The 72,089-nt window shown below is 45.7% G+C and overlaps 1 long non-coding RNA gene across 1 annotated transcript; it reads right to left on the bottom strand.

Annotated features, from left to right (window-relative positions):
* Nucleotides 1-38,420: 38,420 nt before the first annotated feature.
* Nucleotides 38,421-39,725, bottom strand: LOC149397614 (uncharacterized). Its single transcript, XR_016296919.1, has 2 exons — nt 39,564-39,725; nt 38,421-38,657 (listed from the first exon to the last, which is right to left on the bottom strand). It is a non-coding gene; the product is annotated as an uncharacterized LOC149397614 (long non-coding RNA).
* Nucleotides 39,726-72,089: the final 32,364 nt, after the last annotated feature.

Genomic DNA, 72,089 nt, shown 5'->3' on the forward strand with positions numbered 1-72,089 from the left:
TGTCACCTCATGCTTTGTTCCTTGGAGTGTGAATAAATGAACTGGCCAGTGTCCAAATTGAGTCCTGACTCTTTTGGATGAAACAATGTGACTAGTTAGCTCCTCGTCAATACATTGTTTCTAACTTATTCACAAGCGACAAAGGAGTTGAGGAAATAACAGCTAGAAGGGTAAAATGGTAATTTAGTAAATCCCGACTAGCTGATGACATTCATGAAGGGTAAACATAGATAATATTCAGTGGATCCGCTCATCATAATTAGGTCGAATTCTTGAGTAGAAAACAAATTCATTTGAACCGAGAGATTTTCAGTGTCAGCTCTTTAGTGGAGTCAGTTGGCATTAAGCTAAACTTGGAAAAGGTTTGTGAACTTTTGAGTCCAAGTGATTAGCTCAAGCTTTGTTCATTTGGGTCCATGAGGTCACTGTCACGAATCACATCGATAGGAATAGTTAAACTGGAAGCTAAGTCAAAACAAGAACGAGACAGTTTTACGAAAATTGTCAAAAGGGTATTTTTGTCTTTTTGGACATAGGACGAAAAGAATGTCAATAAATTTTTTTGACATTGTCATATGATGACAAATGAAATAAATATTACTCAGCCATATTAGTGTAATTGGGCCTTGAGGATTAGTTTCATTTCATAGAATTTTACTTGAAAATTCTTAATGGGCTTTTCTTATGTTGTCATGAACAAATGAAGAAACATCTAGAAGCTCCTTCTAGAAGCTCAAATTTCGTCCAACCCAAGGAAAATAAGGCTGAATTTCGTTCATGCCATAGTGGGAAAGAGAGTTTATTTTGTGCATTGATGTATGAAGATACTTGCCAAAAGAAAAAGAGGAAACAAATTTCCTTAAGAAGGAAAGTGCATTTTCGGCCAACTAAGAGGAAATCAAATGAGGAAACAAATCGTAAGCCTTCATGAGGCATGTTGGACGTGCAAGGCAATTGGAAAAGAGGAAACTACCTTTTGAAGGTAATCCTCCTCCTATAAATAGGAGCCTCATTCCTCACATTTCATTCATCCAAGTTTAAGAGATTTGAGAGACTCTCTCTCTAGAACTTTGGCCGAACTCCTCTCTCTCTCTCTAGTTTATTTTCGATTTTGTTTTGGCACCTAGGTCCTCATTTGACCTAGAGTTTAGCTCTGCGACTTCAAGACTCGTTCTTAAGTCGTAGTGTTTAAAAGTGCCCACTCACTGATTCCTTTTATTTCGAGTGATTTAGTGATAGAAACTATCGTGGTTGCTCGAGGTGCCGAGGAAAGAAAGAGAGACGTGCTGCGAGGAGACGAGCGTTGCAAACTTTCCAAAAGCTTCTACAAAGTTCATGCTTCAAGAAAGGTTAGTAAACTTCTATACTCATAATAGGTTTTAATTACATGTACTTGCTCTTTGTCTAGGTTAGTAAAAACTGTTTTTACTTGAAAAGAAATTTTTTAAAATTCCGCCGCTTCCCGAAGCGTTTAATCTTTTTCTTAAACCCTAGATCAATTCCAACAAATGGTATCAGAGCTATGGTCAAAGATATGCATGTACATGTTTTTAAAATTATGAGCTTGAAAATCGTTTTCGAAAGTTTACTAATTTTGTGACAAGTTAGAATTGTTATCTTAGATTTTTTTTTAATTTATTGCTATTGCCTTTAAATTAAAAAGCATGTTGATTTTCTATGAGTTTGGGATGTTTTTAAAACACATTAGAATCAGTTCTAAAAGTTTTTAATTTTTTATATTGAAAAACGTGTTTTAAAGGTTTGAGAAATTTCAAGTACGTAAAATTTTGTGACTAGTTATATTGTCTTGCTAGTTTCGTTTATTTACTTGAATCGTTTTATGCATGTTGTTATTTCTTTTATTCTATGTTATTACCCTGCTAATAAAACACAAATAAAAGCTTTAAACAACATCTTAAAACGTTCCGTTACACTTGATTCTCTTTCGCACCTAAAAAGGACCAAGCTTTAATTTATTTTTTTTTCTTCGAGCTGGAGTAAACCCGCATTAAAAGTGGCATAACTCTCTGGTCAGAAATCGAAATTTAATGATTCTTGAATCAAATTAAAGCTCTGTCTGTCCTCTGTCCAATGCCACCGGTTTCGGCTCAAAAGGACATCGGAGCCGCCAGATATGGCGATTTTACTCCGAGGTGCGCGGCTGTCTGAAACTCTAGTTTTTTAGAAATCCGGATTTTCAAACCCCACTACCATGAGTTATAGAACTCTAATGAGAAAATTTTCTTGAGCAAAAATGTTTTTCATATGATTATAAACATGATGTGTAAGATTAAAAGTTTTGATTTTTGAAAGATTAATTGAAATTGAATTTTTACAAAACTAGTTTGAATTTTGAAAAACCGTTTTCACTTTCAAACTTGAAAATATTTTGTCATCCAAATCAAATAAGTTTTCAAAATGTTTTCAAAACTATATCTATATCACATATGTTCAAAATCTATATGCTCTTGAAAATTTGAGTGGGAGGTCTCATTGTAGACAAGCCGAAAAATAAAAAGATGTGTAATCTCAAACTTTCAAGTGTTCGAGTGAGTTGAAGTTCACACTTCCCTCACGCACTTTCCCGAAATAGAAAATAGGAAAAGATCGAGTATGTACCTTGTGCCTTTATGCACTAATACTGCTCTGAACATGTCGATCTAGGATTCTCTTCTAGTTGTCCGCTCTGTCGCTCTCTAACTAGGAAATCTGTTTCCGAAATTATAAGAGTCGATGAACCAACTCCAAAAACTAAGTGGGAGGGTTATACTTGTTGTTTGTAACCCACGATCCCCAACACTAATGAAAAGTGCAAGTGTCGCTGGACTAAGAGTCACCCTCGTGGCCCTCTCTTAAATGAGAGTACTCAAGGGCGCTTTGCTCTGATCATTGCTCAATGAGCTACGTCCGAGAGTGAGACGATGATGACAAGGCCTCCCCTCGGCGGATTGTTTTTCAAAGTCAATCTTTTGGACTAAGTGGTTGGTTACACACTTAGACTCAATCCCTAGTAATCCTCCCTCGAGGCCCTGCGAAAGGATGTGAGTGATCAAACCAATTTACAAGGTGGCTAGTCAAAATTGATGTATTGACATCTTGGCTATGCATTAATGATTAGTCATTTACTTATGAAAGGAGACTCGTTGCGGCCTTCCCTCGAAGGAGTAAAGTGTCATTTCGTTCATAACACCTTTGGATTTTATAAAGTCTTAAACAAACTTAAATCCTAAACCAAAGACTAATCATAAACTTGTTTCAACTTTTATAGGCAATATGTCTCCCAACTCTCTCTCTTTCATTCTTTCCTCGAACAAACTCGAAAACGAAAACTACATAGACTCGAAACGTAACCTCGACATAATACCTACCGTTAACAAGCACAAATGGGTACTCACCACCCCATGTCCTCCTCTGACGAATAATGATTCAACTCAAGAGGACAATGACGCCTTAGCGGCCTGGCTTCGATCCGATGAGATTGTGAGGTGCTATATCTTGGCATCTATGAACAATATGCTGAAAGAGCAACATCATGACTTCGAGACTGCCGCTGACATGCTCTACAATCTCCTTGAGATGTTTGGAGGGCAAAGGCGTCAAACAAGGCTACAAGCAGTCCGACAGTTTATGAACTGTCATATGCAGGCTAGGACTCCTATTGGAGACTTTATGATATTGATCATTAGTCATCTTAGTAAAATGGAAATCCTAGGATCTGAGATTGATGGGAAGAATGTCATAGATGTGATCTTAGAAACTCTCCCCGCATCTCTTGATACCTTCAAGATAAACTACTCCATTAACAAGCTAGAGTACACTGTTACCAAGCTTATGGAGGAACTTCACACTGTTGTAGGTTTCACTAAGAGAAAGAGGAATCAAAGAGAGGCACATGCTACTGAGCAAAAAGCCTCCGCCTCTGGAACTGTGAAGAGACCTTACAAGGCCGATAAAAAGAACTGTCCTACCAATCTCAAAGCAAAGGAACATAGTATTGTACTAGTTACCGAAGCATGCTTAGTAGCTGATAATGTATCAACGTGGATTCTTGACTCCGCTGCTACTAACCATATTTGTTGTTCCTTGAATGGTTTCAAGAAAACCAAAAGCTTAGAGGAAGGCGAGTTCTGTTTCAAATGGGGTGATGGGAGCCTGGTGTCTGCAAAGGCTGTGGGATCCGTGACGCTGTCTTTTGAAGACCGCACTTTGAACTTGAATAATGTTTATTTTGTTCCTACCTTTGGGAAGAACTTAATATCCGTTGCTCGTCTTCGTGAGCAAGATTATTGTTTAAAGTTCATTAAGAATGGAATTCGTATTTCGTTTCCTGATAATTCTTTTGTCACTGATGCATGTATGAAGAATGCTCTTTTCAACATCTATCCCACTCAACCTTCTCTTTTAGACACCGAAATAGATAATGATCTAATTAGGGAGCCAAAGAGGATCAAACTTTCTGAATCCTCCGATCTAACAAAATCAACACACCTATGGCACTTAAGACTTGGTCATATCAGTCTAGAAAGGATTAAGAGACTTGTGAGGGATGGTCCACTCCAAGCCTCTGCAATAGGTTCACTACCTACTTGTGAATCCTGCATAGAAGGAAAAATGACTAAGCGACCTTTCTCTGATAAAGGTCGAAGAGCCACTGAGTTGCTGGAACTAATACATTCTGATGTATGTGGTCCGCTCAGCCAATAGGCACGTGGAGGATACGAATACTTCGTTACCTTCACTGATGATTACTCACGATATGGGTTTGTCTATTTGCTCAAACACAAATCTGAAACCTTTAACGTATTTAAGGTCTTTAGGGCTTTAGTGGAAAAGCAAACTGGCAAAGTGATCAAAACCCTTCGATCTGATCGAGGTGGTGAGTATATGTCTGGAGAGTTCGATGACTTTCTTAAAGAAGAAGGTATCGCTTCTCAGCTTACCGCACCTGGCACACCTCAACAAAACGGAGTGTCAGAGAGAAGAAACCAAACTCTTATGGAGATGGTTAGATCGATGATGAGTTACTCATCACTCCCGCTTTCCTTTAGGGGATATGCCCTCGAAATAGCCGCCTACATTCTGAACCAAGTTCCGTCTAAAACGGTTCTTGGTACTCCTTATGAAAGATGGACTGGCCGTAAAGTAAGTTTGGGCCACATCCGAATTTGGGGTTGCCCTGCACATGTGCTAAGGCAAAAGACTAGCAAGTTGGCTAGTAGGTCAGAATTGTGCCTGTTTGTGGGATATCCAAAGGAAACTAAAGGTTTCATTTTCTATAGTCCCGAGGACGATAAGAATTTCGTTAGCACGAATGCTCGTTTCCTCGAGGAGGACTTTATGAAGGATGCGAAACCTAGAAGCAAAATTGTGCTTGAAGAAAAGTTGGGTAAGGAAGCTTCTACCTCATCTGTAAGAACTGTTCTTACCCCAACTGAAACACAACCTAACTCATCAGAATCTCGTCAAGTAGTACTTCGACGTAGTGGGAGGGCTACTCAAAAGCCTGACAGGTACATGTCTTATGGAGACTCTCTTGTAGCCGTCTCCGACATGGATGACCCTGTTTCCTATAGCCAAGCGATGGCTTGTTCTTAATCAAACCTTTGGCTTGACGCCATGAAAGTTGAAATGCACTCGATGTATGTCAACAAAGCCTGGAAACTTGTAGACCTTCCTGAAGGGATTAAACCCGTAGGGTGTAAGTGGATATACAAGAAGAAAAGGGGTCCTGATGGGAACGTCGAGACGTTCAAAGCACGACTTGTGGCGAAGGGTTATACCCAACAAGAAGGGATTGACTATGAAGAAACCTTCTCGCCAGTCGCGATGCTTAAATCCATCCGCATACTCCTATCCATAGCTGCAGCTCTCGACTATGAGATCTGGCAAATGGATGTCAAGACAGCTTTTCTGAATGGCAATCTTGACGAGCGCATTTACATGGCTCAACCAGACGGTTTCGTGGATAAAGGTCAAGAGACCAAGGTTTGTGAGTTGCTTAAATCCATTTATGGACTAAAGCAAGCATCTAGGTCATGGAATATTAGATTCGATGAAACTGTAAAGAGCTACGGCTTTGAACAGTCAATAGATGAGCCTTGTGTTTACAAGTTAATACACGAAGGTAAAGTTGTGTTTCTGGTACTATATGTCGATGATATACTTCTCATTGGTAATGACGTGGGTAAGTTATCTGAGGTTAAGGTCTGGCTAGCAAAGCAATTCGATATAAAGGATCTAGGAGAAGCCGCGTACATTTTGGGAATCCAAATCTTTCAAGATAGGAAAAACCGGACCCTGTCGCTCTCTCAAGCATCTTATATTGATAAGGTGATGGATCGCTTCTCGATGCAAGACTGCAAGAGGGGTCAAACACCCTTTAGGCATGGAGTTTCACTCTCTGAGGACCAGTCTCCCAAAGACTGCACAAGAGATTGAAGACATGAGGAAAATTCCTTACGCCTCTGCCGTGGGAAGCCTCATGTATGCTATGCTTTGCACTAGACCTGATATATGTTTCGCCGTTGGCGTAGTTAGCCGTTTCCCGTGGACGCTGGCTAGACCAGATACGCCCAGCGGACGCAAGCCTTTGAACCCATCGTTGCCTTTTGGCTCATGAGCTGGGCGGCGAGCGCGGACTCGGGACTCAACTCGAGGACTCACGTAGAGCCTGCACGAGGAGTAGTTAGTTGACCTGTGGACTTGAGACACAACTCGAGGGCTCATGTAGAGCCTGCACGAGGAGTGGTTCGTTGGCTTGTGGACTCGAACTCGACTTGAGGACTCACGTAGAGCCTGCACGAGGAGTTTTGTGAAGAGTCGGCGGGAGGAGTATCGGTCGACTCGCGGACTCGGAGCTCAACTCGAGGAATGAGCTCGTTTCGAGGAGATGTGTGAAGAGTCGGCACGAGGAGTATCAGTCGACTCGTGGACTCGAACTCGGCTCGAGGGCTTATGTAAAGCCTGCACGAGGAGTTTCGCGAAGAGTCGGCGCGAGGAGTATCGGTCGGCTCGCAGACTCGGAGCTCGACTCGAGGGATGAGCTCGTCTCGAGGACATGTGTGAAGAGTCGGCACGAGGAGTATTGGTCGACTCGCGGACTCGGAGCTCGACTCGGGGGATGAGCTCGTCTCGAGGAGACATGTGAAGTTGGCACGAGGAGTAGCTTGTCGACTCGTGGACTCGAACTCGACTCGAGGACTCACGTAGAGCCTACACGAGGAGTTTCGTGAAGAGTCGGCGCGAGGAGTATCGATCGACTCGCGGACTCAGAGCTCGACTCGAGGAATGAGCTCGTCTCGAGGAGATGTGTGAAGAGTCGGCATGAGGAGTATCAGCCGACTCGTGGACTCGAACTCGGCTCGAGGGCTTATGTAAAGCATGCACAAGGAGTTTCGCGAAGAGTCGGCGCGAGGAGTATCGGTCGACTCGCGAACTCGGAGCTCGACACGAGGGATGAGCTCGTCTCGAGGAGATGTGTGAAGAGTCGGCACGAGGAGTATTGGTCGACTCGCGGACTCGGAGCTCGACTCGGCGGATGAGCTCGTCTCGAGGAGATATGTGAAGTCGGCACGAGGAGTAGCTTGTCGACTCGTGGACTCGAACTCGACTCGAGGACTCACGTAGACCCTGCACGAGGAGTTTCGTGAAGAGTCGGTGCGAGGAGTATCGATCGACTCGCGGACTCAGAGCTCGACTCGAGGAATGAGCTCGTCTCGAGGAGATGTGTGAAGAGTCGGCACGAGGAGTATCAGTCGACTCGTGGACTCGAACTCGGCTCGAGGGCTTATGTAAAGCCGGCACGAGGAGTTTCGTGAAGAGTCGGCGCGAGGAATATTGGTCGACTCGCGGACTCGGAGCTCGACTCGAGGAATGAGCTAGTTTCGAGGAGATGTGTGAAGAGTCGGCACGAGGATTATCAGTCGACTCGTGGACTCGAACTCGGCTCGAGGGCTTATGTAAAGCCTGCACGAGGAGTTTCGCGAAGAGTCGGCGCGAGGCGTATCGGTCGACTCGCGGACTCGGAGCTCGACTCGAGGGATGATCTCGTCTCGAGGAGATGTGTGAAGAGTCGGCACGAGGAGTATTGGTCGACTCGCGAACTCGGAGCTCGACTCGGGTGATGAGCTCGTCTCGAGGAGACATGTGAAGTCGGCACGAGAAATAGCTTGTCGACTCGTGGACTCGAACTCGACTCGAGGACTGACGTAGAGCCTGCACGAGGAGTTTCGTGAAGAGTCGGCGCGAGGATTATCGATCGACTCGCGGACTCGGAGCTCGACTCGAGGAATGAGCTCGTCTCGAGGAGACGTGTGTGTTGTCAATGGTGCCCACAAGAAGAGTAGTAGTATCTATTTATGTACATTTGATGTCATATAGTCTTACGAAGACTCTTGCTTGTAATTGCTTATTCATTATTAATAAAGTTGAAACGTTCATTCATTCTTTCTTTGTTTGAAGCTTTATGATAAAACCTTAGTCTTTTAGTCCATAAACAAACTTAACAACTTACGAAGAGACAAATGTAGATTTGCATGAACAAACTCTTCGTAGTTTGCTTAAAACGATATATTCGCAATCTTAGGGTCAAAGGACTATTGACCTCAGTATGATTGTTAGAAGAATCTATGATGTCTGGTTATGAGGCATTGAGAGTTGGGGACTCTATAGTTCTTCTAGGTATCTTCCGAAGGTACTGAATTGACCAGTGCACTTCTAGAGACAATATAAGAACAAACCATTTAACCTCTTATGTCTCGAAGTCACTATGTATGAATTGCATCATGCTTACCTTAATCCTGAAATGAGACATGCCATTTCACACCTTAGTATTCTCATTTGAGAAAGTCAAAGTTCGGACTCACTATCTGATTCCGAACAAGGCCTATTGGTGAAGTACTAAGTTGTGAGTCTGTCATGAGTAACTTTGTGAAGTTCTCATAGATATGGAATTCATGTACAAGATTGCTGAAATGCAATGTATGTCACCTCATGCTTTGTTCCTTGGAGTGTGAATAAATGAACTGGCCAGTGTCCAAATTGAGTCCTGACTCTTTTGGATGAAACAATGTGACTTGTTAGCTCCTCGTCAATACATTGTTTCTAACTTATTCACAAGCGACAAAGGAGTTGAGGAAATAACAGCTAGAAGGGTAAAATGGTAATTTAGTAAATCCCGACTAGCTGATGACATTCATGAAGGGTAAACATAGATAATATTCAGTGGATCCGCTCATCATAATTAGGTCGAATTCTTGAGTAGAAAACAAATTCATTTGAACCAAGAGATTTTCAGTGTCAGCTCTTTAGTGGAGTCAGTTGGCATTAAGCTAAACTTGGAAAAGGTTTGTGAACTTTTGAGTCCAAGTGATTAGCTCAAGCTTTGTTCATTTGGGTCCATGAGGTCACTGTCACGAATCACATCGATAGGAATAGTTAAACTGGAAGCTAAGTCAAAACAAGAACGAGACAGTTTTACGAAAATTGTCAAAAGGGTATTTTTGTCTTTTTGGACATAGGACGAAAAGAATGTCAATAAATTTTTTTGACATTGTCATATGATGACAAATGAAATAAATATTACTCAGCCATATTAGTGTAATTGGGCCTTGAGGATTAATTTCATTTCATAGAATTTTACTTGAAAATTCTTAATGGGCTTTTCTTATGTTGTCATGAACAAATGAAGAAACATCTAGAAGCTCCTTCTAGAAGCTCAAATTTCGTCCAACCCAAGGAAAATAAGGCTGAATTTCGTTCATGCCATAGTGGGAAAGAGAGTTTATTTTGTGCATTGATGTATGAAGATACTTGCCAAAAGAAAAAGAGGAAACAAATTTCCTTAAGAAGGAAAGTGCATTTTCGGCCAACTAAGAGGAAATCAAATGAGGAAACAAATCGTAAGCCTTCATGAGGCATGTTGGACGTGCAAGGCAATAGGAAAAGAGGAAACTACCTTTTGAAGGTAATCCTCCTCCTATAAATAGGAGCCTCATTCCTCACATTTCATTCATCCAAGTTTAAGAGATTTGAGAGACTCTCTCTCTAGAACTTTGGCCGAACTCCTCTCTCTCTCTCTAGTTTATTTTCGATTTTGTTTTGGCACCTAGGTCCTCATTTGACCTAGAGTTTAGCTCTGCGACTTCAAGACTCGTTCTTAAGTCGTAGTGTTTAAAAGTGCCCACTCACTGATTCCTTTTATTTCGAGTGATTTAGTGATAGAAACTATCGTGGTTGCTCGAGGTGCCGAGGAAAGAAAGAGAGACGTGCTGCGAGGAGACGAGCGTTGCAAACTTTCCAAAAGCTTCTACAAAGTTCATGCTTCAAGAAAGGTTAGTAAACTTCTATACTCATAATAGGTTTTAATTACATGTACTTGCTCTTTGTCTAGGTTAGTAAAAACTGTTTTTACTTGAAAAGAAATTTTTTAAAATTCCGCCGCTTCCCGAAGCGTTTAATCTTTTTCTTAAACCCTAGATCAATTCCAACAAATGGTATCAGAGCTATGGTCAAAGATATGCATGTACATGTTTTTAAAATTATGAGCTTGAAAATCGTTTTCGAAAGTTTACTAATTTTGTGACAAGTTAGAATTGTTATCTTAGATTTTTTTTTAATTTATTGCTATTGCCTTTAAATTAAAAAGCATGTTGATTTTCTATGAGTTTGGGATGTTTTTAAAACACATTAGAATCAGTTCTAAAAGTTTTTAATTTTTTATATTGAAAAACGTGTTTTAAAGGTTTGAGAAATTTCAAGTACGTAAAATTTTGTGACTAGTTATATTGTCTTGCTAGTTTCGTTTATTTACTTGAATCGTTTTATGCATGTTGTTATTTCTTTTATTCTATGTTATTACCCTGCTAATAAAACACAAATAAAAGCTTTAAACAACATCTTAAAACGTTCCGTTACACTTGATTCTCTTTCGCACCTAAAAAGGACCAAGCTTTAATTTATTTTTTTTTCTTCGAGCTGGAGTAAACCCGCATTAAAAGTGGCATAACTCTCTGGTCAGAAATCGAAATTTAATGATTCTTGAATCAAATTAAAGCTCTGTCTGTCCTCTGTCCAATGCCACCGGTTTCGGCTCAAAAGGACATCGGAGCCGCCAGATATGGCGATTTTACTCCGAGGTGCGCGGCTGTCTGAAACTCTAGTTTTTTAGAAATCCGGATTTTCAAACCCCACTACCATGAGTTATAGAACTCTAATGAGAAAATTTTCTTGAGCAAAAATGTTTTTCATATGATTATAAACATGATGTGTAAGATTAAAAGTTTTGATTTTTGAAAGATTAATTGAAATTGAATTTTTACAAAACTAGTTTGAATTTTGAAAAACCGTTTTCACTTTCAAACTTGAAAATATTTTGTCATCCAAATCAAATAAGTTTTCAAAATGTTTTCAAAACTATATCTATATCACATATGTTCAAAATCTATATGCTCTTGAAAATTTGAGTGGGAGGTCTCATTGTAGACAAGCCGAAAAATAAAAAGATGTGTAATCTCAAACTTTCAAGTGTTCGAGTGAGTTGAAGTTCACACTTCCCTCACGCACTTTCCCGAAATAGAAAATAGGAAAAGATCGAGTATGTACCTTGTGCCTTTATGCACTAATACTGCTCTGAACATGTCGATCTAGGATTCTCTTCTAGTTGTCCGCTCTGTCGCTCTCTAACTAGGAAATCTGTTTCCGAAATTATAAGAGTCGATGAACCAACTCCAAAAACTAAGTGGGAGGGTTATACTTGTTGTTTGTAACCCACGATCCCCAACACTAATGAAAAGTGCAAGTGTCGCTGGACTAAGAGTCACCCTCGTGGCCCTCTCTTAAATGAGAGTACTCAAGGGCGCTTTGCTCTGATCATTGCTCAATGAGCTACGTCCGAGAGTGAGACGATGATGACAAGGCCTCCCCTCGGCGGATTGTTTTTCAAAGTCAATCTTTTGGACTAAGTGGTTGGTTACACACTTAGACTCAATCCCTAGTAATCCTCCCTCGAGGCCCTGCGAAAGGATGTGAGTGATCAAACCAATTTACAAGGTGGCTAGTCAAAATTGATGTATTGACATCTTGGCTATGCATTCCGCCGCTTCCCGAAGCGTTTAATCTTTTTCTTAAACCCTAGATCAATTCCAATAGTGTGAAGAGTCGGCACGAGGAGTATCATTCGACTCGAGGACTCGAACTCGGCTCGAGGGCTTATGTAAAGCCTGCACGAGGAGTTTCGTGAAGAGTCGGCTCGAGGAATATCGATCGACTCGCGGACTCGGACTCGACCCGAGGAATGTATTCATCTCGTGGAGTTACGTGAAGAGTCGGCACGAGGAGTATCGGTCAACTCGTGGGCTCGAACTCGACTCGAGGACTCATGTAGAGCCTGCACGAGGAGTTTCGTGAAGAGTCGGCGCGAGGGTTATCGGTCGACTCGCGGACTCGGACTCGACTCGAGGAATGTACTCATCTCGAGGAGTTACGTGAAGAGTTGGGACGAGGAGTATCGGTCGACTCGTGGGCTCGAACTCGACTCGAGGACTCATGTAGAGCCTGCACGAGGAGTTTCGTGAAGAGTCGGCGCGAGGAATATCGATGGACTCGCGGACTCGGACTCGACTCGAGGAATGTACTCATCTCGAGGAGTTACGTGAAGAGTCGGCGCGAGGAGTATCGGTCGACTCGCGGACTCGGAGCTCGACTCGAGGAATGAGCTCGTTTCAAGGAGATGTGTGAAAAGTCGGCACGAGGAGTATCAGTCGACTCGTGGACTCGAACTCGGCTCGAGGGCTTATGTAAAGCCTCCACGAGGAGTTTCGTGAAGAGTCGGCGCGAGGAGTATCGGTCGACTCACGGACTCGAAGCTCGACTCGAGGGATGAACTCGTCTCGAGGAGATGTGTGAAGAGTCGGCACAAGGAGTATTGGTCGACTCGCGGACTCGGAGCTCGACTCGGGGGGTGAGCTCGTCTCGAGGAGACATGTGAAGTCGGCACGAGGAGTAGCTTGTCGACTCGTGGACTCGAACTCGACTCGAGGACTCACGTAGAGCCTGCAGGAGGAGTTTCGTGAAGAGTCGGCGCGAGGTATATCGGTCGACTCGCGGACTCGGACTCGACTCGAGGAATGTACTCATCTCGAGGAGTTACGTGAAGAGTCGGCACGAGGAGTATCGGTCGACTCGTTGGCTCGAACTCGACTCGAGGACTCATGTAGAGCCTGCACGAGGAGTTTCGTGAAGAGTCGGCGCGAGGAATGTCGGCCGACTCGCGGACTCGGACTCGACTCGAGGAATGTACTCATCTCGAGGAGTTACGTGAGGAGTCTCTCTTTGGGACCTCCGGCCTAACCATCGACCCCTTGAGACTTTACTATTATTATTATTTGCTTTCTGTTTCGAGAGAGTTAGCCCAACACGTTTGGGTGAACTGATGAACCGAATCCAAAGACGTTTTGACGAAGTGATGAAGTCACTCCAGCTCGACTAGAAGAAGCGGCGAGCTCGACTGGACGAAGTGGCGAGCTCGACTGGATGAAGTGGCGAGCTCGACTTGGCGAACCGAGAGCTCAGCGTATTGATGAGCTCGACGGCGAAGTGGTGAGCTCGACTTGGCGAACTGACGAGCTCGACTAGGCGAACTGACGAGTTCGACTAAGCGAAGTGGCGAGCTCGACTTGGCGAACTAGAGAGCTCAGCGAACTGACGAGCTCGACGGCGAAATGGCGAGCTCGACTAGGCGAACTGACGAGCTCGACTAGGTGAACTGACGAGTTCGACTAAGCGAAGTGGCGAGCTCGACGTGGTGAACTGGAGAGCTCAGCGAACTGACGAGCTCGACGGCGAAATGGCGAGCTCGACTTGGCGAACTGGCGAGCTCGACTAGGCGAACTGACGAGCTCGACTAGGCGAACTGACGAGTTCGACTAAGCGAAGTGGCGAGCTCGACTTGGCAAACTGGAGAGCTCAGCGAACTGACGAGCTCGACGGCGAAATGGCGAGCTCGACTTGGCGAACTGGCGAGCTCGACTAGGCGAACTGACGAGCTCGACTAGGCGAACTGACGAGTTTGACTAAGCGAAGTGGCGAGCTCGACTTGGCGAACTGGAGAGCTCAGCGAACTGACGAGCTCGACGGCGAAATGGCGAGCTCGACGGCGAAATGGCGAGCTCGACTTGGCGAACTGGCGAGCTCGACTAGGCGAACTGACGAGCTCGACTAAGCGAAGTGGCGAGCTCGACTAGGCGAGCTGACGAGCTCGACTAAGCGAAGTGGAGAGCTCGAAATCCCAACAATCCGTTACTCACCTCGAGGACTCATGTGGAGTCTGCACGAGGAGTTACGTGAAGAGTCGGCACGAGGAGTATCGGTCAACTCGTGGGCTCGAACTCGACTCGAGGACTCATGTAGAGCAAGCATGAGGAGTTTAGTGAAGAGTCGGCGCGAGGGTTATCGGTCGACTCGCGGACTCGGACTCGACTCGAGGAATGTACTCATCTCGAGGAGTTACGTGAAGAGTCGGCACGAGGAGTATTGGTCGACTCGTGGGCTCGAACTCGACTCGAGGACTCATGTAGAGCCTGCACGAGGAGTTTCGTGAAGAGTCGGCGCGAGGAATATCGGTGGACTCGCGGACTCGGACTCGACTCGAGGAATGTACTCATCTCGAGGAGTTACGTGAAGAGTTGGCGCGAGGAGTATCGGTCGACTCGCGGACTCGAAGCTCGACTCGAGGAATGAGCTCGTTTCAACGAGATGTGTGAAAAGTCGGCACGAGGAGTATCAGTCAACTCGTGGACTCGAACTCGGCTCGAGGGCTTATGTAAAGCCTGCACGAGGAGTTTCGTGAAGAGTCGGCGCGAGGAGTATCGGTCGACTCGCGGACTCGAAGCTCGACTCGAGGGATGAACTCGTCTCGAGGAGATGTGTGAAGAGTCGGCACGAGGAGTATTGGTCGACTCGCGGACTCGGAGCTCGACTCGGGGGGTGAGCTCGTCTCGAGGAGACATGTGAAGTCGGCACGAGGAGTAGCTTGTCGACTCGTGGACTCGAACTCGACTCGAGGACTCACGTAGAGCCTGCACGAGGAGTTTCGTGAAGAGTCGGCGCGAGGTATATCGGTCGACTCGCGGACTCGGACTCGACTCGAGGAATGTACTCATCTCGAGGAGTTACGTGAAGAGTCGGCACGAGGAGTATCGGTCGACTCGTTGGCTCGAACTCGACTCGAGGACTCATGTAGAGCCTGCATGAGGAGTTTCGTGAAGAGTCGGCGCGAGGAATGTCGGCCGACTCGCGGACTCGGACTCGACTCGAGGAATGTACTCATCTCGAGGAGTTACGTGAGGAGTCTCTCTTTGGGACCTCCGGCCTAACCATCGACCCCTTGAGACTTTACTATTATTATTATTTGCTTTCTGTTTCGAGAGAGTTAGCCCAACACGTTTGGGTGAACTGATGAACCGAATCCAAAGACGTTTTGACGAAGTGATGAAGTCACTCCAGCTCGACTAGAAGAAGCGGCGAGCTCGACTGGACGAAGTGGCGAGCTCGACTGGATGAAGTGGCGAGCTCGACTTGGCGAACCGAGAGCTCAGCGTATTGATGAGCTCGACGGCGAAGTGGTGAGCTCGACTTGGCGAACTGACGAGCTCGACTAGGCGAACTGACGAGTTCGACTAAGCGAAGTGGCGAGCTCGACTTGGCGAACTAGAGAGCTCAGCGAACTGACGAGCTCGACGGCGAAATGGCGAGCTCGACTAGGCGAACTGACGAGCTCGACTAGGCGAACTGACGAGTTCGACTAAGCGAAGTGGCGAGCTCGACGTGGTGAACTGGAGAGCTCAGCGAACTGACGAGCTCGACGGCGAAATGGCGAGCTCGACTTGGCGAACTGGCGAGCTCGACTAGGCGAACTGACGAGCTCGACTAGGCGAACTGACGAGTTCGACTAAGCGAAGTGGCGAGCTCGACTTGGCAAACTGGAGAGCTCAGCGAACTGACGAGCTCGACGGCGAAATGGCGAGCTCGACTTGGCGAACTGGCGAGCTCGACTAGGCGAACTGACGAGCTCGACTAGGCGAACTGACGAGTTTGACTAAGCGAAGTGGCGAGCTCGACTTGGCGAACTGGAGAGCTCAGCGAACTGACGAGCTCGACGGCGAAATGGCGAGCTCGACGGCGAAATGGCGAGCTCGACTTGGCGAAGTGGCGAGCTCGACTAGGCGAACTGACGAGCTCGACTAAGCGAAGTGGCGAGCTCGACTAGGCGAGCTGACGAGCTCGACTAAGCGAAGTGGCGAGCTCGAAATCCCAACAATCCGTTACTCACCTCGAGGACTCATGTGGAGTCTGCACGAGGAGTTACGTGAAGAGTCGGCACGAGGAGTATCGGTCAACTCGTGGGCTCGAACTCGACTCGAGGACTCATGTAGAGCAAGCATGAGGAGTTTCGTGAAGAGTCGGCGCGAGGGTTATCGGTCGACTCGCGGACTCGGACTCGACTCGAGGAATGTACTCATCTCGAGGAGTTACGTGAAGAGTCGGCACGAGGAGTATTGGTCGACTCGTGGGCTCGAACTCGACTCGAGGACTCATGTAGAGCCTGCACGAGGAGTTTCGTGAAGAGTCGGCGCGAGGAATATCGGTGGACTCGCGGACTCGGACTCGACTCGAGGAATGTACTCATCTCGAGGAGTTACGTGAAGAGTTGGCGCGAGGAGTATCGGTCGACTCGCGGACTCGAAGCTCGACTCGAGGAATGAGCTCGTTTCAACGAGATGTGTGAAAAGTCGGCACGAGGAGTATCAATCAACTCGTGGACTCGAACTCGGCTCGAGGGCTTATGTAAAGCCTGCACGAGGAGTTTCGTGAAGAGTCGGCGCGAGGAGTATCGGTCGACTCGCGGACTCGAAGGTCGACTCGAGGGATGAACTCGTCTCGAGGAGATGTGTGAAGAGTCGGCACGAGGAGTATTGGTCGACTCGCGGACTCGGAGCTCGACTCGGGGGGTGAGCTCGTCTCGAGGAGACATGTGAAGTCGGCACGAGGAGTAGCTTGTCGACTCGTGGACTCGAACTCGACTCGAGGACTCACGTAGAGCCTGCACGAGGAGTTTCGTGAAGAGTCGGCGCGAGGTATATCGGTCGACTCGCGGACTCGGACTCGACTCGAGGAATGTACTTATCTCGAGGAGTTACGTGAAGAGTCGGCACGAGGAGTATCGGTCGACTCATTGGCTCGAACTCGACTCGAGGACTCATGTAGAGCCTGCATGAGGAGTTTCGTGAAGAGTCGGCGCGAGGAATGTCGGCCGACTCGCGGACTCGGACTCGACTCGAGGAATGTACTCATCTCGAGGAGTTACGTGAGGAGTCTCTCTTTGGGACCTCCGGCCTAACCATCGACCCCTTGAGACTTTACTATTATTATTATTTGCTTTCTGTTTCGAGAGAGTTAGCCCAACACGTTTGGGTGAACTGATGAACCGAATCCAAAGACGTTTTGACGAAGTGATGAAGTCGCTCCAGCTCGACTAGAAGAAGCGGCGAGCTCGACTGGACGAAGTGGCGAGCTCGACTGGATGAAGTGGCGAGCTCGACTTGGCGAACCGGAGAGCTCAGCGTATTGACGAGCTCGACGGCGAAGTGGTGAGCTCGACTTGGCGAACTGACGAGCTCGACTAGGCGAACTGACGAGTTCGACTAAGCGAAGTGGCGAGCTCGACTTGGCGAACTGGAGAGCTCAGCGAACTGACGAGCTCGACGGCGAAATGGCGAGCTCGAATAGGCGAACTGACGAGCTCGACTAGGCAAACTGACGAGTTCGACTAAGCGAAGTGGCGAGCTCGACGTGGCGAACTGGAGAGCTCAGCGAACTGACGAGCTCGACGGCGAAATGGCGAGCTCGACTTGGCGAACTGGCGAGCTCGACTAGGCGAACTGACGAGCTCGACTAGGCGAACTGACGAGTTCGACTAAGCGAAGTGGCGAGCTCGACTTGGCAAACTGGAGAGCTCAGCGAACTGACGAGCTCGACGGCGAAATGGCGAGCTCGACTTGGCGAACTGGCGAGCTCGACTAGGTGAACTGACGAGCTCGACTAGGCGAACTGACGAGTTTGACTAAGCGAAGTGGCGAGCTCGACTTGGCGAACTGGAGAGCTCAGCGAACTGACGAGCTCGACGGCGAAATGGCGAGCTCGACGGCGAAATGGCGAGCTCGACTTGGCGAACTGGCGAGCTCGACTAGGCGAACTGACGAGCTCGACTAAGCGAAGTGGCGAGCTCGACTAGGCGAGCTGACGAGCTCGACTAAGCGAAGTGGCGAGCTCGAAATCCCAACAATCCGTTACTCACCTCGAGGACTCATGTGGAGTCTGCACGAGGAGTTACGTGAAGAGTCGGCACGAGGAGTATCGGTCAACTCGTGGGCTCGAACTCGACTCGAGGACTCATGTAGAGCCTGCATGAGGAGTTTCGTGAAGAGTCGGCGCGAGGGTTATCGGTCGACTCGCGGACTCGGACTCGACTCGAGGAATGTACTCATCTCGAGGAGTTACGTGAAGAGTCGGCACGAGGAGTATTGGTCGACTCGTGGGCTCGAACTCGACTCGAGGACTCATGTAGAGCCTGCACGAGGAGTTTCGTGAAGAGTCGGCGCGAGGAATATCGGTGGACTCGCGGACTCGGACTCGACTCGAGGAATGTACTCATCTCGAGGAGTTACGTGAAGAGTTGGCGCGAGGAGTATCGGTCGACTCGCGGACTCGAAGCTCGACTCGAGGAATGAGCTCGTTTCAACGAGATGTGTGAAAAGTCGGCACGAGGAGTATCAGTCAACTCGTGGACTCGAACTCGGCTCGAGGGCTTATGTAAAGCCTGCATGAGGAGTTTCGTGAAGAGTCGGCGCGAGGAGTATCGGTCGACTCGCGGACTCGAAGGTCGACTCGAGGGATGAACTCGTCTCGAGGAGATGTGTGAAGAGTCGGCACGAGGAGTATTGGTCGACTCGCGGACTCGGAGCTCGACTCGGGGGGTGAGCTCGTCTCGAGGAGACATGTGAAGTCGGCACGAGGAGTAGCTTGTCGACTCGTGGACTCGAACTCGACTCGAGGACTCACGTAGAGCCTGCACGAGGAGTTTCGTGAAGAGTCGGCGCGAGGTATATCGGTCGACTCGCGGACTCGGACTCGACTCGAGGAATGTACTTATCTCGAGGAGTTACGTGAAGAGTCGGCACGAGGAGTATCGGTCGACTCATTGGCTCGAACTCGACTCGAGGACTCATGTAGAGCCTGCATGAGGAGTTTCGTGAAGAGTCGGCGCGAGGAATGTCGGCCGACTCGCGGACTCGGACTCGACTCGAGGAATGTACTCATCTCGAGGAGTTACGTGAGGAGTCTCTCTTTGGGACCTCCGGCCTAACCATCGACCCCTTGAGACTTTACTATTATTATTATTTGCTTTCTGTTTCGAGAGAGTTAGCCCAACACGTTTGGGTGAACTGATGAACCGAATCCAAAGACGTTTTGACGAAGTGATGAAGTCGCTCCAGCTCGACTAGAAGAAGCGGCGAGCTCGACTGGACGAAGTGGCGAGCTCGACTGGATGAAGTGGCGAGCTCGACTTGGCGAACCGGAGAGCTCAGCGTATTGACGAGCTCGACGGCGAAGTGGTGAGCTCGACTTGGCGAACTGACGAGCTCGACTAGGCGAACTGACGAGTTCGACTAAGCGAAGTGGCGAGCTCGACTTGGCGAACTGGAGAGCTCAGCGAACTGACGAGCTCGACGGCGAAATGGCGAGCTCGAATAGGCGAACTGACGAGCTCGACTAGGCGAACTGACGAGTTCGACTAAGCGAAGTGGCGAGCTCGACGTGGCGAACTGGAGAGCTCAGCGAACTGACGAGCTCGACGGCGAAATGGCGAGCTCGACTTGGCGAACTGGCGAGCTCGACTAGGCGAACTGACGAGCTCAACTAGGCGAACTGACGAGTTTGACTAAGCGAAGTGGCGAGCTCGACTTGGCAAACTGGAGATCTCAGCGAACTGACGAGCTCGACGGCGAAATGGCGAGCTCGACTTGGCGAACTGGTGAGCTCGACTAGGCGAACTGACGAGCTCGACTAGGTGAACTGACGAGTTTGACTAAGCGAAGTGGCGAGCTCGACTTGGCGAACTGGAGAGCTCAGCGAACTGACGAGCTCGACGGCGAAATGGCGAGCTCGACTTGGCGAACTGGCGAGCTCGACTAGGCGAACTGACGAGCTCGACTAAGCGAAGTGGCGAGCTCGACTAGGCGAGCTGACGAGCTCGACTAAGCGAAGTGGCGAGCTCGAAATCCCAACAATCCGTTACTCACCTCGAGGACTCATGTGGAGTCTCCACGAGGAGTTGCGTGAAGAATCGGCACGAGGAGTATCGGTCGACTCGTGGATTCGAACTCGACTCGAGGAATGAACTCATCTCGAGGAGTTACGTGAAGAGTCGGCACGAGGAGTATCAGTCGACTCGCGGACTCGGACTCAACTCGAGGACTCATGTAGAGCCTGCATGAGGAGCCACATGAAGAATCGGCACGATGAGTATCAGTCGACTCGCGGACTCGGACTCAACTCGAGGACTCATGTAGAGCCTGCACGAGGAGTCACGTGAAGAGTCGGCGCGAGGATTATCGGTCGACTTGCGGATTCGAAACTCGACTCGAGGAATGAACTCATCTCGAGGAGTTACGTGAGAAGTCTTTCTTTGGGACCTCCGGCCTAACCATCGGCGCCTTGAGACTTAATTTTTTTTTTTTTGAGTTGTTTTTGATTTAGCATTGATCCCTGTTAGCCCCCCGAGTTTCTTGCGTTTGTGAGACAAAGGCCAAGAAACTCTCGTGTTAGAGGTATACAATAGTGTGTGTTACATTTTTTCATATGTGAAATAACTATTTATTGAAATAAGGGGGTCGTTACAGTTTGTCATGGCACTTGGCCTTCTTTGAAAAAAGGAAATTACATTTTCGAAATGAAAGTGATCATGAAGCCGATCGAGTTCGGGCGTGAGTTTAAAGGTCGAAGTCGCGACGATCATGGCTTGCTAGCAGATGCGACGAATTCCTTGAAGCGCTTCTTAAGCTGGTAGCATTCGATCGTCACATGCCCGTGACCTTTGTGGTATTCACAGAACCTACTTCGATCTTGCTTCGCGGGATCCTTTGTGAGTGGAGCGGGGCTTCCCAGCTCATCGCGGTGTAAGCTCAGGATCCGGTCGGGCGTTGTGTTGAGCGGGACGAAGGATTGCTTCGGGGCTGGAGAAGGGTGGTCATTAGGGACTTGACCCTTCCGGCGCCTTTTCCTTCGTGACTCGGGACCAATGGCCGGTATCACAAGCGCGGCTGCGCGATTCTGGGTGGGTGCTCGATCAATGTTGGGTGGTCGCTGCCCCAAGACGATCGCGGTCTCGCGTTGAGCGTCGAGTTTTTCTCTCAAGTCGAACTCGTGATCCTCTCTTTGAGAGCTGAGGCGGTCTCTCAAGTCTCCGGAGGCCGTCCCTATCACCCTTGTTAAGGGCGTGTCACTCAGGCGACGCCTTTGGCGGAGGCCGCGACCATCGACTTTGTCACCTTCACAAGGGTTTTGGACGCGGATGGTGACCCTGGAGCGTCCCTTTTGGGACCTCGAGACTGAGCGTCCTCGGGTATTGCGCGAGATTTGACGCCTTGACGTGGTCGCCCGAGGGTGTCCCCTCGAGGGCGCGTGCGCGTGCTCATCAGAAAGTTGACGTCTCGGCGCGGTCGCCCGAGTGTGTCCCCTTGGAAGCGTAAGCGTGCGTCCCCTTTCGTGAACAGCGTGGTCGAGGTTGGTCTCGTGGTTGACGTTGGGCGGCTGAACCTTGGACCGGCCATTGGTTTGGGCCGGCCAATGGCTGAGGCAAGGTCTCTCCGTCAAAGGCCTCACGCCGGTCTCGCAGGTCGAAGCGATGCCTTCTTCTTCGTCGGTCCGAGACGGGCCGACAACAGTTCGCAGTTTAAATTTGAATAATGTTTACTATGTTCTTTCCTTTGGGAAAAACTTAATATCTATTGTTCAACTTTTTGAGCAAGATTATTATTTAAAGTTTATAAAGAATGGAATTCGTATTTCTTTTTCAAATTCTTTTGTCACTGATGCATGTATGAAGAATGCTCTTTTTTACATTTACCCCGCTCAACCTTCTCTTTTAGACACCGAAATAGATAACAATCTAATTAGGGAGCCAAAGAGGATCAAACTTTCTGAATCCTCGGATCTAACAAAATCAACATACCTCTGGTATTTAAGACTTGGTCATATCAGTCTAGATAGGATTAAGAGACTTGTGAGGGACGATCCACTCCAAGGCTCTGCAATAGGTTCCATTCCTACTTGTGAATCATGCATAGAAGGAAAAATGACTAAGCGATCTTCCTCGGATAAGGGTCGAAGAGCCACTGAGTTGCTGGAACTAGTACATTCTGATGTATGTGGTCCGCTCAGCCAACAGGCACGTGGAGGATACGAATACTTCGTTTCCTTCACCAATGATTACTCGCGATATGGTTTTGTCTATTTGCTCAAACACAAATCCGAGACCTTTATCATTTTTAAGGTCTTTAGGGCTTTAGTGGAGAAGCAAACTGGCAAAGTGATCAAAACCCTTCGATCTAATCGAGGTGGTGAGTATATGTCTGGAGAGTTCGATGACTTTCTTAAAGAAGAAGGTATCGCTTCTCAGCTTATCGCACCTAGCACACCCCAACAAAACGGAGTGTCAGATAGAAGAAATCGAACTCTTATGGAGATGGTTAGATCAATGATGAGTTACTAATCACTCCCTCTTTCCTTTTGGGGATGCCCTGCACACGTGCTAAAGACTAGCAAGTTGGCTAGTAGGTCAGAATTGTGTCTGTTCGTTGGATATCCAAAGGAAACCAAAGGTTTCACATTCTATAGTCCCGAGGACAATAAGACTTTAGTTAGCACGAATGCTCGTTTCCTTGAGGAGGACTTTATGAAGGATGCAAAACCTAGAAGCAAAATTGTGCTCGAAGAAAAGTTGGGTTACCTAACTGTTCTTACCCCAACTGAAACATAACCTAACTCATCAGAATCTCATCAAGTAGTACTTCGACGTAGTGGGAGGGCTACTCAAAAGCCTGACAAGTACATGTCCTATAGAGACTCTCTCGTAGCCGTCTCTGACATGGATGATCATGTTTCCTATAGCCAAGCAATGGCTTGTTCTGAATCAAACCTTTGGCTTGACGCCATGAAAGTTGAAATGCACTCGATGTGTGTCAACAAATCTGGAAACTTGTAGACCTTCCTAAAGGGATTAAACCCGTAGGGTGTAAGTGGATATACAAGAAGAAAAGGGGTCCGGATGGGAACGTCGAGACGTTCAAAGCACGACTTGTGGCTAAGGGTTATACCCAACAAGAAGGGATTGACTATGAAGAAACCTTCTCGCCAGTCGCGATGCTTAAATCCATCCGCATACTCCTATCCATAGATGCAGCTCTCAACTATGAGATCTAGCAAATGGATGTCAAGACAGCCTTCCTGAATGGCAATCTTGACGAGCGCATTTACATGGCTCAACCAGACGGTTTCGTGGAAAAAGGTCAAGAGATCAAGGTTTGTGAGTTACTTAAGTCCATTTATGTGTTGTCAATGGTGCCCACAAGAAGAGTTATAGTCTTTATTTTGTACATTTGATGTAATAAATTCTCATGAAGACTCTTGCTTGTAATTGCTTATTCATTAATAAAAGGTTGAAACGTTCATTCATTCCTCCTTGTCTGTTTTAAGCTTTATGATAAAACATTAGTCCTTAGTCCATTAACAAACTAAACAACTTACGAAGAGACAGATGTAGATTTGCATGAAGAAACTCTTCGTAGTTTGCTTAAAATGATATATTCGCAATCTAAGGGTCAAAGGACTATTGACCTCAGTATGATTGTTAGGAGAATCTATGATATCTGGTTATGGGACATTGAGAGTTGGAGACTCTATAGTTCTTCTAGGTATCTTCCGAAGATACCGAATTGACCAGTGCACTTCTATAGACGAAATAAGAACAAACCATTTAACCTCTTATGTCTCGAAGTCACTACGTATGAATTACATCGTGCTTACCTTAATCCTGAAATGAGACATGCCATTTCACACCTTACGTATTCTCATTTGAGAAAGTCAGAGTTCGGACTAACTATGTGATTCCGAATAGGGCCTATTGGTGAAATACTAAGTTGTGAGAATGTCATGAGTAACTTTGTGAAGTTCTCATAGATATGGAATTCATGTACAAGATTGCTGAAATGCAATGTATATCACATCATGCTTTGTTCCTTGGAATGTGAATAAATCAACTGGCCAGTGTCCAAATTGGGTCTTGACTCTTTTGGATGAAACAATGTGACTTGTTAGCTCCTCGTCAATACATTGTTTCTAACTTATTCACAAGCTACAAAGGAGTTGAGGAAATAATAGCTAGAAGGGTAAAATGGTAATTTTGTAAATCCCGACTAGCTGATGATATTCATGAAGGGTAAACACTGATAATATTCTGTGGATCCACTCATTACAATTATGTTGAATTCTTGAGTAGAAAATAAATTCATTTGAACGGAGAGATTTTCAGTGTCAACTGTTTAGTGGAGTCAGTTGACATTAAGCTAAACATGAAAAAAGTTTGTGAACTTTTGAGCCCAAGTGTTTAGTTCAAGCTTTGTTTATTTGGATCCATGAGGTCACTGTCACGAATCACATCGAGTAGGAATAGTTAAACTGGAAGCTAAGTCAAAACAAAAACGAGACAAGTTTTACAAAAATTGTCAAAAGGGTATTATTGTCTTTTGAGACATAGGATGAAATGAATGTCAATAAATTTTTTGACAAGGTCATTTAATGACATGTATCACTCGGCCAATATTAGTCTTATTGGGCCTTGTGGATTAATTTCATTTCACAAGAATTTTATTGAAAATTCTTAATGGGCTTTTTTCATGTTGTCATGAACAAATGGATGTTGGAATCGATCTAGGGTTTAAGAAAATAATTAACGCTTCGGTAAGCGGCGGAAGTTTAAAAATTTTCTTTTACAAGTAAAACCAGTTTTTACTAACCTAGACAAAAGAGCAAGTACACGTAATTAAAAAAACTATTATGAGCTAAGAAGTTTACTAACCTTTCTTGAAGCTTGATCTTTGAGAAGCTCTTAGAAAGTTGCAACGCTCGTCTCCCCTCGCAGCACGTCCCTCTTTCTTTCCTCGGCACCTCGAGCAACCACGAAAGTTTCTATCACTAAATCACTCGAGAGAAAAGGAATTAGTGAGTGGGCGCTTTTAAACACTACGACTTAAGAACGAGTCTTGAAGTCGCAGAGCTAAACTCTAGGTCAAATGAGGACCTAGGTGCCAAAACAATAAAACGAAATTGAAGAGAGAGAGAGAGAGAGAGAGAGGATCGGCCAAGTCTAGAGAGAGAAGCTCTCAATCTCTAAAACTTTGGGATGAATGAAACAATGAGAATGAGGCCTCTATTTATAGGGGAGGGATTACCTTCAAAAGGTAGTTTCCTTTTCTCTTTTCTCACCTATATGGACGTCCAACATGAGCCAATTAAGGCCTTGGATTTGTTTCCTCATTTAATTTGCTCTCTCTTGGCCGAAAATACACTTGCTTCTAGAAGCAAATTTGTTTCCTCTTTTTCTTTTGGCAAGTATCTTCATACATTAATGCACAAAATAATCTCTCTTTCATACCATGGCATGCACGAAATTTAGCCTCTCTTTTCATTGGGTTGGACGAAAATAAGGCTTCTAGAAGGACCTTCTAGATGTTTCTTCATTTGTTCATGACAACATAAGAAAACCCCACTAAGAATTTTCAAGTAAAATTCTATGAAATGAAATTAATCCTCAAGGCCCAATTACACTAATATGGCTAAGTAATATTTATTTCATTTGTCATCATATGACAATGTCAAAAAAATTTATTGACATTCTTTTCGTCCTATGTCCAAAAAGACAAAAATACCCTTTTGACAATTTTCGTAAAACTGCCTCGTTCTTGTTTTGACTTAGCTTTCAATTTTACTATTCCTACTCGATGTAATTCGTGACAGTGACCTCATGGACCCAAATGAACAAAGCTTGAGCTAAACACTTGGACTCAAAAGTTCACAAACCTTTTCCAAGTTTAGCTTAATGCCAACTGACTCCACTAAAGAGTTGACACTGAAAATCTCTCGGTTCAAATGAATTTATTTTCTACTCAAGAATTCACCTAATTATAATGAGCGGATCCACTGAATATTATCTATGCTACCCTTCATGAATGTCATCAGCTAGTCGGGATTTACTAAATTACCATTTTACCCTTCTAGCTGTTATTTCCTCAACTCCTTTGTCGCTTGTGAATAAGTTAGAAACAATGTATTGACAAGGAGCTAACAAGTCACATTGTTTCATCCAAAAGAGTCAGGACTCAATTTGGACACTGGCCAGTTCATTTATTCACACTCCAAGGAACAAAGCATGAGGTGACATACATTGCATTTCAGCAATCTTGTACATGAATTCCATATCTATGAGAACTTCACAAAGTTACTCATGACATACTCACAACTTAGTACTTCACCAATAGGCCCTGTTCGGAATCACATAGTGAGTCCGAACTTTGACTTTCTCAAATGAGAATACTAAGGTGTGAAATGGCATATCTCATTTCAGGATTAAGGTAAGCATGATGCAATTCATACATAGTGACTTCGAGACATAAGAGGTTAAATGGTTTGTTCTTATCTTGTCTCTAGAAGTGCACTGGTCAATTCAGTACCTTCGGAAGATACCTAGAAGAACTATAGAGTCTCCAACTCTCAATGCCTCATAACCAGACATCATAGATTCTTCTAACAATCATACTGAGGTCAATAGTCCTTTGACCCTTAGATTGCGAATATATCGTTTTAAGCAAACTACGAAGAGTTTGTTCATGCAAATCTACATTTGTCTCTTCGTAAGTTGTTTAGTTTGTTTATGGACTAAAAGACTAAGGTTTTATCATAAAGCTTCAGACAAGAAAGATTGAATGAACGTTTCAACTTTTTATTAATGAATAAGCAATTACAAGCAAGAGTCTTCATGAGACTATATTACATCAAATGTACACAAATAGACACTACTACTCTTCTTGTGGGCACCATTGACAACAATGGAAAAGCTTCTAGAAGCCTTTTCTAGATGGTTTTGGCGCCCAACATACCCAAAGAAAGAGAGAATATTTTGTGCATGAATGTATGAAGATACTTGCCAAAAGAAAAAGAGGAAACAAATCTCCTCTAGAAGGAAATTGTAATGGGCGGCCAAGGCAAGGTCAAGGCAAACAAAATAGGAAACAAATCTTGTTTCTAGAAGGCTGCCACACGTCCAAGTAGAGAATGGCAAATAAGATATTTTTCTCATGAATATGTGATATTCTATAGAAGATGAAACTACCTTATTGAAGGTGAGACCTCTCCTATAAATAGGAGCCTCATTCTACACATTTCATTCATCCCAAAAGTTTTAGAGATTGAGAGCTTCTCTCTCTAGACTTGGTCGGCCCTCTCCTCTCTCTCTCTATTCAATTTCGTTTTTTATTGTTTTGGCACCTAGGTCCTCATTTACCTAGAGTTTAGCTCTTCGACTTCAAGACTCGTTCTTAAGTCGTAGTGTTTAAAAGTGCCCACACACTAATTTCTTTTTATCTTGAGTGATTTAGTGATAGAAACTATCGTGGTTACTCGAGTTAGCGAGGAAATGAAGAGAGACGTGCAACAAGGGAGACGAACGTTTTCAACCTTCCGAAGGCTCTTAAACCTTCAAGCTTCTAAAGAGGCTAGTAAATTTATTATGCTCATATTAGTTTTATTTACATGTGCTTGCTCTTTGTCTAGGTTAGTAAAAACTGTTTTACTTGTAAAAGAAAATTTTTAAAATTCCGCCGCTTACCGAAGCGTTAAACTTTTTTCTTAAACCCTAGATCAATTCCAACATTATGGAGTAAAGCAAGCATCTAGGTCATGGAATATTAGATTCGATGAAACTGTGAAAAGCTTCGGTTATGAACAGTCAATATATGAGCCTTGTGTTTACAAGTTAATACACGAAGGCAAATTTGTGTTTCTGGTACTGTATGTCGATGATATATTACTCATAGGTAACGATGTGAGTAAATTATCTGAGGTTAAGGTCTGGATAGCAAAGCAATTCGATATGAAGGATCTAGGAGAATCCACGTACATTCTGGGGATCCAAATCTTTCGAGATCGGAAAAACCGGACCCTGTCGCTCTCTCAAGCATCTTATATTGATAAGGTGTTGGATCGCTTCTCGATGCAAAACTCCAAGAAGGGCCAAACACCCTTTAGGCATGGAGTCTCTAAGGACCAGTCTCCCAAGATTGCATAAGAGATTGAAGACATGAGGAAAATTCCTTACGCCTCTGCCGTAGAAAGCCTCATGTATGCTATGCTTTGCACTAGACCTGATATATGTTTCGTTGTTGGCGTAGTTAGCCGTTTCCAATCCAACCCTGGACCCGAGCACTGGATTGCTGTTAAGCATCTTCTTAAGTATCTTCGAAGAACTAGGAACTTGATGCTTACATACTCAGGTACTGACCTGACTATGACGGGATATACCGACTCCGATTTTCAAGCGGATGAGGATTTCAGGAAATCCACTTCGGGATCTATGTTCATCCTTAATGGTGGAGCTGTTGTGTGGAGGAGTATTAAGCAATCTTGCATTGCTGACTCCACAATTAAATCAGAATATGTGGCTGCTTGTGAAGCATCCAAAGAGGCTGTATGGCTTAGAAAATTCCTTAAGTATTTGGAAGTTGTTCCAAACGTCGACGAGCCCATGACCCTTTATTGTGATAGTAGTGGGGCTCTCGCTAACTCAAAGGAACCTCGAAGCCATAAGCGCTCTAAGCATATTGAGAGGAAATACAATTTGATTCAAGAGATCGTGCAGCGCGGAGACGTGCAAGTGAAGAACTCAACGGTTGACAACCTCGCAGATCCATTCACCAAGGCCCTAGCGAACAAGGTCTTCGACCAACATCGAGAGGGATTAGGCATAAAGGACTACACACATCTTCTTTGAGTCAAGTGGGAGTTTGTTGTCAATAGTGCCCACAAGAAGAGTTGTAGTCTTTATTTTGTACATTTGATGTAATAAAGTCTCACGAAGACTCTTGCTTGTAATTTCTTATTCATAAATAAAAAGTTGAAACGTTCATTCATTCCTCCTTGTATGTTTGAAGCTTTATGATAAAACCTTAGTCTTTAGTCCATAAACAAACTTAACAACTTACGAAGATACAAATGTAGATTTGCATGAACGAACTCTTCGTAGTTTGCTTAAAACGATATATTCGCAATCTAACGGTCAAAGGACTATTGACCTCAGTACGATTGTTAGGAGAATCGATGATGTCTGGTTATGGGGCATGGAGAGTTGGAGACTCTATAGTTCTTCTAGGTATCTTCCGAAGGTATTGAATTGACTAGTGCACCTCTAGAGACAAAATAAGAACAAACCATTTAACCTCTTATGTCTCGAAGTCACTACGTATGAATTGCATCGTGCTTACCTTAATCCTGAAATGAGACATGCCATTTCACAACTTACGTATTCTCATTTGAGAAAGTCAGAGTTCGGACTCACTACGTGATTCTGAACAGGGCCTATTGGTGAAGTACTAAGTTGTGAGAATGTCATGAGTAACTTTGTGAAGTTCTCATAGATATGGAATTCATGTACAAGATTGCTGAAATGCAATGTATATCACCTCATGATTTGTTCCTTGGAATGTGAATAAATGAACTGGCCAGTGTCCAAATTGAGTCTTGACTCTTTTGGATGAAACAATGTGACTTGTTAGCTCCTCGTCAAAATATTGTTTCTAACTTATTCACAAGTGACAAAGGAGTTGAGGAAATAACAGGTAGAAGGGTATGGTACTTTTGTAAATCCCGACTAGCTGATGATATTCCTGAAGGGCAAACATAGATATATTCAGTGGATCCGCTCATCATAATTTGGTTGAATTCTTAAGTAGAAAATAAATTCATTTGAACTGAGAGATTTTTAGTGTCAACTCTTTAGTGGAGTCAGTTGACATTAAGCTAAACTTGGAAAAGGTTTGTGAACTTTTGAGTCCAAGTGTTTAGCTCAAGCTTTGTTCATTTGGATCCATGAGGTCACTTTCACAAATTAGATCGAGTAGGAATAGTTAAACTAGAAGCTAAGTCAAAACAAGAACGAGACAAGTTTTACGAAAATTGTCAAAATGGTATTTTTGTCCTTTTGGACATAGGATGAAATGAATGTCAATAAATTTTTTGACAAGGTCATTTGATGACTTAATGTCACTCGGCCAAATTAGTTTAATTGGGCCTTGTCGATTAATTTCATTTCATACAAATTTTATTGGAAATTCTTAATGGGTCTTTCTCATGTTGTCATGAACAAATGAAGAAGCGTCTAGAAGCTCCTTCTAGAGAAGCCTTGGGCGCCCAACATAAAGAGAGAAAGGGAAATTATTTTGTGCATGAATGTATCAAGATACTTGCCAAAAGAAAAAGAGGAAACAAATTTGCTATGCATAGCAAGAGAGAATCGGCCAAGTGAGTCAAAGGAAAGGCAAGAGAATAAAAGAGGAAACAAATCCATGCCTTCTAGAAGGCTGCCTTGGCCGTGTGACTCATGAGGGAATAAGACAATATTTGCTCATGAATATGTGATATTCACTAGGACAAAAAACGTTATCCGGTGCGACGAATGTCGCACCCAATGCTTAAAATGTCGCACCTAAAAGTTTATTAGGTGCGACATTAGGTGCGACAGCGTCGCACCGGATGACCCGTCGCAGAAGGTATTCGGTGCGACATGTCGCACCGAATAAGTACACCTTTAGGTGCGACACTTTCAGGTGCGACATGTCGCACCTAATACCCAAGCTATTTTCCTGCCAAATTTAATAACATTGGCGGGTAAATTCATATCGAGTGTGACAAAGTCGCACCTAATGCCATTCCCGCCATATTATTCGGTGCGACATTGTCGCACCGAATATGGTTTTTAAATTAAAAAAAATACAAAAATAAAAAACTAAATCAAAATTCATTTAAAATTAAATAAAAATCAATTAACAAAATTCTAAATTAATTAGAAATAATATTCTGAAAATAGAATTCTTAATTAAAAATACAAATTCTTTCCAAAAAAGCGAAAAAATGAATTCCTAATTTTTTTTCCTATAAAAGTTATCGATAGTAGAATTCCCTCTACCGAATAAGTTGCCAGAACTTTGGGAACCGCTTCCGCGTCCTCGTCCACCGCTGCCTGACGCGCTGCCGCTCGCTCCGCCGCTTCCGTAAGGACGGTCTCGCAAGAAATCCATAGAACCAAGCGTAGAACCCGGCATGGAACCTGGCGTCTGCTGATCAGTCCCACCTGGTGCGGTGCATGCGGAGGTTGGGGAGTCGTGGGAGGCTGGTTCTGCATCTGGCTGAGGAAGGCGATCTGTTGCCGCATCTTCTGCAGCTCGGCTTGTTGGGCATCCATCTGAGTTCGCATCTTAGCAACCAATTGATCGGTCTGAGATGACGAACTTGACGAGCCTCCATCTAGCGTTTGGGCAACACCCAACGATGACCTTGGGATCGAAGGCCCTAAACCGACTTCCCAGTCTCTGCGTACTCCCAAAACATCGCGCATCGCGTACATCTCCACATCTTCTTGGGAGATCACGACGTTTTGCTCCGCCGCTTGCCGCAAAATATCTATCGTCTGGGCGGTGACTTGATCCTTCAAAATAAAACCACAAAAAACTTATCAGATAAGAAGAAATAAAGTAATCAAATATAGTAAATAAAAAAAAAATTTAACTTACGTATTGCGTCTTCGCGAAGTCCGTCGTCCACGATCCCTTAGCGTCATGGTGTTTTTCTGACCATATCGCTAAAGCCGAGCCTATACTCCCATCTTCCCTTCGCTGTAATTTTTCAACATTAAAATATGAATCACATATATATTGCATATTAATATTAAGAGACTTACGTTCCTCGAGCGATGACCAAAAAAACTAAGCGACCCTTGTCTCGCCTTCGTCTTCTTCATCTTCGAATTTTCTCGGTTGCGGATGTTGTCAATGGTGCCCACAAGAAGAGTTGTAGTCTTTATTTTGTACATTTGATGTAATAAAGTCTCATGAAGACTCTTGCTTGTAATTGCCTATCTATTCATTAATAAAGTTGAAACGTTCATTCATTCTTTCTTTGTTTGAAGCTTTATGATAAAACCTTAGTCTTTTAGTCCATAAACAAACTTAACAACTTACGAAGAGACAAATGTAGATTTGCATGAACAAACTCTTCGTAGTTTGCTTAAAACGATATATTCGCAATCTAAGGGTCAAAGGACTATTGACCTCAGTATGATTGTTAGAAGAATCTATGATGTCTGGTTATGAGGCATTGAGAGTTGGGGACTCTATAGTTCTTCTAGGTATCTTCTGAAGGTACTGAATTGACCAGTGCACTTCTAGAGACAATATAAGAACAACCCATTTAACCTCTTATGTCTCGAAGTCACTATGTATGAATTGCATCATGCTTACCTTAATCCTGAAATGAGACATGCCATTTCACACCTTAGTATTCTCATTTGAGAAAGTCAAAGTTCGGACTCACTATGTGATTCCGAACAAGGCCTATTGGTGAAGTACTAAGTTGTGAGTCTGTCATGAGTAACTTTGTGAAGTTCTCATAGATATGGAATTCATGTACCAGATTGCTGAAATGCAATGTATGTCACCTCATGCTTTGTTCCTTGGAGTGTGAATAAATGAACTGGCCAGTGTCCAAATTGAGTCCTGACTCTTTTGGATGAAACAATGTGACTTGTTAGCTCCTCGTCAATACATTGTTTCTAACTTATTCACAAGCGACAAAGGAGTTGAGGAAATAACAGCTAGAAGGGTAAAATGGTAATTTAGTAAATCCCGACTAGCTGATGACATTCATGAAGGGTAAACATAGATAATATTCAGTGGATCCGCTCATCATAATTAGGTCGAATTCTTGAGTAGAAAACAAATTCATTTGAACCGAGAGATTTTCAGTGTCAGCTCTTTAGTGGAGTCAGTTGGCATTAAGCTAAACTTGGAAAAGGTTTGTGAACTTTTGAGTCCAAGTGTTTAGCTCAAGCTTTGTTCATTTGGGTCCATGAGGTCACTGTCACGAATCACATCGATAGGAATAGTTAAACTGGAAGCTAAGTCAAAACAAGAACGAGACAGTTTTACGAAAATTGTCAAAAGGGTATTTTTGTCTTTTTGGACATAGGACGAAAAGAATGTCAATAAATTTTTTTTGACATTGTCATATGATGACAAATGAAATAAATATTACTCAGCCATATTAGTGTAATTGGGCCTTGAGGATTAATTTCATTTCATAGAATTTTACTTGAAAATTCTTAATGGGTTTTTCTTATGTTGTCATGAACAAATGAAGAAACATCTAGAAGCTCCTTCTAGAAGCTCAAATTTCGTCCAACCCAAGGAAAGTAAGGCTGAATTTCGTTCATGCTATAGTGGGAAAGAGAGTTTATTTTGTGCATTGATGTATGAAGATACTTGCCAAAAGAAAAAGGGGAAACAAATTTCCTTAAGAAGGAAAGTGCATTTTCGGCCAACTAAGAGGAAATCAAATGAGGAAACAAATCCTAAGCCTTCATGAGGCATGTTGGACGTGCAAGGCAATAGGAAAAGAGGAAACTACCTTTTGAAGGTAATCCTCCTCCTATAAATAGGAGCCTCATTCCTCACATTTCATTCATCCTAAGTTTAAGAGATTGAGAGACTCTCTCTCTAGAACTTGGCTGAAAATCCTCTCTCTCTCTCTCTAGTTTATTTTCGATTTTTTCTTGTCTTGGCACCTAGGTCCTCACTCGACCTAGTGTTTAGCTCTGCGACTTCGAGACTCGTTCTTAAGTCGTAGTGTTTAAAAGTGCCCACTCACTGATTCCTTCTTTTCGAGTGATTTAGTGATAGAAACTTTCGTGGTTGCTCGAGGTGCCGAGGAAAGAAAGAGAGACATGCTGCGAGGGGAGACGAGCGTTGCAAACTTTCCAAAAGCTTCTTCAAAGTTCAAGCTTCAAGAAAGGTTAGTAAACTTCTAGCTCATATTGGTTTTTAATTACATGTACTTGCACTTGTCTAGGTTAGTAAAAACTGTTTTACTAATAAAAGAAAATTTTTAAAATTCCGCCGCTTACCGAAGCGTTAATTATTTTCTCAAACCCTAGATCGATTCCAACAGCGGAGAGATTTCGCCTGCAAGACATAAATTCGTTAAGTTTAATTTTAAGAAATTCGAATAACCATCGGAAGTTCAACTCATACCTTATGCTCCGGCGAGTCGAACGTCTCTATTGCTTTCAACCAGGCTTCCTTGTTGTAGCCTTCGGGAGTTTCATTTTTAGCGAGATCCTTACTCCCGAAAAATGTCTTGAAGAAGAGCTGCGACAACCTCGACTTCTGGCCACGGCGCATCCTTTTCGCATCGTGAATGATAGCCATATCAATCTCGTTGCGAACAGGATCTGCAGGCAGAAGCTCGCCACTCTCGGGATGTTCATAAATGAAGTTATACTCGTTATGAATCGAGTTCATAAGAGCCGCCACACTGTGCGCAGGCACATGATTCCAGTCTGGAAGGTCGACTGGAATGGTACTCTTGATCAGGTTTCCTAATCGGTTTTGGAACGTCCCGATCAACGGATTTTGCTCCCTGACGTCTTGGTAGAACGCCTGCGCAGTCTGATCGTAGCGAACTGTGTTCGCTCCAGGGGTCCCAACACGAGCTCTCGCAGAAACGACGCCAGTCGTTGGTCCCCGCTTCTTCCTCGGCATCAGAGGGGGGTCACGCTCTCCTACTGATGGGTCCTGACCTGAAGTAGACATCCTCCTTTTTGGTCGTTGTCTAAAACTATCGGCTTCATCATCCCGAAAGGCACACAATTTTCAAACCGGAAAACATTAAGTTCCCGCACTTGAACTTCATCGACAGCTTTAGAATTCATTTTCTAAGAGTGCATTATTAGGAAATTGAGAGGTAAAATTGAGAGTGAATCGTTAATATTTGAAATTTAGAGTGAATTGTTATGAATTTGAGAGTGAATCGTTAATAGTTTTAGAGTGAGTTGTTATGAATTTCGACAAATTAGTTAATTCGTTAAAATATATTGTCGAAATAGTTAATTTTTCTGACAAATACGTTTTATTCTACCAGAAATTCGACAGAGTTTCTCATATAATATTGACTAACCAAAATATGCAATTTAAAAAAAAACCACATATATAACCAACCAAGACTATCCTATTCATATATATTACTAATTAATTAATTAATCAAATTTTCAACAAATTACAATCAAATTAAACAACCAATTCAACTCAACATATATCCAATAAACTAATTAGCCGTCGAAAAATAGTAAATTGACTTAACTAATTAAATCACATAAATATTTAAATTTCAATTCAAATAATTACGATAATATAAAACTACACTACATTAAACATTTCAATTCAAATTTACTAACGAAATTACTAAGTAACAATCACATAAACGTTTCAATTTCAATTCAAGTAATTACGATAATCTAAAACTAAACTAAATTAAACATTTCAGTTCAACTTTACTAACGAAATTACTAAGTAACAATCACATAAACATTTCAATTTCAATTTCAATTCAAATAATTACGATAATCTAAAACTAAACTAAATTAAACATTTCAATTCAACTTTACTAACGAAATTACTAAGTAACAATCACATAAAAATTTCAATTTCAATTCAAATAATTACGATAATCTAAAACTAAACTAAATTAAACATTTCAATTCAATTTCACATAAACGTAACGAACCTAACCAATCCAAAATCTCTAACCAATCCAAAATCTCACTATTCCAAAATTTATAACCTAACTAATCACGTTCCAAAAAAAAAATCAACAAGAGGAACTCATACCTCCGCGGTCGCGGGGTGGGCTTGTTGTCAAGGATGGAGTGGGCTTGTCGAGGGCTCAGCTGAGGCGCGCGGCTCGGGGCGGGAAATTGGACCGGTCGACGGGGCGGGCAAGGCTAGTCCGGGCGGCGGGGCGGACAAGGCAGGTCACGGCCGGCGGGGCTGGAAGAGAGAGAGAGACAGAGTGAGATTGAGAGACGGTGAGACAGAGAGAGAGAAATAGAGAGGGCGACGTGCCTGAGAGCGTTTGGTCAGGCCGGCGCGGGTCAAGGGAGAGCGGGCGGCCAAGCGGGCTAGGCTGAAAGAGAGAGAGAGACAGAGTGAGATTGAGAGACGGTGAGATAGAGAGAGAGAGGGGGGGACGTACCTGAGAGCGTTTGGTCGGACGGCTGGGCTGGGCGGTGCGGGTTAAGGGAGAGCGGGGAGTGGAGGGGGACGGCGGAGAGCAGATTTGAAGAAGAGCGGCGACGGCGACTTCACGATGGCGGTGAGAGAGAGGACAGTGGAGAAGGAGGAGACTCGGGCGGCGAGAGAGACAAGACTAAGAGTGATAATGAGATTTGACCGAGTGAAAGAGAAGAAGAAAGCTCAGTCGAGTTATAACCCCTTTTCATATTGGGTGCGACATTGTCGCACCTAATAATCATATTGGGTACGACATGTCGCACCCAATGTCGCACCCAATATGATTTCCCAGATCCAAAAATATTCGGAGGGAATTTGCTGACAACTTGAATTTTTAAAAACATTGGGTGCGACATTTGTCGCACCTAAAGGTATTAGGTGCGACCAATGTCGCACCTAATAGTATTCGGTGCGACATTTTTATATCAAGTGCGACATTGTCGCACCTAATACCACTAAACATTAGCGAAATTTTTAGTCATCTGGATGAATATCCGGTGCGACATGTCGCGCCTAATATTTGTTTAGGTGCGACTATTAGGTGCGACATGTCGCACCTAATACTCATCCGCACCCAATATGTTAATTTGTAATAGTGATTCTATAGAAGAGGAAAATATCTTATTGAAGGTAAAGCCTCTCCTATAAATAGGACCCTTATTCTCCTCACAATTCATTCATCCCAAGTTTTAGAGATTTGAAAGCTTCTCTCTCTAGCTTGGCCGCCCCTCTCTCCTTCTCTCTCTAAGTTCTTTTCGTTTTTGTTTTGGCACCTAGGTCCTCATTTGACCTAGGGAGTTTAGCTCTTCGACTTTGAGACTTGTTCTCGAGTCGTAGTGTTTAAAAGTGCCCACACACTAATTCCTAATTTTCTCGAGTGATGATAGTGATAGAAACTTTCGTGGTTGCTCGAGTTGGCGAGGAAAGAAGAGAGACGTGCTGCGAGGGAGACGAACGTTTTCAACCTTCTGAAGGCTCATCAACGTTCAAGCTTCGAAAAAGGTTAGTAAATTATTTATGCTCATAATAGTTTTTATTTACATGTGCTTGCTCTTTGTTTAGGTAAGTAAAATCGTTTGGCTTGTCAAAAGAAAATTTTTAAAATTTCGCCGCTTACCGAAGCATTAAACTTTTTCTTAAACCCTAGATCAATTCCAACAACACTATGCTACTTACAGGAGACTCGGGTTAAATCCCGAAAGAATTATCATTTCCCTTTTATGCTCGTTAGTGGTTTAAGTTGAAGACTCGGGATATGACTCCCGGTACTTCTACCCTCGGCTCGAATCCGAGAGTCCAACATGTTCTTCTATCACCTCAGATCTAGCTAAACTCTATGGTTAGCAGAGGGATCTAACTACAACAAAGTAGCAACGTGGCTGGTTCAAGTTAGCATTTGAACCTATGGGTATAAACCCAACTAAATTTTCCAAAAAGAGTGGCCGAAGCCTTAATCTTTGGTGTTTGTGTCTTTTAAGGCTTTTCATACTCTTTTTTATTATTAACACGTAAATGCACGTAAACATGATTATTTCCTTGGTAAGTAGTTGACTTATGTCTCCACACTTACCTGGAATAGCTCGACAGAAAGTTCGACGACTTCCGGCAATGTCTTGATTTTCACGCTCTCCGTTATACTTGACACTTGTCGAAACGTCAAAAGAACTAGCATCCGAGGTTGGAAGTCCGCAAGTTATTGGATTCGAGATTACTTGAAAAAGATAGGGTTCGTTGTCGGGATTAGGTTTGAGTCGGTTCGGTATTCGAGAATTTAATTTATTATTCTCTAGTTTTTCGGAAGTTAAACTTATTCAAGACTCGTATACTTTTGTATCGAGAATGATATGAAATAAAATTCAATAATAATTATGAGTCTTAAATAAGTTAATTAATCCGAAATTAAAACAACCGAGAATTCCAAAATGAATAATTAAATTCAATTCTCGAACGTTATTAAATAAATAATCATAAATTATTTATTTAAATATATGAAATACATGGCAAAAACCAACTAAGAGTATTTAAACGCTATAAGCGATTTAAAAAACTCACGAGTTAATCGAGCTTTAATTTCGATAACTCTTTTTCTTTGAAAACTTCAAAATCCGGCTTCGTCGCCTTTGACTCATCCGGTTCCCGCTCGTCCGTCTAAATCTGTCATCAAACCGCGGAATCCGACATCGAGTTAATTCCTTAAATCCAAACTCTTATCAATTTCCAAAATTTCAAATCCGACATCTCGACTTAAAAACCCGACCCCAAACAAGTCGCATAACCAAACACGAATCCAACTAACTTGTCACAAAATCTCCAACCTTGTCATGAAATTCACATTTCAATCTCAAAATCGAACTAATCGAACCCGAAACGAAATATCTCATCTCAAATCATACACATCAATTACAAAACCGACCACCAAATCAAACCGAGCAAATAATCAGTTAAGTCACAAAAGCAAACCCACTCACTAGCAATTCCAAATTCACACACTATTACAACCACACACTCACAGTCATAGCAGAACTAGGCCACGGCCAACCTAAATCCAGCGACAATTTCATCACGAATCCGAGAATTATCTCAACCATAGCAACTTCACAATTCAACAACTTAGAGGCTCAGAATCATCATCACAACTCAGTCAAAATAAATCACACAATCTAAATAGGTCACACGGCCATGAACAACCACACGGCCAAAACCATTACCAAGCTAAACAATTTCCAAAATCCTTCAATCATCACAGCCTCTCCTAATTCCAGGAATGAATCACTTCAACACATCACAAAAACTCAAAATTCTCAAATCCAAATCTCAAATTTTAGAGCACACGGCTAGAAAAGAAAATCACACGGCCAAAGCAATTTTCCAACACAAAACTCATCAAATTCCTGAAATTCATCATAGCCTCAACACAAGTGTTCATTAATCACCCAATAAACAACTCCAAAATCCTCAATTCACGCTCAAAAACAAAAATCCCAAATCAATTCCATGAACCCTAATATGAAAATCCCAATTCCATTCTTTCGAATTCCAACCCGGGTGAAAGATTCTCACCTTGCCCAACGCTCACCCACTCACTTCCGGGTGCCCACTCACGGTCGACGTCCTCGGTTCAGCTCGCGGCGGTGAAACTTCATCGGTCAAGACGCGTGGTGGTGCTGGGTGATGGAGCCGCTGGCCGCGCGCATGTGAAGAAGAAGAAGAGAAGAAAGAAAGAAGAAGAAGGAAAGAAGAAAGAGAAAGGGGGGCTTACGTGGCCGAATGGGAGTGGAGAAAAAAAAGGATAAGAACTCCACGTGGCACTCCCACATCTCGCCACACGTCTCCTCAAACAACCCCTCAGAAATCTTTTTCTTTCACTCTCGTCCCTCACCTTGTTGCACTTAAGTCCTTTCAAAATAAAACCTTGCAATCTTATCCTTAATTAATTAAAAATAATCTTGAAAAATAACCGAGAAATTCTTATTAATTCCCGTTATCTTAAATATATTTAAGGGATTTCAGAATTTATTTTCACTCTTGAAATTCTAAATCTCCGAGTATGTTCCGAATAAATTTATTCGGAAAATAATATCGAGTTTACTCGAATATCCTTATTCCGAAATTTTGTCAACCTTAAATATAATTTTTTTTTTTTTTCAAGATATTTAAAATTTAAGGACGTCTCATGTGCAACAAGAATTTGATTCAAAATAAACTCGTTTATTTTATTCAAATTCACAAGTCGAGAATTGCAAAAGTTTGTATATTACAATCTCTACCCTCTTAGAAGAGTTTCGTCCTCGAAACTTAGAACAAGGTAGGGTATTTCTTTTGCATTTCGATCTCAAGCTCCCAAGTAGCTTCTTCCGCGGAGTGTTTCTTCCATAGTACTTTGACTAGAGGTATATTCTTATTCCTCAAGACTTTCTCCTTGCGATCTAGGATTGCAACAACTGGTTCTTCATAACTGATGTCAGGAGAAATCTCAACCTCTTGATCCTGAAGTACATGTGAAGGATCAGACATGTATTTCCGCAACATCGATACGTGAAACACATCATGAAGGTTGGACATAGACGGCGGTAGGGCTAGGCGATATGTTGCCTTGCCTACTCGTTCCAGAATCTCAAAAGGTCCAACATATCTCGGGCGGAGCTTTCCTTTCTTCCCGAATCTCATAACACCACGCATCGGGGAAACTTTCAAAAACACTTTATCTCATGCCTCAAACTCTAGAGGTCTTCTACGCTTATCTGCGTAGCTCTTTTGACGACTTTGTGTTGTCTTCATCCGGGCTTGAATTTTCTTGATCGCTTCGGTGGTCTGCTCGAGCAATTCAGGCCCGATTAACTCGCTCTCACTAGCTTTGTCCCAATGAACTGGAGAGTGACACTTTCGCCCATAAAGAGCTTCATAGGGTGCCATCCCAATCGTCGCTAGGTAACTATTATTGTAAGAGAACTTGACTAAGGGAAGATTACGACTCCACGTGCCGTGGAACTCCAAAACACACGCTCGGAGCATATCTTCTAACACTTGGATCGTGCGTTCACTTTGGCCATCAGTTTGGGGATGAAATGTAGTGCGTCCCCAAATGTTGTTGTACACTCGTCCAAAATTTGGACGTAAAATGAGCATCACGGTTAGAGACGATTGAGCTAGGAACTCCATGTAGACGAACAATCTCTTTGATGTAGAGTTCAGCGAGTTTATCCACGGTGTGAGTGGTCTTGATGGGCAGGAAATGAGCTGATTTGGTCAACCTGTCGGCGGTAGGGCTAGGCGATATGTTGCCTTGCCTACTCGTTCCAGAATCTCAAAAGGTCCAACATATCTCGGGCGGAGCTTTCCTTTCTTCCCGAATCTCATAACACCACGCATCGGGGAAACTTTCAAAAACACTTTATCTCATGCCTCAAACTCTAGAGGTCTTCTACGCTTATCTGCGTAGCTCTTTTGACGACTTTGTGTTGTCTTCATCCGGGCTTGAATTTTCTTGATCGCTTCGGTGGTCTGCTCGAGCAATTCAGGCCCGATTAACTCGCTCTCACTAGCTTTGTCCCAATGAACTGGAGAGTGACACTTTCGCCCATAAAGAGCTTCATAGGGTGCCATCCCAATCGTCGCTAGGTAACTATTATTGTAAGAGAACTCGACTAAGGGAAGATTACGACTCCACGTGCCGTGGAACTCCAAAACACACGCTCGGAGCATATCTTCTAACACTTGGATCGTGCGTTCACTTTGGCCATCAGTTTGGGGATGAAATGTAGTGCGTCCCCAAATGTTGTTGTACACTCGTCCAAAATTTGGACGTAAAATGAGCATCACGGTTAGAGACGATTGAGCTAGGAACTCCATGTAGACGAACAATCTCTTTGATGTAGAGTTCAGCGAGTTTATCCACGGTGTGAGTGGTCTTGATGGGCAGGAAATGAGCTGATTTGGTCAACCTGTCGGCGGTAGGGCTAGGCGATATGTTGCCTTGCCTACTCGTTCCAGAATCTCAAAAGGTCCAACATATCTCGGGCGGAGCTTTCCTTTCTTCCCGAATCTCATAACACCACGCATCGGGGAAACTTTCAAAAACACTTTATCTCATGCCTCAAACTCTAGAGGTCTTCTACGCTTATCTGCGTAGCTCTTTTGACGACTTTGTGTTGTCTTCATCCGGGCTTGAATTTTCTTGATCGCTTCGGTGGTCTGCTCGAGCAATTCAGGCCCGATTAACTCGCTCTCACTAGCTTTGTCCCAATGAACTGGAGAGTGACACTTTCGCCCATAAAGAGCTTCATAGGGTGCCATCCCAATCGTCGCTAGGTAACTATTATTGTAAGAGAACTCGACTAAGGGAAGATTACGACTCCACGTGCCGTGGAACTCCAAAACACACGCTCGGAGCATATCTTCTAACACTTGGATCGTGCGTTCACTTTGGCCATCAGTTTGGGGATGAAATGTAGTGCGTCCCCAAATGTTGTTGTACACTCGTCCAAAATTTGGACGTAAAATGAGCATCACGGTTAGAGACGATTGAGCTAGGAACTCCATGTAGACGAACAATCTCTTTGATGTAGAGTTCAGCGAGTTTATCCACGGTGTGAGTGGTCTTGATGGGCAGGAAATGAGCTGATTTGGTCAACCTGTCGATAATGACCCAGACTGAGTCGTGACCAGCTGTGGTTCATGGCAAACTTGACACGAAATCCATCGTTATCTGCTCCCACTTCCACTGTGGAATCTCAAGTGGTTGCAGCAGTCCAGCTGATTTTTGATGCTCTGCCTTAACTTGTTGACAAGTTGGGCATTTCTGAACAAACTCAGCTACATCTCTCCTCATTCCCGGCCACCAATATACCTTTTTCAAGTCTTGATACATCTTTGTCACACCAAGATGTACCGAATATGGTGTCCCGTGAGCTTCTACCATCAACTGCTTTCTGACTTCCTCGTTGGATGGTACACAAACTCTTCCGTTGCACCTTAGAACCTCGTTCTCATCTAACTTGAAGTCACATTCTTTACCATTTTGAGCTTCAAAGTTCAAACATCTTCCCAAGAAGGTATTCTTCTGCGTACTGACCATCTTTGATCTGATCCGGCAACATCGGACGTATGCTAAGAGCAGCTAATCTCCCAGTGATCAGCTGAAGTTCTAGCTGCTAAACATCGTCGTTCAGTTGAAGAGATGTTTCAACCAAACTTGCTAAGGACGCTACAGATTTTCGGCTAAGCGCATCTGCGACTTTATTTGCCTTACCAAGATGATAATGCAAATCAAAGTCATAATCATATTCAGGAGTTCCATCCAACGTCCTTGGCGCATATTCAACTCCTTCTGAGTGAAGAGATACTTTAACGTTTCGTGATCTGTATAGATGTCACAATGGACTCCGTACAGGTAGTTCGCCATATCTTGAGTGCAAACACTACAGCAGCAAGCTCTAGATCAAACACTACAGTAGGATACCGGATCTCGTAATCCTTCAGCTGTCGCGAGGCATAAGCAATGACCTTCCCATGTTGCATCAAAACAGCGCCCAAACCTTGCTTAGACGCGTCGCAGTAAATAGCGAATCCATCAACTCCTTGTGGAATGGTGAGCACTGAAGCGGTTGTCAGCCTACTCTTCAACTCTTGGAAGCTCTTCTCACAGGTCTATGTCCAAAGGAACTTCTGTCCTTTACGGGTTAGTTGAGTTAGAGGTATGGCCAACTTAGAGAATCCTTCCACAAACTTCTTATAGTAGCCAGCAAGACCCAAGAAGCTCCTTATTTCAATGATTGTCTTTGGCTGACTCAACTGCCTCACGGCTTCCACTTTAGCATGATCTACCATGATACCAGCGTTACTGACAATGTGGCCAAGGAATACTACACGCTCCCACCAAAATTCACACTTCGAGAACTTAGCGTATAGTTGCTTTTCCCTCAGCCTACTTAGCGCTAGCTCCAGATGCTGCTCATGCTCTTCGTTAGTTTTCGAGTAGATTAGAATGTCATCGATGAACACGATCACGAACTTATCCAGAATGTCCTCAAATACTCGGTTCATCAAGTTCATGAACGTTGTCGGCGCGTTAGTCAATCCAAACGACATAACTAAGAACTCGTAATGACCATATCGAGTACGAAAAGCAGTTTTTGGGATGTCTTCATCTCGAACCTTTAGCTGATGGTATCCCGAACGCAAGTTAATCTTCGAGAACACTGTCGCTCTTGACAGTTGATCAAAAAGATCGTCGATCCGAGGCAACGGATACTTTTTCTTGATCGTTACTTGGTTCAATCCACGGTAGTCAATACAGAGCCGTAGAGAACCATCTACTTTCTTAACGAACAAGACTGGCGCTCCCCAAGGCGAATGGCTTGGTCGTATGAACCCTTTGTCAAGCAACTCTTATAGTTGCGTCTCGAGTTCTTTCAATTCTGCTGGAGCCATATGATATGGAGCTTTCGATATCGGAGCTGTGCCTGGAATGAGTTCTATGTTGAACTCAACTTCTCGATCAGGAGGTGGCCCTGGAAGATCTTCTGGAAAAATATCAAGGAAATCTCTAGCAACTAGAATCTCCTGCAGCTGCGGCTTGATCGTCTTCGTGACGTCTACCACGCTTGCAAGGTAACCAGCGCATCCCTGATGCATCATCGTCGCGGCCTTAAGCGCCGATATGATCGGAAAACTAGATTTCCGAGAGTAACCTTGGAACTGCAGCGGTCCAAGTCCCTGGTTCTGGAACATAACCGACTTCTTTTGGCAATCTATGATTGCATGGTGGGTACTTAATGTAACGACCCGACTTTTCGGACCGTCTTACTTATCTTATTTTTTAAACTTTAGAAAATTCTTTAGAAAACTTGGAGGAATTTTTTTTTAAAACACATCGAATCAAGGCGAACTAAAATTTTGAAGATCTTAAAAAGAAACAAAAGCATTTAAGAAAAATATGAAGATTGCATAATGAACGTTTCATGAGAAGTACTTAACCAAAATTGAAAATACAAATTTAATACAAAACATAACAACAAATATACTAAAGCATAATCCATAATCTAAATCTCAACCAAAATATAAAACTCTTTGAAACTTCGAAGTAAATGAAAATAAAAACCTTTAAAAATTATTTTCTTAAGAACTCGTAGCGGAAGACTTATTTCTTAATAACGAAAATAAAACTTTAAAGTTTATTACTTAATAACTTGTAGCGGAAGACTTAATTCGTGAATGGAAACCATGACCCAACCCTCTCGCTATTGACGTCGCTAGTCAGCCCTGCTCAGTTCCTTGTAAGATGTTTACCTACAACACAGACGTATATTTTTTTCTCGAAGAGATGAGTTTACGCTCAGCGAGAATAATATAAATCTCACAAAATAAAAAGAGTAATGCAATGCATGAACCGGTTATTAGTATTTTAAAACTAAACGGTGACTTGATCTTTCTTTTCTTGATGCTATCAACTTTTAATTCGGGGTGCCCCTAGGGTAGTCGTACCTATTTCAGTGCACACCTTAGAGACGAAGATATGGGGTTGCAAGGTCCCACAATTCGCTCTATCTTATAAACATATTAGGGCCTCGGCCTGAGAAATTTCCCCATTTGGGGCCGTAAGTCGGCTCGAGAAATTCTCCTTAAGACCTCCGTAGCTCGAGGCGGTACGACTCCCTTGCTTATCTTTATCTTTTCACTTTTTTTTCGTTACATGCACGAATGACGTATGAAATACAATAAACATGATAACATGACTAGAAAAAGAACATGATATAAGTATTCTAATTTATAACATATCATCACATAACATATCATACCATATCATATCATCACATAGCATACCATACCATACCATATCATAAACTCAGCATATCATAACATATCGTTCATAATTTATCATACCATACCATGCCACACATATGTCAACAATCAAACAATAATAATTTCAAAAAATATTATAAACTCATTCAGATCATATAATACTTAATATATTTTTGAACTAATCTATGTTGCACTGAGATTTTTCTCACCTTGACAAAACGAGAATAAAGCTCTCTGGGTCGAAGACGGATTGGAAGCTCTACTTGACTCGAAACCTAATCGGGGTAAAAGACTATCGGGGATCAGCTAAGAAAAGGATTAAAGACATACTTTAGATTCTGGATGTTTTAAGAAATGACATTCAATGTGAAATTACTAAAATGCCCTTGGCTATTAGGGTTTCGGTGAAAAACTAAAACTGTGATAAAACTTCTGTAAAAATTCTAGTACGTATAAAACATAATTTTGATCACTTTTTATAAAGACACCACGGCCAAAATAAGAGCTACGAATTTCCAAACAAGATAAAAAAGAAAGCATACCTAATTAGAGCTACGAATTTCCAAACAAAGAGACGAATATGGGAGGGAGAGCAGAGAAGAAGCGTTAAAAGACAAGGATTAGATGCTTATATATGGTTTAATTAAACCCTAAAAGCCCAAACCCTAAAAACCTAAACCCTAATCCTACTTTTAATATTAATATATTAATTATTATTATTATAATTATAAAGCTTACATGCGTTATATTACATTATATATGACGACTATATAATCACACATATTTATATTATTATGATAATATATATATATATATATATATATATATATATATATATATATTACATAATATGCATATATATTATGTATTACGTAATATATATATATATATATATATATATATATATATTACTTATGTACTATGATCTTTAATTTATAACTATAATATATATATATATATATAATAATAATATCTGTAAAATATGTATATTTATACACACATGATTTATTTATAATATATATACCTTATATATATATATATATAATATCCATATTTTGTAATCTAAAGAGTATATTAAAATTAAAAAACACTCTAAAGCACATATATAAAAAAAAAAAAAAACTTCAAAAACCTCCGGCCTCATGAGCTCGGGCTCCAGCTCATGGCCGACCTCCGGCCTCATGAGCTCGGCCTCCCGCTCCATGGCCGACCTCCGGCCTCATGAGCTCGGCCTACAGCTCCATGGCCAACCTCCGGCCTCATGAGCTCGGCCTCCAGCTCCATGGCCGACCTCCGGCTTCATGAGCTCGGCCTCCAGCGCCATGGCCGACCTCCGGCCTCATGAGCTCGGCCTCCAGCTCATGGCCGACCTCCGGCCTCATGAGCTCGGCCTCCAGCTCATGGCCGACCTCCGGCCTCATGAGCTCGGCGCCCAGCTCTATGGACGACCCAGGGTCGGCCTCCGGCTCCATGGACGACCCAGAGACGGCCTCCAGCTCCATGGACGACCCAAGGTCGGCCTCCGGCTCCATGGACTGTTGTCAATGGTGCCCACAAGAAGAGTTGTAGTCTTTATTTTGTACATTTGATGTAATAAAGTCTCATGAAGACTCTAGCTTGTAATTGCCTATCTATTCATTAATAAAGTTGAAACGTTCATTCAATCTTCCTTGTCTGAAGCTTTATGATAAAACCTTAGTCTTTTAGTCCATAAACAAACTTAACAACTTACGAAGAGACAAATGTAGATTTGCATGAACAAACTCTTCGTAGTTTGCTTAAAATGATATATTCGCAATCTTAGGGTCAAAGGACTATTGACCTCAGTATGATTGTTAGAAGAATCTATGATGTCTGGTTATGAGGCATTGAGAGTTTGGGACTCTATAGTTCTTCTAGGTATCTTCCGAAGATACTGAATTGACCAGTGCACTTCTAGAGACAATATAAGAACAAACCATTTAACCTCTTATGTCTCGAAGTCACTATGTATGAATTGCATCATGCTTACCTTAATCCTGAAATGAGACATGCCATTTACAACTTAGTATTCTCATTTTAGAAAGTCAAAGTTCGGACTCACTATGTGATTCCGAACAAGGCCTATTGGTGAAGTACTAAGTTGTGAGTCTGTCATGAGTAACTTTGTGAAGTTCTCATAGATATGGAATTCATGTACAAGATTGCTGAAATGCAATGTATGTCACCTCATGCTTTGTTCCTTGGAGTGTGAATAAATGAACTGGCCAGTGTCCAAATTGAGTCCTGACTCTTTTGGATGAAACAATGTGACTTGTTAGCTCCTCGTCAATACATTGTTTCTAACTTATTCACAAGCGACAAAGGAGTTGAGGAAATAACAGCTAGAAGGGTAAAATGGTAATTTAGTAAATCCCGACTAGCTGATGACATTCATGAAGGGTAAACATAGATAATATTCAGTGGATCCGCTCATCATAATTAGGTCGAATTCTTGAGTAGAAAATAAATTCATTTGAACCGAGAGATTTTCAGTGTCAGCTCTTTAGTGGAGTCAGTTGACATTAAGCTAAACTTGGAAAAGGTTTGTGAACTTTTGAGTCCAAGTGTTTAGCTCAAGCTTTGTTCATTTCGGTCCATGAGGTCACTGTCACGAATCACATCGATAGGAATAGTTAAACTGGAAGCTAAGTCAAAACAAGAACGAAAATTGTAGAAAGGGTATTTTTGTCTTTTGAGACATAAGGATGAAATGGATGTCAATAAATTTTGACAAGTTCATTTGATGACTTAATGTCACTCGGCCATAATATGATTAACTGGGCCTTGTGAATTAATTTCATTTCATGAGAATTTTATTGAAAATTCTTAATGGGCCTTTCTCATGTTGTCATGAACAAATGAAGAAGCTTCTAGAAGCTCCTTCTAGAGAGACTTGGGCGTCTACCCTAATAGAGAAATAGGAGAGTTTATTTTGTGCATAAATGTATTTAGATACTTGCCAAAAGAAAAAGAGGAAACAAATTTCCTCCAAGAGGAAAGTGGGAATCGTCCAAGTGAGAGACAAGGCAAGGCCTTGAACAAAATTGGAAACAAATCAAGGCTTCTAGAAGCCTTGAGTTGGCCGAGTGTCTCAAAGGGAAAAAAGAGGAAATTGCTCATGAATATGTGATATTCTATAGAAGAGGAAACTACCTTATTGAAGGTGAGACCTCTCCTATAAATAGGAGCCTCATTTCCTCACATTTCATTCATCCAAGTTTAAGAGATTTGAGAGACTCTCTCTCTAGAACTTTGGCCGAAAATCCTCTCTCTCTCTCTCTAGTTTATTTTCGATTATTTCTTGTCTTGGCACCTAGGTCCTCACTCGACCTAGTGTTTAGCTCTGCGACTTCGAGACTCATTCTTAAGTCGTAGTGTTTAAAAGTGCCCACTCACTGATTCCTTCTTTTCGAGTGATTTAGTGATAGAAACTTTCGTGGTTGCTCGAGGTGCCGAGGAAAGGAAGAGAGACGTGCTGCGAGGGGAGATGAGCGTTGCAACTTTCCAAAAGCTTCTACAAGGTTCAAGCTTCAAGAAAGGTTAGTGAACTTCATAGCTCATATTGGTTTTTAATTACATGTACTTGCACTTGTCTAGGTTAGTAAAAACTGTTTTACTTGTAAAAGAAAATTTTTAAAATTCCGCCGCTTACCGAAGCGTTAATTATTTTCTCAAACCCTAGATCGATTCCAACAAATGGCATCAGAGCTATGGTCAAAGATTAGCATGTACATGTTTTTAAAATTATGAGCTTGAAAATCGTTTTCGAAAGTTTACTAATTTTGTGACAAGTTAGAATTGTTATCTTAGATTTTTTTTAATTTATTGCTCATGTCTTTAAATTAAAAAGCATGTTGATTTTCTATGAGTTTGGGATGTTTTAAAACACATTATAATCAGTTCTAAAAGTTTTTAATTTTTTATATTGAAAAACGTCTTTTAAAGGTTTGAGAAATTTCGAGTAAAATTTTGTGACTAGTTTTGATATCTTGCTAGTTTCTTATTTTTACTTGAATCGTTTTATGCATGTTGTTATTTCTTTTATTCTATGTTATTACCCTGCTAATAAAACACATATAAAAGCTTTAAACAACATCTTAAAACGTTCCGTTACACTTTATTCTTTTTCGCACCTAAGTAGGACCAAGCTTTAATTTATTTCTTTTTCTTCGAGCTGGAGTAAACCCGCATTAAAAGTGGCATAACTCTGTGCTCAGAAATCTAAATTTAATGATTCTTGAATCAAATTAAAGCTCTGTCTGTCCTCTGTCCAATCCCACCGGTTTCGGCTGAAAAGGACATCGGAGCCGCCAGATATGACGATTTTACTCCGAGGTGCGCGGCTGTCTGAAACTCCAGTTTTTTAGAAATCCGGATTTTCAAACCCCACTACCATGAGTTATAGAACTCTAATGAGAAAATTTTCTTGAGAAAAAATGTTTTTCATATGATTATAAACAAGATGTGTAAGATTAAAATGTTTTGATTTTTGAAAGTTTAATTGAAATTGAATTTTTACAAAACTAGTTTGAATTTTGAAAAACCGTTTTCACTTTCAAACTTGAAAATATTTTGTCATCCAAATCAAATAAATTTTCAAAATGTTTTCAAAACTATATCTATATCACATATGTTCAAAATCTATATTCTCTTGAAAATTAGAGTGGGAGGTCTCCTTGTAGACAAGCCGAAAAATAAAAAGATGTGTAATCTCAAACTTTCAAGTGTTCGAGTGAGTTGAAGTTCACACTTCCCTCACGCACTTTCCCGAAATAGAAAATAGGAAAAGATCGAGTATGTACCTTGTGCCTTTATGCACTAATACTGCTCTGAACATGTCGATCTAGGATTCTCTTCTAGTTGTCCGCTCTGTCGCTCTCTAACTAGGAAATTTGTTTCCGAACTTATAAGAGTCGATGAACCAACTCCAAAAACTAAGTGGGAGGGTTATATTCGTTGTTTGTAACCCGCGATCCCCAACACTAGTGAAAGATGCAATAACGTGGGACTAAGAGCCGCTCTTGCGACCCTCACTTAAATGTGAGTACTCCAAGGCGTTATTGCTTCGATCATTGCTCAATGAGCTACGTCCGAGAGTGATGCAATGATGGCAAGGCCTCCCCTTGGGGGATTGTTTTTCAAAGCTGATCTTTTGGACTAAGTGGTTGGTTGCACGCTTAGGCTCAATCCCTAGTATCCTCCCTTGAGGCTCTGCGAAAGGATGTGAGTGATCAAACCAATTTACAAGGTGGCTAGTCAAAATAGATGTATTGACATCTTGGCTTAGCATTAATGATGTGTCATTTACTTATAAATGGAGATTTTTTGCGGCCTTCTCTTGAGGGAGTAAATTATCGTTTGGTTTATAACACCTTTGGATTTTACAAAAGTCTTAATAAAACTTAAATCCTAAACCAAAGACTAATCATAAACTTGTTTCAACTTACATAGGCAATATGTCTCTCAACCATCTCTCTATCTTTCTTTCCTCGATCAAACTTGAAAACGAAAACTACGTAGATTCGAAACGTAACCTCGACATAATACCTACCGTTAACAAGCACAAATGGGTACTCACCACCCCATGTCCTCCTCTGACGAATAATGATTCAACTCAAGAGGACAATGACGCCTTAGCGGCCTGGCTTCGATCCGATGAGATTGTGAGGTGCTATATCTTGTCATCTATGAACAATATGCTGAAAGAGCAACATCATGACTTCGAGACTGCCGCTGACATGCTCTACAATCTCCTTGAGATGTTTGGAGGGCAAAGACGTCAAACAAGGCTACAAGCAGACGGACAGTTTATGAACTGTCATATGCAGGCTAGGACTCCTATTGGAGACTTTATGATATTGATCATTAGTCATCTGAGTAAAATGGAAATCCTAGGATCTGAGATTGATGGGAAGAATGTCATAGATGTGATCTTAGAAACTCTCCCCGCATCTCTTGATACCTTCAAGATAAACTACTCCATTAACAAGCTAGAGTACACTGTTACCAAGCTTATGGAGGAACTTCACACTGCTGTAGGTTTCACTAAGAGAAAGAGGAATCAAGGAGAGGCACATGCTACTGAGCAAAAAGCCTCCGCCTCTGGAACTGTGAAGAGACCTTACAAGGCCGATAAAAAGAACTGTCCTGCCTATCTCAAAGCAAAGGAACATAGTATTGTACTAGTTACCGAAGCATGCTTAGTAGCTGATAATGTATCAACGTGGATTCTTGACTCCGCTGCTACTAACCATATTTGCTGTTCCTTGAATGGTTTCAAGAAAACCAAAAGCTTAGAGGAAGGCGAGTTCTGTTTCAAATGGGGTGATGGGAGCCTGGTGTCTGCAAAGGCTGTGGGATCCGTGACGCTGTCTTTTGAAGACCGCACTTGTTGTCGGTCCGTCTCGGATCGACAGGGACTAAAGCGTCACCTCGACCCATGCGACCGGTGCAAGGCCTCGAGCGGCGGCTCCCGGCCGGCCAAGTGCCGTCCGGCCAGCTCCCGGCCGGCGGCCGCCCGGCGTATGACCGGCCCAAGGCCGGCGCTGGCCAAGGCCGGCTCTCCAAGGCAGGCTCTGGCCAAGGCCGGCGCTCCAAGGCCGGCCCTGCACGGCCGGCGCTCCAAGGCCGGCCCTCCACGGCCGACGCTGGCCAAGGCCGGCGCTCCAAGGCCGGCCCTCCACGGCCGGCGCTCCAAGGCCGACCCTCCACGGCCGGCGCCCCAAGGCCGGCTCTCCAAGGCCGGCGCTGGCCAAGGCTGGCGCTGGCCAAGGCCGGCGCTCCAAGGCCGGCCCTCCACGGCCGGCGCCCCAAGGCCGGCCCTCCACGGCCGGCGCCCCAAGGCCGGCCCTCCACGGCCGGCGCTCCAAGACCGGCCCTCCACGGCCGGCGCTCCAAAGCCGGCCCTCCAAGGCCGGCCCTCGGCCAAGGGGTTCCTCAAACACCTCTTGGCCGCCTATAAATACAAGGGTCCTTCTCTTGACCCAGGTAATCCGAATTTGAGTACCGAAACGCTGTCGAACTCGTACCTCGCTCGTTTCTCTCAAGTCTCGACCTCTAAACACTAAACCCTCTACAAACCACCTCAATCCTACTAATGTTGATCGTCGGAGAGGTAAACAGAGGCAACCCCTCTGTTTCCCCTTTGTAGTTCACACCTTTCTGTTCACGTTTCAGGTGCTTGGACGAGATAGAGATCATCTACAGCTAAGGGACGGCTTGGGATACCAAGCCCGACACGCTCGAGTCGAGACGAGACCACTTGGTCCGGCCTTGGGTCTAACCGTCTGCGACTCCTAAATCGTTGTCCGAAAAACAGCGACAACATTTTGGCGCTAGAAGGAGGGGATCTCTCGACCTTGGCAACACATCCCCTCTACCAGTCTTCTTCTCACTTCTACGACTCTCGAGAGATGAGTCGTAGCCCCGCCACCTCCGTGGGCGCCCGAGCGACTAGCTCGAGGCGCGACCTCCAAAGCTCCGTGTGCCGTCTCGAAGGGCAACCTCGTGATAACGAGAGCCAGCCCCGAGACCTGGCGAATGACCCCGAGGCCGCAGTCCGAGAGAACACGGCTCGAAGGCTCGCCGAGCTCCTAGACCGCCCCGGCGTCACCGGCGCGTTCATCACCGACCTCCTCGACTCCAACAGTGTCGATGACATCAACCATGAGACCAACCTCGATTACGCTATTCACGAAAGTGGACACGCGCGCCCGCCTCCAAGGGGACACCCTCGGGCGGCCGCGTCAAACCGTCAACTTTCTGGTGAGCACGCACACGCGCCCTCGAGGGGACACCCTCGGGCGACCACGTCAAGGCATCAAAGCTCGCACAATGCCCGAGGACGCTCGACCTCGAGGTCCCGAAAGGGACGCTCCAAGCTCACCATCCGCGTCCAAAATCCTTGTGAAGGTGACGACGTCGATGGTCTCGGCCTCCGCCAAAGGCGTCGCCTGAGTGATGCGTCCTTAACAAGGGTGATAGGGACGGCCTCCGGAGACTTGAGAGACCGCCTCAACTCTCAAAGAAAGGATCCCGAGTTCGACTTGAGAGAAAAGCTCAACGCCCGACGCGAGACCGCGATCATCTTGGGGCAGCAACCACCCAACATTGATCGAGCACTCGATCAAGAGCGCGCAGCCACGCTTGTGATACCGGCCGTTGGTCCCGAGTCACGAAGGAAAAGGCGCCGGAAAGGTCAAGTCCCTAACGACCACCCTTCTCCAGCCCCGAAGCGATCCTTCGTCCCGCTCAACACAACGCCCGACCGGATCCTGCGCTTACGCCGCGATGAGCTGGGAAGCCCCGCTCCACTCACAAAGGACCCCGCGAAGCGAGATCGAAGTCGGTTCTGCGAATACCACAAAGATCACGGGCACGCGACGGTCGAATGCAAGCAGCTCAAGAAGCGAATTGATTCCCTAATTCGAGTTGGGAATCTCAGGGAATTCGTTGCGTCTACTAGCAAGCCATGATGGTCGCGACTTCGACATTCACGCCCGAACTCGATCGGCTTCGTGGTCACTTTCATTTCAAAAGTGTAATTTCCTTTTTTCAAAGAAGGCCAAGTGCCATGACAAGCTGTAATGACCCCCTTATTGCAATAAAGAGTTATTTCACACATGAAAAAATGCTATTGTATACCTCTAACGCGAGAGTTTCTCAACCTTTGTCTCACAAACGCAAGAAACTCGGGGGGCTAACAGGGACCAACGCTCAATCAAAACGCTCAATCAAAAAACAATTCAACAACAACTCAAAAAATAAAAATAAGAGAGACTCTTCACATGTCTCCTCGAGATGAATTCATTCCTCGAGTCGAGCTACGAGCCCGCGAGTCGACTGATACTCCTCGTGCCAACTCTTCACATGTCTCCTCGAGATGCATTCCTCGAGTCGAGCTACGAGCCCGCGAGTCGACTGATACTCCTCGTGCCAACTCTTCACATGTCTCCTCGAGATGAATTCATTCCTCGAGTCGAGCTACGAGCCCGCGAGTCGACTGATACTCCTCGTGCCAACTCTTCACATGTCTCCTCGAGATGCATTCCTCGAGTCGAGCTACGAGCCCGCGAGTCGACTGATACTCCTCGTGCCAACTCTTCACATGTCTCCTCGAGATGAATTCATTCCTCGAGTCGAGCCACGAGTCCGCGAGTCGACCAATACTCCTCGCGCCGACTCTTCACGAAACTCCTCGTGCAAGCTTTACATGAGTCCTCGAGTTGAGTCCCAAGTCCACAAGCCAACTAACCACTCCTCTTGCAGGCTTTACATGAGTCCTCGAGTTGAGTCCCAAGCCCGCAAGTCAACTAACTATTCCTCGTGCAGGCTCTACATGAGCCCTCGAGTTGAGTCTTGAGTTCGCGCTCGCCGCCCAGCTCGTCGGCCGAAAGGCAACGAGTTACAAATGGGTTCAAGGCTTGCGTCCGCCAGGGCGTATCTGGTCTAGCCAGCGTCCACGGGAAACCTCGCCGCACAAATGTGGCATCGCGCTCGCCGCCCAGCTCGTCGGCGGAAAGGCAACGAGATACAAATGGGTTCAAGGCTTGCGTCCGCCAGGGCGTATCTGGTCTAGCCAGCGTCCACGGGAAACCTCGCCACACAAATGTGGCATCGCGCTCGCCGCCCAGCTCGTCGGCCGAAAGGCAACGAGTTACAAATGGGTTCAAGGCTTGCGTCCGCCAGGGCGTATCTGGTCTAGCCAGCGTCCACGGGAAACCTCGCCACACAAATGCGGCATCGCGCTCGCCGCCCAGCTCGTCGGCCGACAGGCAACAAGTTACAAATGGGTTCAAGGTCTGCGTCCAAAATAAAGACGCGCAAATCGATTATGCCTTCGTTGGCAAATCGAGAAAACAAGACGCGCACCAAACAAAAAAGACGCGTAAATCGATTATGCCTTCATTGGCAGGTCGAGAAAACAAGACGCGCACCATACAAAAAAGACGCGCAAATCGATTATGCCTTCATTGGCAAGTCGAGAAAACAAGACGCGCACAATACAAAAAAGACGCGCAAATCGATTATGCCTTCGTTGGCAAATCGAGAAAAGTAAGACGCGCACAACACAACAAAGACGCGCAAATCGATCATGCCTTCGTTGGCAAGTCGAGAAAAGTAAGACGCGCACAAAACGACAAAGACGCGCAAATCGATTATGCCTTCGTTGGCAAGTCGAGAAAAGTAAGACGCGCACAATACGAAAAAGACGCGCAAATCGATTATGCCTTCGTTGGCAAATTGAGAACATAAGACGCGCACAACAAAACAAAGACGTGCAAATCGATTATGCCTTCGTTGGCAAATCGAGAACATAAGACGCGCACAACAAAACAAAGACGTGCAAATCGATCATGCCTTCGTTGGCAAATCGAGAACATAAGACGCGCACAACAAAACAAAGACGTGCAAATCGATTATGCCTTCGTTGGCAAATCGAGAAAACAAGACGCGCACAATATAAAAAAGACGCGCAAATCGATTATGCCTTCGATGGCAAATCGAGAACATAAGACGCGCACAATACGAAAAAGACGCGCAAATCGATTATGCCTTCGTTGGCAAATCGAGAAAACAAGACGCGCACAAAACCAAGAAGACGTGCTAATCGATTATGCCTTCGTTGGCAAATCGAGAAAACAAGACGCGCAAGACAAAAGAGACGTGCAAATCGATCATGCCTTCATTGGCAAGTCGAGAAAACAAGACGCGCACAACGCAATAAAACCGTGCTAATCGATCACGCCCTCACTGGTAGATCGAGAAAATAAGCCGCGCACGATCAACCCGAAACAATAAGTCGTCCCTCGCGACGCCCAAAGGCCATTCCTCATGACGCAAACCCGAGAGCATTCATCCCGCATCCGTATAAAGAGTAGATTTTGAGTTTCCACTCGATCTACGCTCGACCGGAAACTCGGGGGGCTAATGTTGTCGGTCCGTCTCGGATCGACAGGGACTAAAGCGTCACCTCGACCCATGCTACCGGTGCAAGGCCTCGAGCGGCGGCTCCCGGCCGGCCAAGTGCCGTCCGGCCAGCTCCCGGCCGGCGGCCGCCCGGCGTATGACCGGCCCAAGGCCGGCGCTGGCCAAGGCCGGCTCTCCAAGGCCGGCGCTAGCCAAGGCCGGCGCTCCAAGGCCGGCCCTCCACGGCCGGCGCCCCAAGGCCGGCTCTCCAAGGCCGGCGCTGGCCAAGGCCGGCGCTCCAAGGCCGGCCCTCCACGGCCGGCGCTCCAAGGCCGGCCCTCCACGGCCGGCGCCCCAAGGCCGGCCCTCCACGGCCGGCGCCCCAAGGCCGGCCCTCCACGGCCGGCGCTCCAAGGCCGGCCCTCCACGGCCGGCGCTCCAAGACCGGCCCTCCACGGCCGGCGCTCCAAAGCCGGCCCTCCAAGGCCGGCCCTCGGCCAAGGGGTTCCTCAAACACCTCTTGGCCGCCTATAAATACAAGGGTCCTTCCCTTGACCCAGGTAATCCGAATTTGAGTACCGAAACGCTGTCGAACTCGTACCTCGCTCGTTTCTCTCAAGTCTCGACCTCTAAACACTAAACCCTCTACAAACCACCTCAATCCTACTAATGTTGAGCGTCGGAGAGGTAAACAGAGGCAACCCCTCTGTTTCCGCTTTGTAGTTCACACCTTTCTGTTCACGTTTCAGGTGCTTGGATGAGATAGAGATCATCTACAGCTAAGGGACGGCTTGGGATACCAAGCCCGACACGCTCGAGTCGAGACGAGACCACTTGGTCCGGCCTTGGGTCTAACCGTCTGCGACTCCTAAATCGTTGTCCGAAAAACAGCGACAACAGCACTTTAAACTTGAATAATGTTTATTTTGTTCCTACCTTTGGGAAGAACTTAATATCCGTTGCTCGTCTTCGTGAGCAAGATTATTGTTTAAAGTTCATTAAGAATGGAATTCGTATTTCGTTTCCTGATAATTCTTTTGTCACTGATGCATGTATGAAGAATGCTCTTTTCTACATCTATCCCACTCAACCTTCTCTTTTAGACACCGAAATAGATAACGATCTAATTAGGGAGCCAAAGAGGATCAAACTTTCTGAATCCTCTGATCTAACAAAATCAACATACCTCTGGCACTTAAGACTTGGTCATATCAGTCTAGATAGGATTAAGAGACTTGTGAGGGATGGTCCACTCCAAGCCTCTGTAATAGGTTCACTACCTACTTGTGAATCCTGCATAGAAGGAAAAATGACTAAGCGACCTTTCTCCGATAAGGGTCGAAGAGCCACTGAGTTGCTGGAACTAATACATTCTGATGTATGTGGTCCGCTCAACCAACAGGCACGTGGAGGATACGAATACTTCGTTACCTTCACTGATGATTACTCAAGATATGGGTTTGTCTATTTGCTTAAACACAAATCCGAGACCTTTAACGTATTTAAGGTCTTTAGGGCTTTAGTGGAAAAGCAAACTGGCAAAGTGATCAAAACCCTTCGATCTGATCGAGGTGGTGAGTATATGTCTGGAGAGTTCGATGACTTTCTTAAAGAAGAAGGTATCGCTTCTCAGCTTACCGCGCCTGGCACACCTCAACAAAACGGAGTGTCAGAGAGAAGAAACCGAACTCTTATGGAGATGTTAGATCGATGATGAGTTACTCATCACTCCCGCTTTCCTTTTGGGGATATGCCCTCGAAACAGCCGCCTACATTCTGAACCAAGTTCCGTCTAAAACGGTTCCTGGTACTCCTTATGAGAGATGGACTGGCCGTAAAGTGAATCTTGGCCGCATCCGAATTTGGGGTTGCCCTGCACACGTGCTGAGGCAAAAGACTAGCAAGTTGGCTAGTAGGTCAGAATTGTGCCTATTTTTAGGATATCCGAAGGAAACCAAAGGTTTTACTTTCTATAGTCCCGAGGACGATATGACTTTCGTTAGCACGAATGCTCGTTTCCTTGAGGAGGACTTTATGAAGGATGCGAAACCTAGAAGCAAAATTGTGCTTGAAGAAAAGTTGGGTGAGGAAGCTTCTACCTCATCTGTAAGAACTGTTCTTACCCCAACTGAAACACAACCTAACTCATCAGAATCTCGTCAAGTAGTACTTAGACGTAGTGGGAGGGCTACTCAAAAGCCTGACAGGTACACGTCTTATGGAGACTCTCTTGTAGCCGTCTCCGACATGGATGACCCTATTTCCTATAGCCAAGCGATGGCTTGTTCTGAATCAAACCTTTGGCTTGACGCCATGAAAGATGAAATGCACTCGATGTATGTCAACAAAGTCTGGAAACTTGTAGACCTTCCTGAAGGGATTAAACCCGTAGGGTGTAAGTGGATATATAAGAAGAAAAGGGGTCCTGATGGGAACGTCGAGACGTTCAAAGCACGACTTGTGGCAAAGGGTTATACCCAACAAGAAGGGATTGACTATGAAGAAACCTTATCGCCAGTCGCAATGCTTAAATCCATCCGCATACTCCTATCCATAGCTGCAGCTCTCGACTATGAGATCTGGAAAATGGATGTCAAGACAGCCTTTCTGAATGGCAATCTTGACGAGCGCATTTACATGGCTCAACCAGACGGTTTCGTGGATAAAGGTCAAGAGACCAAGGTTTGTGAGTTGCTTAAATCCATTTATGGACTAAAGCAAGCATCTAGGTCATGGAATATTAGATTCGATGAAACTGTAAAGAGCTTCGGCTTTGAACAGTCAATAGATGAGCCTTGTGTTTACAAGTTAATACACGAAGGCAAAGTTGTGTTTCTGGTACTATATGTCGATGATATACTACTCATTGGTAATGACGTGGGTAAGTTATCTGAGGTTAAGGTCTGGCTAGCAAAGCAATTCGATATGAAGGATCTAGGAGAAGCCGCGTACATTCTGGGAATCCAAATCTTTCGAGATAGGAAAAACCGGACCCTGTCGCTCTCTCAAGCATCTTATATTGATAAGGTGATGGATCGCTTCTCGATGCAAGACTGCAAGAGGGGTCAAACACCCTTTAGGCATGGAGTTTCACTCTCTAAGGACCAGTCTCCCAAGACTGCACAAGAGATTGAAGACATGAGGAAGATTCCTTACGCCTCTGCCGTAGGAAGCCTCATGTGTGCTATGCTTTGCACTAGACCTGATATATGTTTCGCCGTTGGCGTAGTTAGCCGTTTCCAATCCAACCCTGGACCCGAGCACTGGATTGCTGTTAAGCATGTTCTTAAGTATCTTCGAAGAACTAGGAACTTGATGCGTACATACTCAGGTACTGACCTGACTATGACGGGATATACCGACTCCGATTTTCAAGCGGATAAGGATTCCAGGAAATCCACTTCGGGATCTGTGTTCATCCTTAATGGTGGAGCTGTTGTGTGGAGAAGTATTAAGCACTCTTGCATTGCTGACTCCACAATGGAAGCAGAATATGTGGCTGCTTGTGAAGCATCCAAAGAGGCTGTATGGCTTAGAAAGTTCCTTAAGTATTTGGAAATTGTTCCAAACGTCGACGAGCCCATGACCCTTTATTGTGATAATAGTGGGGCTGTCGCTAACTCAAAGGAACCTAGAAGCCATAAGCGCTCTAAGCATATTGAGAGGAAATACCATTTGATTCGAGAGATCGTGCAGCGCGGAGACGTGGAAGTGAAGAAGATCTCAACGGTGGACAACCTCGCAGATCCATTCACCAAGGCCCTAGCGAACAAGGTCTTCGACCAACATCGTGAGGGATTAGGCATGAAGGACTACACACACCTTCTTTGAGTCAAGTGGGAGTTTGTTGTCAATGGTGCCCACAAGAAGAGTTGTAGTCTTTATTTTGTACATTTGATGTAATAAAGTCTCATAAAGACTCTAGCTTGTAATTGCCTATCTATTCATTAATAAAGTTGAAACGTTCATTCAATCTTCCTTGTCTGAAGCTTTATGATAAAACCTTAGTCTTTTAGTCCATAAACAAACTTAACAACTTACGAAGAGACAAATGTAGATTTGCATGAACAAACTCTTCGTAGTTTGCTTAAAACGATATATTCGCAATCTTAGGGTTAAAGGACTATTGACCTCAGTATGATTGTTAGAAGAATCTATGATGTCTGGTTATGAGGCATTGAGAGTTTGGGACTCTATAGTTCTTCTAGGTATCTTCCGAAGATACTGAATTGACCAGTGCACTTCTAGAGACAATATAAGAACAAACCATTTAACCTCTTATGTCTCGAAGTCACTACGTATGAATTGCATCATGCTTACCTTAATCCTGAAATGAGACATGCCATTTCACACCTTAGTATTCTCATTTTAGAAAGTCAAAGTTCGGACTCACTATGTGATTCCGAACAAGGCCTATTGGTGAAGTACTAAGTTGTGAGTCTGTCATGAGTAACTTTGTGAAATTCTCATAGATATGGAATTCATGTACAAGATTGCTGAAATACAATGTATGTCACCTCATGCTTTGTTCCTTGGAGTGTGAATAAATGAACTGGCCAGTGTCCAAATTGAGTCCTGACTCTTTTGGATGAAACAATGTGACTTGTTAGCTCCTCGTCAATACATTGTTTCTAACTTATTCACAAGCGACAAAGGAGTTGAGGAAATAACAGCTAGAAGGGTAAAATGGTAATTTAGTAAATCTCGACTAGCTGATGACATTCATTAAGGGTAAACATAGATAATATTCAGTGGATCCGCTCATCATAATTAGGTCGAATTCTTGAGTAGAAAATAAATTCATTTGAACCGAGAGATTTTCAGTGTCAGCTCTTTAGTGGAGTCAGTTGACATTAAGCTAAACTTGGAAAAGGTTTGTGAACTTTTGAGTCCAAGTGTTTAGCTCAAGCTTTGTTCATTTGGGTCCATGAGGTCACTGTCACGAATCACATCGATAGGAATAGTTAAACTGGAAGCTAAGTCAAAACAAGAACGAAAATTGTCGAAAGGGTATTTTTGTCTTTTGAGACATAAGGATGAAATGGATGTCAATAAATTTTGACAAGTTCATTTGATGACTTAATGTCACTCGGCCATAATATGATTAACTGGGCCTTGTGAATTAATTTCATTTCATGAGAATTTTATTGAAAATTCTTAATGGGCCTTTCTCATGTTGTCATGAACAAATGAAGAAGCTTCTAGAAGCTCCTTCTAGAGAGACTTGGGCGCCTACCCTGATAGAGAAATAGGAGAGTTTATTTTGTGCATAAATGTATTTAGATACTTGCCAAAAGAAAAAGAGGAAACAAATTTCCTCCAAGAGGAAAGTGGGAATCGGCCAAGTGAGAGACAAGGCAAGGCCTTGAACAAAATTGGAAACAAATCAAGGCTTCTAGAAGCCTTGAGTTGGCCGAGTGTCTCAAAGGGAAAAAAGAGGAAATTGCTCATGAATATGTGATATTCTATAGAAGAGGAAACTACCTTATTGAAGGTGAGACCTCTCCTATAAATAGGAGCCTCATTTCCTCACATTTCATTCATCCAAGTTTAAGAGATTTGAGAGACTCTCTCTCTAGAACTTTGGCCGAAAATCCTCTCTCCCTCTCTAGTTTATTTTCGATTATTTCTTGTCTTGGCACCTAGGTCCTCACTCGACCTAGTGTTTAGCTCTGCGACTTCGAGACTCATTCTTAAGTCGTAGTGTTTAAAAGTGCCCACTCACTGATTCCTTCTTTTCGAGTGATTTAGTAATAGAAACTTTCGTGGTTGCTCGAGGTGCCGAGGAAAGGAAGAGAGACGTGCTGCGAGGGGAGACGAGCGTTGCAACTTTCCAAAAGCTTCTACAAGGTTCAAGCTTCAAGAAAGGTTAGTGAACTTCATAGCTCATATTGGTTTTTAATTACATGTACTTGCACTTGTCTAGGTTAGTAAAAACTGTTTTACTTGTAAAAGAAAATTTTTAAAATTCTGCCGCTTACCGAAGCGTTAATTATTTTCTCAAACCCTAGATCGATTCCAACATGGACGACCCAGGTTCGGCTTCCAGCTCCATGGACGACCCAGGGTCGGCCTCTGGCTCCATGGACGACCCAGAGACGGCCTCCAGCTCCATGGACGACCCAGGGTCGGCCTCCGGCTTCATGGACGACCCAGGGCCGGCCTTCGACCAGGGGGATGCCCAAAATGCCCCTCGGTCGCTTATAAATGTCGGGGTCCCTCCCCCGGTCCAGGTAATCCAATTTTGAGTCCTGAAACGCTGTCGAACTCGTACTTCACTCGTTTCGCTCAGCTTTGGCCTCTCACCACCTCTAAAACCTCTATACTCCACCTCAATCCCACTAATGTTGAGCGTCGGAGAGGTAAACAGAGGCACCCCCCTGTTTTCCCTTCGTAGTTCACCTGTTCTCTACTCCATTTCAGGTACTCAGACGAACTCAAGGGACATTCACAGCTAAGGGACGGCTTGGGATACCAAGCTCGACACGATCGAGTCAAGACGAGACCACTTGGTCCGGCCTTGGGTCTAACCGCCTTTGACTCCTGAATCGTTGTCCGAAAAACAGTGACAACATTTTGGCGCTAGAAGGAGGGGACCACTGACCTTAGCGCGCTCTCCCTTCCATTCTACATTTTCGCTACTTCTACAACTCTCGAGAGATTAGTCGTGTCCCCGCCACCTCCGTGGGCGCCTGAGCGACTAGCTCGAGGCACGACCTCCAAAGCTCCGCGCACCGTTACGAAGGGCAACCTCATGATAATGAGAGCCAGCCCCGAGACCCGACGAATGACCCCGAGGCCGCAGTCCGAGAGGACACGGCTCGAAGGCTCGCCGAGCTCCTAGACCGCCCCAGCGTCACTGACACGCTCATCGCCGATCTCCACCGCGCTTTTCATGAAAGGGGACGCACACGCACGCTTCCAAGGGGACACCCTCGGGCGACCGCGCCAAGGCATCAAGTGTCGAGTAATACTCGGGAACGCTCGACCTCTAGGTCTCGAAAGGGACGCTCCAAGCTCACCATCCGCGTCCAAAACCCCCGGGGAGGTGACGACGTCAATGGCCGTGGCGTCTGTCGAGGACGTCATTCGAGTGATGTCCCCTCGCCTAAAGTGATAGGGACGCCCACCGGAGACTTGAGAGATCGCCTCAATTCCCGAAGGGAATCTCATGGGAGCGACTTGAGAGAAAGACTCAACGCCCAACGCGGGATCGAGAGAGAAATCGTCTTGGGACATCAACCACCTAACGTTGCCGACCGCGCATCCAACAAGAAACGCTGCGCCACACTCATGGCACGGGCCACCGGCCTCGGCTCGCGAAGGAAGAGGCGTAGGAATGGTCGAGTCCCTAATGACCATCCTTCTCTGGCCCCGAAGCAATCCTTCGTCCCACTCAACGCAACGCCCGACCGGATCCTGAGCTTACACAGGGAGAAGCTAGGCTCGCCGGTCCCGTTAAAGACGGACCCCGCGACGAGGGACAGGAGCAAGCAATGCGAATATCATCGAGACCACGGGCACGCAACGACAGAATGCTACCAGCTTAGGAAGCAGATTGATTTCCTAATTCGAAGTGGGGACTTCAAGGAATTTGTCGCGTACGCTAGCAAGCCATGACTGTCGCAGCCTCCACCCTTAAACTCATGCCCGGACTCACTCGACTTTGTAATCACTTCATTTCAACTATGTAATTTTCCTTTTCCAAAGAAGGCCAAGTGCCATGAAAACTTGTAACGACCTCCTTACTGCAATAAAGGATTATTCTACACATGTCAACACACTCTATTGTACACCTCCAACACGAGAGTTTCTTGGCCTTCGTCTCACAAACGCAAGAAACTCGGGGGGCTAACAGGGATCAATGCCCAATCAACTAAACAACTAAAAAAAACAAAATAAAAATAGAAGCATAACAAAGTCTCAAGGGGCCGATGGTTAGGCCGGAGATCCCAAAGAGAGACTCTCCACGTAACTCCTCAAGATGAGTTCATTCCTCGAGTCGAGTTCGAGTCCACGAGTCGACTAATACTCCTCGTGCAGGCTCTACATGAGTCCTCGAGTTGAGTTTCGAGTCCGCGAGTCGACTGATACTCCTCGTGCCGACTCTTCACGTAACTCCTCGTGCAGGCTCTACATGAGTCATCGAGTTGAGTCCCGAGTCGACGAGTCGACTGATACTCCTCGTGCCGACTCTACATGTCTCCTCGAGATGAGTTCATTCCTCGAGTCGAGTTCGAGTTCACGAGTCGACTGATACTCCTCGTGCCGACTCTTCACGTAACTCCTCGTGCATGCTCTCTACATGAGTCCTCGAGTTGAGTCCCGAGTCCACAAGTCGACTGATACTCCTCGTGCCGACTCTACATGTCTCCTCGAGATGAGTTCATTCCTCGAGTCGAGTTCGAGTCCACGAGTCGACTGATACTCCTCGTGCCGACTCTTCACGTAACTCCTCGTGCCGACTCTTCACGTAACTCCTCGTGCAGGCTCTACAAGAGTCCTCGAGTTGAGTCCCGAGTCCACGAGTCGACTGATACTCCTCGTGCCGACTCTACATGTCTCTTCGAGATGAGTTCATTCCTCGAGTCGAGTTTGAGTCCACGAGTCGACTGATACTCCTCGTGCCAACTCTTCACGTAACTCTTCGTGCAGGCTCTACATGAGTCCTCGAGTTGAGTTTCGAGTCCCCGAGTCGACTGATACTCCTCATGCCGAATCTTCACGTAACTCCTCGTGCAGGCTCTACATGAGTCATCGAGTTGAGTTTCTAGTCCACGAGTTGACTGATACTCCTCGTGCCGACTCTTCACGTAACTCCTCGTGCAGGCTCTACATGAGTCCTCGAGTTGAGTCCCGAGTCCACAAGTCGACTGATACTCCTCGTGCCGACTCTACATGTCTCCTCGAGATGAGTTCATTCCTCGAGTCGAGTTCGAGTCCACGAGTCGAATGATACTCCTCGTGCCGACTCTTCACGTAACTCCTCGTGCATGCTCTACATGAGTCCTCGAGTTGAGTCCCGAGTCCACGAGTCGACTGAAACTCCTCGTGCCGACTCTACATGTCTCCTCGAGATGTGTTCATTCCTTGAGTCGAGTCCGAGTCCAAGGGTCGACTGATACTCCTCGTGCCGACTCTACATGTCTCCTCGAGATGAGTTCATTCCTCGAGTCGAGTTCGAGTCCACGAGTCGACTGATACTCCTCGTGCCAACTCTTCACGTAACTCCTCGTGCAGGCTCTACATGAGTCCTCGAGTTGAGTTTCGAGTCCGCGAGTCGACTGATACTCCTCGTGCCGACTCTTCACGTAACTCCTCGTGCAGGCTCTACTTGAGTCCTCGAGTTGAGTCCCGAGTCCACGAGTCGACTGATACTCCTCGTGCCAACTCTTCACGTAACTCCTCGTGCAGACTCTACATGAGTCCTCGAGTTGAGTTTCGAGTCCGCGAGTCGGCTGATACTCCTCGTGCCGACTCTTCACGTAACTCCTCGTGCAGGGTCTACATGAGTCCTCGAGTTGAGTCCCGAGTCCACAAGTCGACTGATACTCCTCGTGCAGACTCTACATGAGTCCTCGAGTTGAGTCACGAGTCCGCGCTCGCCGCCCAGCTCGTGAGCCAAAAGGCAGCGAGTCACAAATGGGTTTCAAAGGCTTGGGTCCGCCGGACGTATCTGGTCTAGCCAGCGTCCACGGGAAACCTGGCCACGCGAATGTGGCACCGTGCTCGCCACCCAGCTGGTGAGCCGATAGGCAGCGAGTTACAAATGGGTTTCAAAGGCTTGCGTCTGCTGGGCGTATCTGGTCTAGCCAGCGTCCACGGGAAACCTCGCCGCGCAAATGTGGCACCGCGCTCGCCGCCCTGCTCGTGAGCCGATAGGCAGCGAGTTACAAATGGGTTTCAAAGGCTTGCGTCCACCGGGCGTATCTGGTCTAGCCAGCGTTCACGGGAAACCTCGCCACGCGAATGTGGCACCGCTCTCGCCGCCCAGCTCGTGCGCCGATAGGCAGCGAGTTACAAATGGGTTTCAAAGGCTTGCGTCCGCCGGGCGTATCTGGTCTAGCCAGCGTCCACGGGAAACCTCGCAACGCGAATGTGGCACCGCGCTCGCCGCCCAGCTCGTGCGCCGATAAGCAGCGAGTTACAAATGGGTTTTAAAGGCTTGCGTCCGCCGGGCGTATTTGGTCTAGCTAGCGTCCACGGGAAACCTCGCCACGCGAATGTAGCACCGCGCTCGCCGCCTAGCTCGTGCGCCGATAGGCAGCGAGTTACAAATGGGTTTCAAAGGATTGCGTCCGCCGGACGTATCTGGTCTAGCCAGCGTCCACGGGAAACCCGGTCACACGAACGTGACACCCGGGCCCCTCGAGGCCCGAGTCGTGGAAATCGATCACGCCTTCATTGGTAGGTCGAGAAAATAAGCCACGCACAATAAAGTCGTGCTAATCGATCACGCCTTCATTGGTAGGTCGAGAAAATAAGCCACGCATAGTAAAGCCGTGCAAATCGATCACGCCTTCATAGGTAGGTCGAGAAAATAAGCCACGCACGATCGACCAGGAAAAAAAGCCATCCCTCGCAACGCATCAATGCCGTCCCTCGCGACGCACAAAAGCCGTCCCCCGTGACGCATAAAGGCCATCCCTCGTGACGCACCAGAGGCCGCCCCCCGCGATACGTTGAAAGCCCTTCTACGGCATGGTCGCAAACCCGAGAGCGTTCATCCCGCACCCGCATGAAAGCGTAGATTTTGAGTTTCCACTCGACCTACGCTCGACCGGAAACTCGGGGGGCTAATGTTATCGGTCCATCTCGGCCCGGTAGAGCAGCGGCGACCGCGATAGCGACCACCCCGGGACTCCAATGACCCGTGGCCGACCTCCGACCTCATGAGCTCGGCCTCCAGCTCATGGCTGACCTCCGGCCTCATGAGCTCAGCCTCCAGCTCGTGGCCGACCTCCGGCCTCATGAGCTCGGCCTCCAGTTCATGGCCGACCTCCGGCCTCATGAGCTCGGCCTCCAGCTCATGGCCGACCTCCGGCCGCATGAGCTCGGCCTACAGTTCATGGCCGACCTGCGGCCTCATGAGCTCGGCCTCCAGCTCATGGCCGACCTCCGGCCTCATGAGCTCGGCCTCCAGCTCATGGCCGACCTCCGGCCTCATGAGCTCGGCCGCCAGCTCAAGGCCAACCTCCGGCCTCATGAGCTCGGCCTCCAGCTCATGGCCGACCTCCGGCCTCATGAGCTCGGCCTCCAGCTCCATGGCCGAGCTCCGGCCTCATGAGCTCGGCCTCCAGTTCATGGTCGACCTCCGGCCTCCTGAGCTCGGCCTCCAGCTCATGGCCGACCTCCGGCCTCATGAGCTCGGCCTCCAGCTCATGGCCGACCTCCGGCCTCATGAGCTCGGCCTCCAGCTCATGGCCGACATCCGGCCTCGTGAGCTCAGCCTCCATCTCCAGCTCATGACCGATCTACGGCCTCGTGAGCTCGGCCTCCAGTTCATGGCCGACCTCCGGCCTCATGAGCTCGGCCTCCAGCTCGTGGCTGACCTCCGGCCTCATGAGCTCAGCCTCCAGCTCGTGGCCGACCTCCGGCCTCATGAGCTAGGCCTCCAGTTCATGGCCGACCTTCGGCCTCATGAGCTCGGCCTCCAGCTCGTGGCCGACCTCCGGCCTCATGAGCTCGGCCTCCAGTTCATGGCCGACCTCCGGCCTCATGAGCTCGGCCTCCAGCTCATGGCCGACCTCCGGCCGCATGAGCTCGGCCTCCAGTTCATGGCCGACCTGCGGCCTCATGAGCTCGGCCTCCAGCTCATGGCCGACCTCCGGCCTCATGAGCTCGGCCTCCAGCTCATGGCCGACCTCCGGCCTCATGAGCTCGGCCGCCAGCTCAAGGCCAACCTCCGGCCTCATGAGCTCGGCCTCCAGCTCATGGCCAACCTCCGGCCCCATGAGCTCGGCCTCCAGCTCATGGCCGACCTCCGGCCTCATGAGCTCGGCCTCCAGCTCATGGTCGACGTCCAGCCTCGTGAGCTCGGCCTCCAGTTCTTGGCCGACCTCCGGCCTCATGAGCTCGGCCCCTAGCTCCATGGCCGACCTCCGGCCTCATGAGCTCGGCCTCCAGCTCATGGCCGACCTCTGGCCTCATGAGCTCGGCCTCCAGCTCATGGCCGACCTCCGGCCTCGTGAGCTCGGCCTCCAGCTCATGGCCGACCTCCGGCCTCGTGAGCTCAGCCTCCACCTCCAGCTCATGGCCGACCTCCGGCCTCGTGAGCTCGGCCTCCAGTTCATGGCCGACCTCCGGCCTCATGAGCTCGGCCTCCAACTCATGGCCGACCTCCGGCCTCATGAGCTCAGCCTCTAGCTTGTGGCTGACCTCCGGCCTCATGAGCTCGGCCTCTAGTTCATGGCCGACCTCCGGCCTCATGAGCTCGGCCTTCAGCTCATGGCCGACCTCCGGCCGCATGAGCTCGGCCTCCAGTTCATGGCCGACCTGCGGCCTCATGAGCTCGGCCTCCAGCTCATGGCCGACCTGCGGCCTCATGAGCTCGGCCTCCAGCTCATGGCCGACCTCCGGCCTCATGAGCTCGGCCTCCAGCTCATGGCCGACCTCCGGCCTCATGAGCTCGGCCTCCAGCTCCATGGCCGACCTCCGGCCTCATGAGCTCGGCCTCCAGCTCCATGGCCAACCTCCGGCCTCATGAGATCGGCCTCCAGTGCCATGGCCGACCTCCGGCCTCATGAGCTCGGCCTCCAGCTCATGGTCGACCTCCGGCCTCATGAGCTCGGCCCCTAGCTCCATGGACGACCCAGGGTCGGCCTCCGGCTCCATGGACGACCCAGAGACGGCCTCCAGCTCCATGGACGACCCAGGGTCGGCCTCCGGCTCCATGGACGACCCAGGGCCGGCCTCCAGCTCAATGGACGACCCAGGGTCGGCCTCTGGCTCCATGGACGACCCAGAGACGGCCTCCAGCTCCATGGACAACCCAAGGTCGGCCTCCGGCTCCATGGACGACCCAGGGTCGGCCTCCGGCTCCATGGATGACCCAGGACCGGCCTTCGACCAGGGGGATGCCCAAAATGCCCCTCGGTCGCTTATAAATGTCGGGGTCCCTCCCCCGGTCCAGGTAATCCAATTTTGAGTCCCGAAACGCTGTCGAACTCGTACTTCACTCATTTCGCTCATCTTTGGCCTCTCACCACCTCTAAAACCTCTATACTCCACCTCAATCCCACTAATGTTGAGCGTCGGAGAGGTAAACAGAGGCACCCCCCTATTTTCCCTTCGTAGTTCACCTGTTCTCTACTCCATTTCAGGTACTCAGACGAACTCAAGGGACATTCACAGCTAAGGGACGGCTTGGGATACCAAGCTCGACACGCTCGAGTCAAGACGAGACCACTTGGTCCGGCCTTGGGTCTAACCGCCTTTGACTCCTGAATCGTTGTCCGAAAAACAGCGACAACAGTTGGTTCCATCGTGTATGACTTGTCGAACTCTATACGGTCCTTCCCAATTCGGGCCCAGGACTCTGGCGCCTTGTACTTGGGTGTTTTGGAACACGCACCTGAGTACGAGGCTACCGACGGCGAAGATCCGCCTTTTAACTTTGGCGTTGTAGTATCTCTCCACCTTTCGCTTTTGTGCAGCGAGTCTGGTGAGGGCCTCGGATTTTTTCTCATCGAATAGATCCAATTCGAGGCGTATGGCTTCGTCATTTTCTTTTTCGTCGAAAGTGTCGACCTGGTAGGTGGGGACCTCTGTTTCCACGGGGACCACAACCTCAATCCCTAAAGCTAGGGAGAAGGGGGTCTCTCCGGTGGCGTATCGAACGGTCGTTCGGTCGGCCCACAAGATGAAAGGTAGCTCCTTGGCCCAGGTGCCTTTTTTTGGCTTCGAGGTTTTTCTTGAGGTTGCTTTTAATCGTCTTGTTGACGGCTTCTACTTGGCCATTAGCCTGTGGGTGTCGCGGGGATAAGAATGTCTTGTTTATCCCTAGTTGGGCGCAGATTTCTCTAACCCTAGCATTGTCGAATTGCGCACCATTGTCGGTCACAATTGACGCGGGGATGCCGTGGCGGCATATTAAGGACTTGCAAATGAAGTTCGTAGTGTTGGCCTCGGTGATACTGGCCAGAGGCTCGGCTTCGACCCACTTAGTGAAGTAGTCGATAGCGACGATGGCATATTTGTATTGTCTCGGAGCTTTGGGAAGCTTGCCGATAATGTCTACGCCCCATTTCGTAAAGGGGCGTGGGACGACGATGCTACCCAGGGGAGATGGCGGCTGTCGTGGAACGTTAGAGAAACGTTGACACTTGTCGCACTTTCTCTCCTAGTCGTAGGCGTCTCTTTTCATCGTCGGCCATAAATAGCCTTGTCGAAGCACTTTGAGCGTAAGGGACCTTCCAGCGGAGTGGTTCCCGCAGAGGCCTTCGTGAATTTCGCGCATGACCTTAGTCGACTCGACGCTGTTGAGGCATCGGAGCAGCGGGGTTGAGTACCTGCGCTTGTATAAGGCTTTGCCTCTCAACACGTATTTAGATGCGAGGGCTCTCAGCCTTTCGGCTTCTTTGCGGTCTTCGGGAAGTGCCCCTCTTCGCAAGAAGTCCGTAAGTGGAGTCATCCAAGTTGGATGAGCGGTGCTCTCAATCGTTCCAACCTCGTCACGTGAGACGAATGGTCGCGAGAGAGACTCGATTGGGATAGTTCCCAACCCATCTTCGGTGATACCGGATCCGAGGCGAGCTAGAGCGTCAGCCTTGGAGTTCTCTTCTCGTGGGATCTGGATGATCTCGAACCAGGAGAAGGCATCTAACTTGGCATTTGTTTTTGCCAAGTAGACGATCATGTTAGGTTCTTTGGCAACGTAGTCGCCTTTAACCTGATTTACGATTAACTGCGAGTCATAATGTATTCGTAAATTCTGTACGTTGAGCTTTTGAGCGAGCTCTAACCCTACGATGAGGGCTTCGTACTCGGCCTCATTGTTGGAGGCCCGGAATCCGTAGTGGAGGGCGTAGCGTAACTTTTCTTGGTCGGGATTTGTTAGAATCACACCAGCGCCTGCTCCCTGGGCATTGGATGCTCCGTCTGTTGTCAATGGTGCCCACAAGAAGAGTTGTAGTCTTTATTTTGAACATTTGATGTAATAAAGTCTCATGAAGACTCTTGCTTGTAATTGCCTATTCATTCATTAATAAAGTTGAAACGTTCATTCAATCTTCCTTGTCTGAAGCTTTATGATAAAACCATAGTCTTTTAGTCCATAAACAAACTTAACAACTTACGAAGAGACAAATGTAGATTTGCATGAACAAACTCTTCGTAGTTTGCTTAAAACGATATATT

The sequence above is a fragment of the Urtica dioica genome, chromosome 5 (genome assembly GCF_054948205.1).
Source record: "Urtica dioica subsp. dioica isolate 48M chromosome 5, U.dioica_male_clone48M_v1_H2, whole genome shotgun sequence".
Classification (NCBI taxonomy): Eukaryota; Viridiplantae; Streptophyta; class Magnoliopsida; order Rosales; family Urticaceae; genus Urtica; species Urtica dioica.